Source organism: Diabrotica virgifera, chromosome 8, assembly GCF_917563875.1.
Source record: "Diabrotica virgifera virgifera chromosome 8, PGI_DIABVI_V3a".
Taxonomy (NCBI): Eukaryota; Metazoa; Arthropoda; class Insecta; order Coleoptera; family Chrysomelidae; genus Diabrotica; species Diabrotica virgifera.
Genome location: NC_065450.1, coordinates 57,397,043 through 57,469,131, shown reverse-complemented (window position 1 = coordinate 57,469,131; position 72,089 = coordinate 57,397,043). Strand labels below are relative to the sequence as shown.

Sequence of the window (72,089 nt, the reverse complement as noted above, 5' to 3'; positions counted from 1 at the left end):
TGGTGGATTCGACAAATATTCAAAATATCTCGATAAACACTGGCTTATCAAAAAAGTACTAAGAGGCAAAAAAGTTTTAAAAATATTGTGTTTAACTAATGGTGCCACAATAATAATTTAATTGGAACGTACATAAAAGTTTGGGGGGGTTTAAGGGAACAAAACCCCCATAAAATTTTTATGGGGTACACAAATTTTACTATAATTTTTTTTTAAGATGTTGCTACGATAAAGATTCCTCATGTCCATTTTCAATAAAAAAGCTCTAGGAGTTTTCGATATATTAAAAAAAATCGATTTTCATTTTGTAACTTCAAAGGGCTGTAACTTTTTTTGTGTGCACTATTGTATATAGGTAAGTGAGGTTTAATCAACCTATTTTTGACCCCAGAATCTGTGGTATAATTTATGACCATTCTTTTCGGGACACCCTGTATATTACTCTATATTAACAACATTTGTACATTGTTTTAATGAAATCTGTACGTTGTCACGATAAACCAAGGTAATTGCTTGTCATCTACGAAATCAAGAACGTGAGTTGCTGCCAGAATTAACAGTATTTATTAAATATACGAAACTAAGTTATTGGCTGAATAAACTGAGTGTTATTGATTAATAAATGTACTCTAGTTATTCTCACAATTATTATTCAATAATTGTTACAATAATCAAATACATTCGTCAATGTCTAAAAGTTCATTGAAACAACAAATTAAATTGTTTTGACAACGAAATACTATTCAGTAATCACTGTTAATCAATATTACGAAGTAAATTTTTTTGAGTGAACAAGAGACGCAATAGTAGCAACACAGGTGCTAGTCCAAAATTGTTATGATTAGAGGAGGGACGTGTTCCTAGTCTAAGAGCTAGTGAGCCCTCCGACTAACGGTTTTCCTGTAACTAGAAATTTTTTGTATAGTGATAATTCATAGCACGCCAAGGCTAAAAACCATGACCTGGCAGCCATCAGCCCTGCACGTGTATCTACCAGGTGAATCGAAAAGTGTATAGTTTAGGGGTAAAATAAACTTTCTCCTGTAAGGTTTAAATTTAAGTTTGTGTTTGAGTAAGTCATCTAGATGAAATGTGTACAATGACAGGCGATTCTGAAGAGCATAAGACCTTGCCAGGCGAAGGGAAAGATTAGGGGTTTTTCGTAAAATTATTTTTTTTGCATCGAACAAAGTTTTTTTAGGTTTTTTGAATCATTCCCAACAGAAAAGGTATTTATTGACTTTTCTCTTATGTTAATAGTTTTTGACATATAAGCGATTAAAAGTTGCGTTAAAAATTGCGAAATCGGCCATTTTTAACCTTGAATCGGACATTTAACTGAAAATTTAAATGTTGCCAAAGTAGGTAGATATTCTTTAAACATCGATTGATGAAATCCTGAAGACTTTTTTGCAATACAATATCAAGAACCCCTTTGTTTTTTAATTGCTAATCAAGCGGGCGCGACGCTGTAGTATAAAGGAGGACGTTTGAGTTTGCGTAAATTCGTTATCTCGAGAATGGGCAAATTTGAAGAAAAATTCTCAGACAGGTCGATTTTGTTTTTAAATTAGGACTTTTGGCATATATATAATACTAGTGACGTCATATATCTGGGCGTGATGACGTAATCGATGATTTTTTTAAATGATAGTAGGGGTTGTGTGATAGCTCATTTGAAAGGTTATTTAATTCTCTATTAGTAATATAAACATTAACATAAATATTTATACAGGGTGTACAAAAGTATTTTTTATTATTAAATTAATTTACACAAAAAGAAGAAAATTTTGTTTACACACCCTGTATAAATAATTATGTTAGTGTTTATATTACTGAATAGATAATTAAAAAACCTTTCAGATGAGCTATCATACAACCCTTATTCTCATTTAAAAAATCATCGATTACGTCATCACGCCCAGATGGATAACGTCACTAGTATTATATATATGCCAAAAAGTCATAATTTAAAAATAAAAATCGACCTGTCTAAGGATTTCTCTTCAAATTTGCCCATTCTCGAGATAATTAATTAATGCAAACTCAAACGTCCTCAATTATACTAGATTACTAGAGTGTCGCGCCGCTTGATTAGCAATTAAAAAACAAAGGAGTTTTGAATACTGTATTGTATAGGGGTTTTCGATATTGTATTGCAAAAAACTCTTCGGTATTTGATCAATCCATGTTTATAGAATATTTACCTACCTTGGCATCATTGAAAATTTCAGTAGTAATTGTACAAGAGCTCTAAAATTATTGAATTTTTCCCGAGTGACACTTTGACAGTTTTAATTTCACGACCCGAAGGTGAGTGAAATTATGTCAAAGTGTCACGAGGGCAAAAATTCTATATTAATTTTAGAGATCGAGTGCAATTTGTTGCGATTATTTCATGAATAAAACTGTTCAACCCCAAAATTTTATTATAATTTATTTATGTAAGTACAAATTAGTACAATTAAACACACGAGAAGTAAGAGGACTACAACTAAGAAGTAGAGGGCGAGTGGCGAATTCATTGCTAGTGGCGAATTCATTGGCTCCGAAACCGAATCAGTTGGAGGGGTCGGTTTCTTCATCCATAAAAAACATAAGAAAAACGTAGTTGATATAAAAAGTGTGTCTACAAGAGTTGCCTATGTAACCCTAAAGCTCAACAACAGGTATAAACTGAAAATTATCCAGGTATACGCTCCAACAACACAACATCCAGACGAAGAAGTTGAAGACTTTTATGATGATATATCTGTAGCTCTAAAAGACACACCCACCCACTTTACAATCCTGTGTGGGGATTTTAATGCAAAATTAGGCCTTAAAGAAGACGAAGCAGAGACATCACTAGGAAATTTTGGAACTCTAGGTAGAAATGAGCGGGGAGAAACACTCTTAGGCTTTTTGCTACAGAATAACTTGTTCCAAATGAACAGTTTTTTCGTTAAAAAACTACATAGAAGGTGGACGTGGGAAAGTCCTGATGGTAAAACAAGAAATGAAATAGATTACATTATCAGCGACAAAAAACAGATTATCACAGACGTGAGCGTCCTAAATAAATTTACTACAGGAAGTGACCATCGAATGGTAAGAGCCACAATAAAAATAGACCTCAAAAAAGAACGAAATCGTTTGATAAAAAAGAAAACCTTGCAAGCCTGGACTCCCCCATTAAATATTGATAAATACCAACACCATATAAACGCTGCTTTGGAAAGAAATACAACTTCAGATGAAAGTATAAATAACTTAAATGAAAACATAATTAGAGCCATTGAAGAAAGTCAACGAAAAAACTGCCCAAAAAAGAAGAGAGATGAAAAAATAAGCCCAGAAACTAGAGAACTAATCAAAACGCGAAGTAAAATGAGAGGAAGCGAAAATACTGAAAAAAGTGCGTTAAGAGACATCAACAAGAAAGTGTCAAAGGAAATCAGAAAAGATCTAAGGAAGTATAAAACTCAAAGCATCCAGAAAACCATAGAAGAAAATAAAAGTTTGAAAGTTTTACGAAAGAAATTGACCAACGGAAAATGCGAAATACATAAATTAAAAAATAAAAACAGCGAAATAACATCAAACAGAGAAGATTTACTAAATATCGTAGAAGAATTTTATTTGGAACTATATAGGAGCCAAAGGCTGAATCAAAATAATCTGAGGGAAGCGGTTTCAAAGAAAATAATAAACCAAGGCTCCGAAATACTACCAGAGATAACCACTAGCGAAATCCATCAAGCACTGAGAAAAATGAAAAATGGAAAAGCACCAGGTGAAGATGGAGTCGTAATAGAGGCCATTAAAAACGGAGGCCACATTCTTATAGGTAAAATAAAAAATCTCTTCAACTTATGCCTTCATCAAAAGTCGATACCTGAAAAATGGAAAAACGCAGTAACAATACCTTTGCATAAGAAGGGAGATAAGACAGACTTAGAACATTATAGACCCATTAGCCTGCTAAACCACTTATACAAACTCTTTACAAAAGTAGTGACATCAAGAGTAGAAAAGAAGCTAGATTTTTACCAGCCAAAAGAACAAGCTGGATTTCGATCAAACTTTGGGACAAACGACCATCTGCAGGCAGTCAAGTTACTAATTGAGAAGTCAATAGAATATAATAAACCCCTTGTCCTAGCATTCGTGGATTTTCATAAAGCCTTTGACACGATAGAGCTGGATAGCATTTTAGAAGCTCTAAATGAATGCCGCATTGACTACCGTTACAGTACACTCATCTATAATATTTATAAAGAGGCAACAATGAGTGTTAAGTTACATGATAAAACCAAACAAATAAGCATAGAACGCGGCGTAAGACAAGGCGACACACTCTCGCCAAAACTATTCATAACTGTTCTGGAATATGCCTTTAAGATGCTCAACTGGGACAATAAAGGGATCAAAATAGATGGAGAAAAGTTAAATCATCTTCGTTTTGCAGATGACATAGTCCTTATAACTGATGACCTAGGAGAAGTAAAGAAAATGCTAAATGAGTTAGACGCTATCTGCTGGAAAATAGGCCTGAAAATGAACTTTTCTAAAACTAAATTTATGACTAATCTGATTCCTAGCGGACAGCTAATTATACGCGAACAAGAAGTAGAACTAGTGGAAAAGTACATTTACTTGGGTCATGAAATTAGAATTGGCAGAGATAACCAAACATGCGAAATAAAAAGAAGATTAACTCTTGCTTGGACAGCCTACGGAGCTCTGAGAGACATATTTAGGAGCAGTATACCGATCGGTTTAAAAAGACAAGTGTTTGACCAATGTGTGCTACCGGTAATGACATATGGAGCAGAGACACTGACTCTAACCAAGGCAACAGCGTCGAAAATGCGGGTTGCTCAAAGGCGCATGGAAAGATCCATGCTGGGCGTAACTCTACGGGATAAAATAAGAAATGAAGATCTCAGACAAACAACCGGTATCGCAGATGTTGTAGAACGTATCACCAGGCTCAAATGGAACTGGGCAGGACACGTCGCCAGGCTGAAAGATTCAAGATGGGCACGAAGGCTGATGGAGTGGAGACCAAGAGAAGATAAACGAAGTAGAGGAAGGCCGCCTACACGATGGACAGATGATATCAGGCGGATTAGTAAAAACTGGCAAAAATCAGCACAAAACCGTGAAGTGTGGAAACAATTGGAGGAGACCTATGTCCAGCAGTGGACGTAAATTGGTTGGATGATGATGATGATGATTTTATTGTAAAATCGAAGTAGTTTAGTGCAGAAATTTTCATACTTAATATTGGATCTTTTGGAATAAACTTTTCAGATAAAAATTGTCTTCTGAGTTCTAAGGGAGGTTGGCGTGCAGGGTTAATAAAGAAAAAATTTATATCCAATTGGGATTCGAAGTTTCAACCCTTGGATGAAAACGTAGATTTATTTGAAATCAAAAATCGTACTTATTTATAATTATACAGTGAGCACGTAAAGGTTGGAATAAATTCATTTTCTCGAGAATGGACAATTTTGGAAAAAAATCCTGAAACAGATCAATTTTTATTTTTAAATTACGACTTTTTGACATATATATTATACTAGTGACGTCATCCATCTGGGCGTGATGACGTCATCGATGAGTTTTTTAAATGAAAATAGGGATCGTGTAATAGCTCATTTGAAAGGTAATTCAATTCTCTATTCAGTAATATAAACATTAACATAATTATTTATACAGGGTGTGCAAACAAATTTTTTTCAATTAAATTTATTGACATAAAAAGAAGAATGTGTGTAATTTATTTATTTCAAAATTCATTTTACTGCGATCAGAGAACAGGAAAAATGTTTATTTGGCAGATAAACATTGTTTTTTGGTTAAACTCAATATTAAAGCAGCCACCCACGAGCCTCGTGACAGTTTAAACATTTAATCTAAGCGAAAAGTCATGATTAGTTTTCAAATAAACATTTTTTTCTGTTTTCTGAGAGCAGTAAAATGTATTTTGAATTAAATAAATTACATACCTTCTTCTTTTTATGTCAATAAATTTAATCCAATAAAAATTTTTTGGACACCCTGTATAAATAATTATATTAATGTTTATATTGCTGAATAGAGAATTGAATTACCTTTCAAATGAGCTATCACACGACCCCTATTCTCATTTAAAAAAATCATCGATGCCGTCATAACGCCCAGATGGATGACGTCACTAGTATGAAATATATGCCAAAAAGTGGTAATTTATAAATAAAAATTGATCTGTTTTGGGATTTTTTTCCAAAATCGTCCATTCTCGAGAAAATGAATTTATTCCAACCTTTACGTGCTCACTGTATAACAACGTTTGTTTAGCTAATATTGAATTGATGCGTTCGTTTACGGATGCAGTTTACGAGAATATTAGGTTTATTTGCATACTTACTGAACTCGAAGGTTACATTAATAGAGAAAATTATTTACACTAGACAAATTATCTAAAAAGTGCATTATCTAATGATATAAATATGACATTGAGATCCGGTCCTGATAGCAAGCAAATCTTACAGCTTTATATCGGTCCTGACAAATTTATAAATTCAAGTAGTTAAAAGTTGAAATATAATTTAATTTTTACATTGTTTGCAAGATAAAGTTTAAATGTGACAGTGTGTTAAAAAACCAACGATTCTGTGAGTACAAAATTGCATTATTTATATCTAACCATAAAATCAGAAGTTAAAAGGCAATATTTTATCGATTTCAATCCAAATTATCGATTATCGACAACAACTTTTTGCTGATTCAAGTAATTAGGCTGCCGTCTAATTTTGTTAAGAGGCCAGGTCCGGCTTCAGATCCGCTGTTCCAATGCATGTAAATTTTCAACGGGACGATGGCTGAACCGGAATTAGCTACTACTTCACGAAATACACCGACTACGTCACATATCTCTTACTCTCATGCATTAAACAGTTTTAAACATCCTTCAAAAGACCAAGGTATCATACTTTCAACCATACAAGGAATACAAGTTTTCGAATATGTAAAAGCTGTTGGATCAATAGTACAGCCCAAAAACGTTATTTGGGCATCCAGAATCGCAAACAACCGCATCTGCATCTACCTCTCGTCTAAATATATAGTTGACCAATTTCTTAGCTCCCACAAACATGTAATTATTCACGGCAACCAAATTGAAGTAAGAAGATTAATAACTCCTGCCCAGAGATTAATCATATCAAGTGTATGTCCTACTATACCTAATAGCATAATTGAAGACCATCTAAAAACTATGGGTATAAAATCCGTCTCCAACATGACGTTTCTACGAGTAGGCATGCAAGACCCGGAATACAGCCACGTGCTTAGCTTTAGAAGGCAAATCTTCATAAGTCCTTTAGAAAATGCATCGATTCCTGACTCATTCCTAATTTCATTCGACAATACATCATATAGAATATACATTTCCATAGACGGTTTAAACTGCTCCAGATGCAAGACGGTCGGACATCAAGATTCTGACTGTCCTTCTTTATCATCATTAAGTAGTCCAATTAATCAAACGGAAACTGACCATCCAGTGAACGTACCCAACTCTGCCAATAAAGAATATAGCCAGCCAGAAGAACAACCACGGAAAGAACACGAAGAAGGTACCCAGACATTAAAGGAACCGAAAATGAACATCACAAAAAATCACGAATTAACATCAGCCACAAACGACCAAACCACTTCCTTACAAACATACAAAGAACTACAGATTTCGTCACAACCACAAATATCCCAAGATTCAGTAATTGAAAGCGATAGAAAAATCTCTGAAGCTATTCATGTTACTAAAAGACAAATTTCCACTTCTCCCGAAATCCTTGAAAATGACCTACCTCCTCCCACTACTGAAAAACAAAAAAATAAAAAGCCTAAAACTCAAGATTCTATTCCAGATATTCTCAATGAAATTAAAGAAAAAATTGAAAATAGAATCCCTTCCTTCACACTTTCTTTTCATGAAATATGTGATTTTCTGTCAAATTCCCTTCACTCAAAACATCCTGAACTTATTGCTAAAAATTATTCAAATGAAAGCGATGAAATCAAAGAAATTCTAAACTTTATATATTCTCAAACACAAAATAAAAGTTTAAAAAACAATATTACCAGATTAAAGAAGAAACTACTTCTAAGCAGTCTTTCTTCTACTGACGAAACTGACTACGAATCAAGTTCTCAAGTAAATAGTTAAAATGGCCAATAATACATTCATATTACAGTGGAACCTCAATGGTTATTTTACCCATATAGAATCCATCAAGCTTCTTATAAACGATTATCTTCCTTTAGTCATATGCATAGAAGAAACCCATTTCAAACATCAAAATGTAACATTAAAAAATTATGTTCCTTTTCTAAGAAACCGAGTTACAGATCATTCAAGCGGCGGAACAGCAATTTTCGTAAGGGATGACATAGAGTCAACCGAAATACAACTGCAAACAAACCTGGAAATAGTTGCAGTGTCAGTCACCCACAAAATGAAAATTAATATTTGCAACGTATACTTACCTCATCCTACTGATTTAGATATAACTGAACTAAGCAATGTTTTAAACCAAATTCCACACCCAAAAATAATATTAGGCGATTTTAACTGTCACAACAGTACCTGGGGAAGTAACAAAACCGACAAATGTGGTAATCTCTTAAACAATCTCATCGACAATTTAAATTTAGTGTTACTGAACACCGGCAAATCTACTAGGTTAAATTCATACAATGGTACATTTTCAGCTATAGATCTCTCTTTATGCAGTCCGTCGCTAGCTACTTTATTATACTGGGACACATTGGGGTATTTATATGATAGTGATCATTTCCCTATCACAATAAACATAGATACTAATGATATATTGACTTTTCCAATTCACCAAACATGGAAAATAAAGTCAGCTGACTGGGATTTGTATCGAACACTTATAGAAGGACAAACAAACAACTTTAATTTAACCAATACCGCAAACGAAAATCTGGAACTATTTAATAATATTATTATTTCTGCAGCAACAATCGCAGTGGGAAAAACAAAATCTAGTAAAAGGCAGCCAGTTCCTTGGTGGAATAACGAAATTGCGCAAGCACTTACTTTGTCTAAACACGCTTTCAACGTTTATAAGAAACATAAAACTATCGATAACCTTATAATTTTTAAAAATCTCAGAGCAAAAAGCAGACAATTGATCAAGAAAGGAAAACGAGACATTTGGAAAAAGTATGTGGCTTCAATAAATCCTTCCACTCCCATAGGCGACATATGGAACAAAGTACGCAGAATAAAAGGAACAAAATACTTCCGAGGCATAGATACGCTATCATACAATAACCAAATGCATTCAAACAAGGTAGCTATTCCAGAAATACTAGCAGATATATATGAACTTAATTCTAGTGATTCCAACTATAGCATATCTTTTTTAGAATATAAAAATCTAATGGAATCGTCAAATATACAAATCACCGAGAGCGACAATCCAATAAACAAACCCATAAGTCTTCAAGAATTAGAATTTTGTTTAAGCGCAAAAAATTCGACGCCAGGACCTGATGATATCCACCCTCTTTTCTTACGAAATCTTCCTCTAAATGCAAAACTAATATTAGTTGATATTTTTAATAATATGTTCATTCAGCACGACTTTCCTGATCTATGGTCGCAAGCAACTATAATTCCAATCCTTAAATATAATAAACCAAAAGACGATCCAAATTCCTATCGTCCAATCTCACTTACTTGCTGTACCTGCAAACTTTTAGAAAAAATCCTTAATTATCGTCTTAAATGGTATCTCGAAAACAATAACCTAATAAGTATCAGACAAAGTGGATTTCGTACGGGTAGATCCACAACAGACAATCTAATAACCCTTGAATCAGCTGTACATGAATCTTTTCTGCACAATCAAAAACTTATTGCCGTATTTTTTGACATAAGAAAAGCTTTTGACACAACATGGAGACATCTTATACTAAAAACACTTCAAGAATGGAATGTCCAAGGGCATATGTTGTCGTTTACTAAAAATTTTCTAGAAACACGAACTTTTCGAGTTAGAGCCAATGGATTCACATCTTCCAGACGAGTACTGCAAAATGGCACTCCACAAGGATCTACTCTAAGTCCTACACTCTTTCTGATTGCAATAAATAGTATTATACATCAAATAAAGCTGCCTGTATTTACTAGCCTATATGCAGACGACTTAGTCATTTATCTAAAAACAAATAATGTAACTCTGGGATCACATATATTGCAAACGGCCTTACATACAATTGAAAACTGGTCGCAAAACACGGGTTTTATATTTTCTGGCGAAAAAACACGTTATTTAATTTTTAGCAAAAGGAAAGACTATCCTAATATTCAATTAACACTTAACGGAGTTATGCTGAAGCAGTCAGAAGAAATAAATTTCTTAGGACTTTCTTTTGAACGTGACTTAAAATGGAAAAACCACGTAACGAATCTGCAACGTTCTTGCCAATCCAGAATTAACCTACTAAAAATGCTGTCAAATACCTCTTGGGGGGCTGATACAACAACTTTACTTAATCTATATAGATCATTAATAAGAAGTAAATTAGACTACGGCTGTTTATGCTACGATACTGCTAACAAAACATCTTTAAAAAAACTTGACTACATTCAAAATACGTGCTTGAGATTGGTTTTAGGTGCCACAAGAACTAGTCCAGTAAGTAGTTTACAAGTTCTGGCTAATGAACTCCCTTTAAGCCAACGAAGGCAACTTCTATCACTGAATTACGTTGCCAGAATTTCAGCAAACAAAAGCAACGTAACCTACTCAACAATATTCTACAGAACAAATATATCTTCTGATCATTACGAAAACATTGCAAGAAATATGCTACCATTTCCTGAGCGAACAAAACGTATTGGTTTTAATTTAGAACAGTTCAGTCTCACTATACCCATTCATGTAAATTTTCCTCCCTGGATGATCAAACCTCCAAAAATAGATATGTCTCTAAAAGATCTCCCTAAACATTCCACACATCCTTTCCTTATCCAGCAAGCTTTTAAAAATTTAATTTCCAAATACCCAACAACTCATCGAATCTTCACTGATGCTTCCAAATGTGATGAAGGACATGCTGCAGCTTATATCTGCGGAAACATCAAGTCTACCGTACGAATCCCAACAAATTGTTGTATATATACCGGAGAACTTACAGCAATTCACCAGGCAATGAAAAAATGTGGTTCTATCCATGAAAGCAAATTTGTGATTATCACCGATTCAATGAGCGCATTACTTGGGATAAAACAGCTATATACAACTCACGCTATTCTTCTCAAAATCAAACAAGAATTATCTTATCTACAGAATCAACAGAAAGATATTTTCTTCATCTGGGTACCTTCCCATATGGGAATAATTGGCAACGAGGAAGTGGACTCTCTAGCAAGCAATGCAACTACCGACCAAAGTATTTCTATCACAGATCAAATACCTTGGACTGATCACAAAGTAAATATCAAAGGTCATGTCCACAGAACGTGGCAAACTACTTGGGATCAGACTAACAACAAACTAAAAGAATGCCTAAGTCAAGTAGGAACTAAACTCATGTTACCAAGTAATAGAAAAGACCAAGTCATCATCAACCGACTCCGAATAGGACATACGTTACTAACACACAAGCATATCTTCAACAAGGAGGCCGCTCCGATGTGTACCAATTGCAACACGCAACTGACAGTGAAACATATAATTATCGAGTGTCCAGTGTACCAGAAAGAAAGGACCGCGTGTGCTCTTAGTGACAATATTAAAAGTGTACTGACTTCAAACCTAAACTCCTTATTAAATTATCTCAAAATGACTAAACAATACACCAGATTGTAAAGCATTTTTATATAATAATATGTATCTTACTGTTTGTGTATGTCCCCCCGCTAATAACCCTTAGTGGTTGATGCGGGTTTATTTGTGTAAATAAAAAAAAAAAAAAAAAAAAAAAAAATATGACATTGAAAATTAATCGAAAAGCCAGTTACTAGTTGATATTGAATTGCATGTAGTGATAAACATATGTTACAGAATTTGCAAAAAGGTTAGTGATTTAATAATGGAAGCGTTATATCCGGAAGTACTGACTATATTAAAAAATATAGCGGTAAGCGAAGGTTTTACTGAGCCACAAATAACCTCTAGTGGTCAAATGGATAATGGTGAAGGCTTTTCAGGTAACGTTATATTTATAAGCATAACCGATAAACAACGTACCAAAGGATTGGATATTGTAGTTAAACAGTCCAATTTAAACGAGAATGTAAGAGATGCTATTCCTGTTCATACGTTGTACAAAAATGAGAGTTACTTTTACAACAGAATTTGGCCCGAACTCTGTAAACTACAAAAGACGTTGCCTAATATTCATCGACTTAATAATATTCCTAAATGTTTTGCTACCGATGTACATAAGGATAAGGAGTGCCTTATAATGGAAAACCTCATGACACAGCAGTTTGAAACAATTGAAAAAACTGCCACTTTTAGTAATGAAGAAGTAAAGTATATCTTAACAAAATACGGAAAATTTCACGGATTATCATTTGCTTATAAAGCTCAATATCCAGATAATTTCAACGAATTTTGTAAAATGTTATCTCCTTATTGGAAAGTTCAGGGAGATGGAAAACTCTTTGTTTCTTGCTTGAAAGACGCCGTCAAGAAATGTGAAAAATATTTTGGTTCAAGCAAAGATTCCAAAGTTACAGAGGCTTTGGAGAAATTTTCGAAAAACTGTGTTGACCTTTACAAGAATTCTGTGACCTACAGGGGCAATTATGGAGTAATAACTCATGGAGATTGTTGGAGTAATAATATGATGTTCAAATTTGGCGTAAGTTTTTTTAATAGTTAAAGAATTTAATAGAACTTCAAAAACTTTAATTTGATTTAAAGTAATGTAAACTGATATACTTATCTTTATCTTTAAAAAAATATTATCTATCATAATCATGATAATTATTTGGAAAAAAATACTTTTGAAGTTATACTTTTTAGGCACGAGGGCAAATTTTTATTTTTACTGGGCGCATGTGCACACTGACAGTATGGTATGAAACGTTATACGGGATCTGATTGGGTGTTAAAATCATCTGTCAATAACACAGGTTTACAAAAAAAAATAAATTGTTGACTATTTGACGAAACCATATGACTAGGGTGTTTTTGAGGTCGCTGATCACGAATCCGGGGTCCGCTGATCTCTATCACATCAGGTAAAGGTCATTTCAAGGTCAAATCAAGATAAATAGACAATCGCTCTGAAAAAGTATATTAGGGGGTTTTTGGGGTCGCTGATCACGAATCCGGGGCCCGCTGACGTCTCTCACGTCTAGCTCAAGGTCATTTCAAGGCCAAATCAAGATAAGTCGACACAATCGCTCTGAAAAAGTAAATTATTAGGTTTTTGGGGTCGCTGATCACAAAACTGGGGTCCGTTGAGCTATAACACGTCAGATAAAGGTCATTTAAACGTCAAATCAGTTTTGTGATCAGCGACCCCAGAAAACCTCTAATATACATTTTCAGAGCAATTGTGTCCATTTATCTTGATTTGACCTTTAAGTAACCTTGAGCTGGACGTGAGAGAGGTCAGCGGACCGCGGATTCGTGATCAGCTACCCCAAAAAACCACTAATATACTTTTTCAGAGCAATTGTCGATTTATCTTGATTTGACCTTGAAATGACCTTTACCTGACGTGATAGAGATCAGCGGACCCCGGATTCATGATCAGCGACCTTAAAAACCGCCTAATGTACATTTTCCAAGCGATTGTGTCGATTTATCTTGATTTGGCCTTGAAATGACCTTGAACTAGACGTGAGAGAGGTCAGAGGACCCCGGATTCGTGATCAGCGACTCCAAAAACCCCCTAATATACTTGTTCAGAGCGATTGTCTATTTATCTTGATTTGACCTTTAAATGACCTTAACCTGATGTGATAGAGATCAGCGGACACCGGATTCATGATCAGCGACCCCAAAAACCCCCCAGTCATATGGTTTCGTCAAATAGTCCACAATTTATTTTTTTTGTAAACCTGTGTAATTGTTCAAATGGAGATTCTGGATAAACAAAATGTTGTGTATATTAGTTTTTATTGTTGTGAGGACAGAGACAAAAAGAAAGTTTATAATTATTATTGTAGTAACTTTTTAAATAGTTTTTAAAAGCAACAGGTACGTATCTTATTTTAAATGTTTCAGTATTGTAATAAAAAATTACTAATTAGGTAAATACCTATTTGGAAAATGTACCTACCTAGCTAGTAAGTAATGTTTTGACTTACATAATTTGATTACCAACAAAAATCTCCATCTAAATATTGCTTTTTTAGTCTATATTTTGTCGTATTTTAATTCCACAAGAATCAAACTTATTTGATTAAACTAATAGAATGAGCAAACTGTCAAAAAAATTTGAAAGCGTTTAGTTGCTAGGTACACCTTCCCACGTCGTTCACAATGTCTCGGTAGTTAAATTCTGCGTGAGGTGAGTTCAAAATAATCTAAACGTGATAGACGCAGGTTCAATTCCCAATGGAAAGTTTTTTTTTTATTTTTTGTACATCTTATGATTGTAAGTATATTTACTATATTTTTTTCTTCAGGAAATACGTATTTAGTTAAAATTTTCTCAAAAATTATTCAGAAATAATTTCTTTGGTTTCATTTTTCAATGTGTTTGCGTGTAATTTATTCTTTTATTTTCTTAATTTTTCGTATTGTTTTAATAAAATTTTTTGGAAAGTAGTAAGTATTAAAATAAGTTTAATAATTAGTTTAATAATAGAAGTATAACTTCTTACGTGCGTACACAGTACACACACATTCTTTTTAATAATGGAGGTTTTTAATGCATTTATACTAAGGTATTTTATAAGGTCGATCTCCACCGATATGTTTAATGGATAAAAATTATTGGATATGTAATTTAGTATGTTAACAGCTATTAAAAACAAGAGTTACCTGATCTAACTTTGATCTGGCAATAATTAATTACAAATTAAAAAATTACTTTTTTTTTTATAAATAAAAAAAGATTTTGACCCGGCCAGATATTATTTAAAAGATTTTTTGGATCGTTCTAAACAAAAAAAGGTCTTTTTCTCTCTGTTGATGGTTTCAAAGTTGATGGTTTCAAAGTTATAAACAATATAAAGCAGAGAAAAGAACGAAAGATAACGATTTTCAAGACATTTCAAGGCAATAATAAAATAAAAAATTATAGGTACATTACATTTATATAAAAATTTATGTCGAATATTTTGTAAGCGTTAAGGCGCATCCACATTATGACATGCCTTGCCGATCGGTATTGCCGATCGGCAAAGCCGCATGTAGTACGGACGCAATTGCGGCTTGGGTTCGGGGCCGAAAGCCGAACCGATTCCAAACCCGATTGATGGCGGTCTCGATGAAAGAGAACCGTACCGATCAGTGTAGTGTGTACGTTTTGTAGGCAATCCTCGTCGGCATTCAGTGAGGGATCAGTGCAATTGATCACGAAGACATCTCGTGGCCTGTCGATTCACAATAATTGTGTGCTTTATTGTTATTCGGGAAATGGAGTGGAATGAAGAAAATACACAAAACCTACTTGAAATGTATCATGAGCGCCCCGTTCTGTGGAACAGCCGATTGGCAGATTATAAAGACCGGAACAAACGTCGCGATGCATTGTTGGAAATAAGCGTATCTTTTGGAGTGGAGAAAGAGGAAATCGAAAAAAAGATTAGATATCTCTTAAGTCACTTTGCACGGGAAGTAAAAAAAGAGAAAGATTCAGAAAAAAGTGGTAATGGAACCGTAGAAACTTACAAAAGTAAATGGTTTGCGTATAAGTTAATGGAATTTCTGAAGGATAAGAATAAACCTATTGTAACGCCAGATTCAGAGGTATGTATATCATATTTACACTGTAGTAGATACTTTATTCATTCTTAATAATTTAGTTCATATTTATACATAAATTTGAAAATATTGATATAATCATATTGGTATATCCGAGTATATCGTATTTCATTTATCATATTGAAAAGGCAATGCTCCTTCTTGAGAAATGAAGAATTCGGCCAATTCGTTTCTCACATTTTGTGCCACAGCTCCACTCCTTCTTGTCCTTCTGCCAAAACTGAGCAATTCATTAGAGGAAGCATTTCGTTTCCAAAGCCCAGGATTAATTGCTCCAGTATCAGAACATTCTACATCAATCATTCCAGGTGGAGTGTAAAGATTTCTTTAAGTGTTTTTTCGCAAGAAATTGTGTAGGTGAATTAAGGCCAAAACTACGTTTGTTGCAGTTTCTGGTTCCAACAACATGGGCCTACGAAGCACTCGGAAAACAGCACTTAAAATGCCAAAAGCATTTTCTGACACTCTTCTTGCGCGGCTCAATCGATAGTTGAATATTCTATTTTTTGAACCTTTTTCCTGATGTCCTGCGAATGGCTTCATTATGTTTGTTGATTGTGGGAATGCGTCATCCGCCACAAAAACAAATGGAACATCAGTGCTTCGTCCTAGTAATGAACAAGCAGGTGGAAGGTTTAGGGTATTTTCTTCAAGGCACTCTTTGAAATATGAATCGTTGAATACGCCCCCGTCCGATATTCGTCCCTGACATCCCACGTTTGCATATATAAAATTATAATTTGCGTCTACAACAGCGAACAAGACAATGCTAAAGAAGCTCTTGTAGTTGAAAAAATCGGTTCCTGAATTTATAGGAGCTTGTATTGATATATGTTTGCCGTCCATAGCTCCGACACAATTTGGAAAATTCCATTTGTCGTTGAACTGCTTGGCTATAAAGTACCAACTTTCGTTAGTTTTAGTCATCTGAAAATAAAAGTTACATACCATAAACAGACGAACGAACTATAAATTGCAAAGCAAAAAAGTGGATTAATTTAGAAATTAATATTTTGTTTCAGGGTAAACGAAAACGAAAGGAAGAAGATTCACAAGAAGTAGAAACAGACGATGGAGAAGAGTCGCTACAAGTATTGGAACAGAGCATTGATGGTTCCGAAAATGAGGTTGGAACAACAGCTCAATCTCAATCTAAATCAAACTCAATTAACATTGTGAAGTCCCGTGGTCGAAAAAGTATGGCTACTAATTTACCAATTGTAAACGAGGCAGTGAATCTTATGCGATCTATTACTACTAAAAGGGCTGAAAAGGATGAATTTTCATTGTTTGGTGAACAAGTTGCAATGAAGCTTCGAAAAATTGTGTCGCTATTTGCTAGATTTTCCGTTCAGAATATAATTAATACTGTTCTATTTGAAGCAGAAATGGGCAAATACGATAATCCTCATTTCATAAATCATTCTCATCCATCTACTCCACAAGCATATCCACTGCAATCATTCAATGTTGCCCATAATTCAATACCATCTCCAGGACATTACCCCAATACATTAAGTGGTCGGAGTTCGACATCAACTTCTACTATTAATCAAGATGAGGACATTCACACTCTCTTATTGACGTTGTAATTTCTTATATTTTTAAATATATAACAAACTACGATGAATAGTTATTTTTTCTTACCTTTACGTAATCTTGAAGAGCATCTATGAGCGCTTTGCATACCTCTGCAACACATTTTGAAATAGTTTGCTTAGATATTTTGAAGGTATACATGAGAGAATGGTAGGAATCTCCACTGGCAAAAAAACGTAGCGTAACTGCAAGTCGTTCAGAGGCAGGAATTGCTGCTCTAAATGACGTATCTTTTCTTTTAATAACAGGTCCAATCAAATCTAATAATGTTTGGAAATCTGTTTTGGTCATTCGAAAAAAATTTCTGAATCCTGCGTCACATCTATATTCCAAATTTAATTCATCTGCGTCGTCAGAAATCAAATCTTTCATAAGATCCGTGGCACTGTACCTATTACGACTTCTGAGGCTTGGGCGAACCCAAAACCTCTTGGGACGTTTATATGAAGTAGAGGCAATTACAGTCGAACCCGCTTATTAGAATACCTCTTAAAGGAATATCCCGGTTTAAGGAATAGAAATTTGGGGTCCCGAAACATTTATAGTAGCAACCAATGATCGGTTATTAGAATATCCCGGTTATAGGAATACTTTTACTTGGCACAAAGGCTATTCCAATAAGCGGGTTTGACTGTATTACAACAGCTGCAGCCGCAAGAATCATATCATCCTCTTCTGAACTCATTATTGACACGCAACACTGTACAACTGCTACGTACACACTACAAATATTGTGTGGACACCAGCGACACCAATCGGTTTTGCCGATCGGCAATACCGATCGGCAAGGTATGGCATAATGTGGATGCGCCTGTGTTTAAATTTTTGCATAAAAACGGCGCATCGTATGAGAAAAAAAAGGTGGATAGATTTACGGTCGCAAATTGAACGAGGAATTCAAAAATAATTTTTAATTTGAAATATCTCAGTAGTGTACTAGTCTCTTCTTTAAAAAATTCAAACCATTACCCGTATGCACGCCAATGGTCAATATAAAATTCTTAGTTATGTGCCAAAACAATGCGCAATAACCACCCCTTAAAACCCACCATATTTCATTTACATATCTTATCCGGTTTTAGAGCAATAAATAAATCGTCAGTTTGCAAAAAAATTCAACACTCCGCATTTCGGAAACAAAGCATTTGCGGACATATGTTTATAAAGCAAACTTTCATTATATTTTCATGTAGAATTATTTCTTATTGTAGGGGAGCAATGTATGATAAATGTGCAATCACTCGAGCGTTATTAAAAATTTGAGTTCCGCGCCAAAATTTTTGTAAAAAAATAACATGTTGTAGACCATAAAAAAAGAACTACAGATTAATAGAAAAAAGAAGTTTGAAGATACGTCAAAAAACGGAAAAATAAGTTTCGATTTTTTTTGAGGTTAAGTATATTCTGGTCCAGGGCCATAAAATTTTTTTGGTCTTTTTTGCGATGTACTTGAAGGAGAGTCAAATAACAAAGATATGGTCAAATAAACAGCTACCAGCGGAGTGGAATAGTGGTATTATTGTACCATTACATAAAAAAGGGAATCAGTTAGAATGTGGAAACTACCGTGGAATCACGCTGCTGAATGCAGCATACAAAATAATGTCCAACGTCATTTATGAAAGACTTAGACCACTCGCTGAAAAAATAGTTGGCAGGTACCAAAGTGGCTTCTGTAGACAGAAGTCAACAATAGACCAGGTATTTGTTCTGCGACAGATCCTTGAAAAAACAAGTGAACATAACATCGACACACATCATCTCTTCATAGACTTCGAAAGCGCATATGACAATATAAACCGAGAATTCTTAATAAAAGCAATGAAAGAATTTAATATACCAACACAACTAATAGAACTGATAAAAGAATCTCTAAAAGTAGAAAGTAAAATCCGGATACAAAACGAACTAACGGAAACAATAGATGTGAAAAAGGGACTACGCCAGGGAGACGCTCTATCATGCATCTTGTTCAACATTGTACTCGAGAAAATAATGAGGGACACAACAGTCAATACTCGAGGAACAATAATTAATAAAAGCGTGCAAATACTAGCATTTGCTGATGATGTTGACATAATCGCAAGATCAAGAAGAGAAATGATAGAGGCATTCAATCAAATAGAACGAGCTGCACAAAATAGTGGCCTGAAAATCAACCAGAACAAAACAAAATATATGCATGTAAGTAAAAACACAGAAATAAGGCAGCCACAAAATATAACAATAGGAGAATACAACATTGAGGGGGTAAAAAACTTTACATACTTGGGATCCCTAGTCACATCTGATAATAACGTAGCAGAGGAAGTGAAGAGGCGAATATTCAAAATCCACGAGGAAAATAAACTTCCTGTAGCTGGCTGTATACCATAAATCACAAAAATGCCAAGTTTCTTGTAAAAGGTATATATTAAAATACCCTAAATAAGGGTCAAAATACAAAACGTTTTCGGATTAAGGAATCCATCATCAGTGTTTAAAAGCCCTAAAATTAAGTATAACCTAATTAAATGAGATAAAAGTTAAAATTGACAGAGGTTTTCAAGAACAAGAGGTCATACTTACAAAATTTGCATGCCTGAGCCACCAAAATGTATAGGGTAAAATGAAGAGGCGAATATTTATTGCCAATAGAAGTTATCATGGCTTAATTCGGCAACTAAGATCAGACAACGTCGCAAGGAAAACAAAATGCCAAATATAGAAAACCCTAATAAGACCGGTACTCACATACGGCTCAGAAACCTGGACACTCACTAAAAGAGAGGAAACATTACTAGCCACCTTTGAAAGAAAAATCTTGCGACACATATATAAGGGCACAAAAGAAAATGGAATTTGGCGAAGAAGGTACAACTTTGAACTATACGAAATATACCAGGATCCAGATATCATAACATTCATTAAAATAGGACGGCTGCGTTGGATGGGACATGTAGAAAGAATGGAAGAAGGCGAAATACCAAACAAAATTTTCAAACAGACGCCAGTAGGAAAAAGAACAAGAGGAAGACCGAAGCTGAGATATTTAGAACAAATAGAAAATGATATAAAAACCTTAAAAATAAAAAACTGGAGAAAAAAAGCACGAAACAGATCAGAGTGGAGAAGAATCCTGGAACAGGCCAAGACCCAGAAAGGGCTGTCGAGCCAATGATGATGATGATGATGACTTGAAGGAGAGTAAGTCAGAGTATGATTCGAAAATTGAATCAGAGTCAAAACGGTTAAAAAATAACACAAAATGATTTCTTGATATTTTGGCCATAATGCCCATCCTATAAAAATCTGCAAAAAAATTATGGAGATAATTTGATGCCCAATAAATAATATATTATTTACGGATTTTCTACGGCTTAGTTCTCTTGAAACTAAATTTAAAAACTTCAAAAACAAAAAAAAAATAATTTTGCGCCAAAATTTTTGGAAAAAAAATACTCTGCTGTAGTAGGCAATCAAAACCCCTACAAAATGAAAGAAAAAAAGAAAGAAATTTTTAAGATAATTCCAACCAAAGATACCACCAAAATACAACATCTCCTTTTTATTTTTTTGGGGCTAGGAGTCTAAAAATATTTTTGGTCGAATAATTTTTGAAGTAGAATAACATGGTATTTTTATTTTTTGAATATCTCTGGGAACGTTTTTCAATATCTTAACCGGATAGACTCAGGGTTGGGCAAACTTTTCTTAATAGGAGCCACAAAAGGTTTTTGGCCTATTACCAAGGGCCGCAATGTTTTCGAATTTTTAACTTTGAGAGGGGGGGTAGTTAAGCAATTTTTTTTATTTGTTTGAAACTATTGAATTTGAATTATTGTATTTTTAAATTAAATAAACATATTCAGTACAATTCAAAGAATATCCGAAAAAAATTTTTCAATACCAACTATTGAAAAATAAGCCAACGGTGGCAAATTTTTACCGACACCTAAACAAAATGAATTTTTCAGTAGACATCAGAACTCGTTATTGGATCATATTTATGAAACAAAAAATGCAAAAATATTTTATTAGCTTATGATTTTTGCGTTTTTGATATCACTCAGAAGTGAAAATACCGAAATAGTGAAAGTGAACACATGTGTTATTGATACCTCACGAAATGTCTAAAGAAAATATATGAAAAATTTTAGGTGGATCTGTCAAGTAGCCTTTGAGTTACAATGTCCACCGCCTATAAAAAGCAGTTGAGCAGTTTTGAGAAAAACACGTTTAGTTTTGACAACTTTTATTTTCAATTTCTTCTGTCTGTCAAATCGTAAAGTGATGCACATTGGAATATGTCTTTAAATCGCAGAGTAATTTACAAAATAAAATGGAACAGCTGTTGAACGTTTCTCACTACGCTCAACAAGCTGCTGCAAAGCGAGTCGAAGGTAGGGATATTAAACATGCTGTATTTCTGGTAGTTTTCCTACGGTCAAACTGAAATTTTCAGAGAATATTTTTGAAATTATATACTTTTATACAAAATAATAAAAAAATAGAAATATTCAAAATTTTCAAACCATATCCCTACCCCCCTATACCACATTCGCACTTATTTAAGCACGGTATTTGCCTCAACTATACAGGGTGTTTCATTGAGAAACGGGAATACTTAAATTGTGAATAAAGGTCACTAAGGCGGTTCTAGAATATACTACATTTATTGGGTCAATAATTTTTATAACTGAGTTACAGGGTGTTTTATCGATTTTGCCCATGTCTTTCTGGAAGCATAACTTTAGAACCACCTTGTATATTTTTTGATATTTGACATATATATCTCTCATTTAAAATCCAAACCACCCAACTTCTAATCACAAGAATAATCCAGATCCGAACTAAACAAAATTATTAGGAAATAATTGGACTAATTCTTTCTCTTTTATATGATCAATGAATATTTTGAATTTCATTACAAAAGTTTCATTTTGCGATCAACACTTATAAATTTAGCAAAGTAGCAGTGTTTAATTTCTAAATAATTTCCTCTCCTAATTCACAGCATCTTTTAAGAACCTTTTCTAAAATTAATGATCGAATATGATTGTCGATTGTGGTATAAGACATCAGTATGTTCTGTCTCTAACTCTTGCAAAAATGTTTTGAATTCACAATGATTTAATCCTATTGAACTAATACAGTTAACAATATTAGCTTTAATTGAAATGACATTGCCCACTTGCAAAACACTTTTGCACAATATCTGCTGATGGATTATGCAGTGAAGAATAATAAATCATGTTCTGGAAACTGTTGAACGTAATCTTTAATTTTCTCAATATTACAAATATTTGCTCTTCTTAAATTAGGTGCTCCGTCAGTTGTTACTCTTACTAGGTGGTTACGGTTAATTCAAAATTTTCCACACAGTTCCTAACTACTTCGAAATAGTTATTTTCCTAACAAGTACAGGAAGACATACTTTTCCGCACGCGACTGCAGTTTGCCGAACGACGCGAAGCGGGAGTTCGGCAAGCAATCGAGTGCGGAAAAGAGACTTTCTGCAAGCGTTAAGAACAATATTTTTTCTACGAGTCTTTAAAAAATTACCAAATATTAATCAATTAATATAATTAATATGAAAATACATACACAAATTAATTCTTTGACAAGGTTGTCAAAACCAAAATTTCAGCATAATTGGTTAGCATGACGACGATCTTGGTTTCCATGACGACGATTCAAAACGACTGTTATTGTCTACTGATTTGACTTTCGAATATTATGTCAAAATTATTTTATTTCATCGAATTCTCGCGTTAATTTCATTAAAACATGGACACAATAAGATACATTTGAAATAAATTAGTAAATAATATCTAAATATTCGTTTATTGCATGTATTATAATTACTTTAAGGCCATATTAACATATCTAAATTAACACGCGTGCGGGAAAGTAAAACGCGTGAGGAAAAGTAACACGCGTGCGGAAGAGTAAAACTTTCTAAACTAAAATTCGTGCGCGAAAGTAGACATTTTTGCACGCTCGTAGAAAAATATCATTTTCATTTGTTGAAATTTCATGGATTCCATTGAGGGAGCCGATAAATCTCTGTGCCAAAAACCCATATCATTGCCCGCGTTAGGTTGAAAATTTGCGGAAAAATCACCCGCTGCGAAAGTGATAATATTAATAGCTGCATTATCTATCTATATTTAAATATTAATATAAGCAATAATTGGACAAACTCTTGAAATGAAAATAATTCATTTTTTCTCCTCGGGCCGCAAAAAAATGTCTAAAAGGCCGCATGCGGCCCGCGGGCCGCACTTTGCCCACCACTGGGATAGACCCTTTTTTTCGTATCGCGTACGATAAACGAATAATGCCGCACCCTGTATTTTGGCAATTGTGAATAGTATCGGTTTTTAGCCAACAATGAATTGATGCGTTGGTTTACGCATGCAGTATGCATAAGAGTTAATTGCATACTTACTGAACTTGAAGGTTAGATTAACATAGAAAATTATTTACACTAGACAAATTATCTAAAAAGTGCATCATTTAATCATATAACTATCATGACATTGAAAAGTGTAGTTTTTAGTGAATCGCATGTGGTGATGAACATATTGTTACAGAACTTGGGAAAAAGTTTTAATGCCCGGTTGCACCAACAGATCTTAGACTTAAGTCGAGAATATCATAAGAATTAATATAATATAATTATAATATATTACAATAAGAATACCATAATATAATAATAGATATAATTGATAATAAGGTAAGAATCTAAAATTATGCTGCAACGTAAGTGATACTCAATAGGCCCTATCTACAAGTAGAGCTTAGCTAAGCTGGAGCTTAAAATCTGTTGGTGCAACCAGGCATAAGTTATTTAAGAATGGAGTCATTATATACGGAAGTACTGACTATATTAAAAAACATCGCTGTAAATGAAGGTTTTACTGATCCAGAAATAACCTCTACCAGTCAAATGGATAATGGAGAAGGTTTTCCAGGTAACGTTATATTTATAAGCACAACTAATAAACAACGTACCAAAGGATTGGATATTGTAGTGAAACAGTCCAATTTTAACCAGAATGTAAGAGATGCGATACCTGTTCACACGTTGTACAAAAATGAGAGCTACTTTTATAACAGAATTTGGCCTGAACTGTGCAAACTACAAAAGACGTTGCCTAATATTCATCGACTTAATAATATTCCTAAATGCTTTGCTACGGATGTACATAAGGATAAGGAGTGTCTTATAATGGAAAACCTCATGACTAGAGAGCGGAATATATGCAACACAACATTACCAAAATATGCGCATATATATGCATTACTTTTACTACAAATATGCAGGTATTTTTTCTAAATTTGTCTAAATATGCAAATGCATATTAAAAATATTCAAAAATAAAACAATATATTAAGTCGTAAGATCTTCAGAAAAGTTGCCTTCAAAAATACGTACAACTTTCCTCAAACAATCGAAGACCTCATTTTTTTCTAAAACATTTTTTAATTTATTTCTAATTGTAATCCCTGTATTTCCGGGAATTTTTTGGCAATGAGCAGAAAAAGTGTTAACAAGATTAACCGAATCACTTAATTGTAAATTCCTTTGTTATAATGACTTTATTAGATCTGGTAAAAAACTAAAATTAACTTTTATGAACATAAGTTATTTAGCAATTTGTACGTTACTTAAAGAACAAAGTACGTTACTTAAGCTGAAGAACAAAAGCGGAATTGTCTACAATTTGATGGATTTTTGTATTTTGATGCTTCTCTCTATGTCCGTCTTTATAGAAGTAAATTTAATCGAATTCGAAAGTCGAATTTGTCGAATAAAAACACTCTTTCCAGAAAAATTTCTTTTGTGGGACATGATGCTTTTGTTTGTCAGTTCCTCATTTAAAAAAGGAAATGTGAAAATGAATGTAACTTACGATTTTGGAACAGGCCTTGCAAAATACTTTGTCTCCACTTAGCTTTAACTCGGGAAAACACTTTATCCAAGCGCTTTTTTGAATGGTAGACATATTTAAATTTAATATATACCAATCACTTCAAAAACACTAAATACGATACAACGTTTACTTTAAACAAATGTTGGCCGGAAACTGACAAAATAATTATTAGACCCTTAAAAGCGGGTAGGTACCTACGACTTGCTACGCTAATGAAACAATATTTTTCTGGGAACACCCATAATTGTTAAATTCAGGTAGTAATGGGAAAGTCCAGATGAGCGATAGATAGATAAATAACGAGCTCGTTCATATCGAAGTTATAAAATTCCAACAAAGAGAGGAAAATTTTAAACTTTTGTATTATTTATTTTTAAAATATGCAAAATAAATCGTGTTTAGCTTAAATATGCAATGTTGTGTTTGTTGTCTGAAAATATGCAATATATGCATCTATATGCACTTTGCATATATTCCGCTCTCTACTCATGACACAGCAGTTTGAAACAATTGAAAAAACTGCGAGTTTTAGTAATGAAGAAGTGAAATATATCTTATTAAAATATGGAAAATTTCATGGATTATCTTTTGCTTATAAAGCAAAATATCCAGCTAATTTCAACGAATTTTGTAAAATGTTATCTCCTTATTGGAAAATTCAGGGAGATAGAAAACTATTTGTTTCTTGCTTGAAAGACGCCGTCAAGAAATGTGAAGGGTATTTTGGTTCAAGCAAAGATTCCAAAGTTACAGAGGCTTTGGAGAAATTTACAAAATATTTTGTGGATCTTTACAAGAATTCTGTGACATATACGGGTAATTATGGAGTAATAACTAATGGAGATTGTTGGAGTAATAATATGATGTTTAAATATGGCGTAAGTGTCTTTAACCTTCCGATGACCAACCTTTTTTTGTTACACGGATGACCAACGGGGGGAAAAAATGACCCCAGGTCAAAAATGTCAAAAATGACAATTAACAAAAAAATTAAGTTTTTTTTTATTTTTTTTTTATTTTTTTTTATTTTTATGGCATGGACTTTATGTCATTCAGCCAGTCACAACATGAATATTAGTGTCATGTGTAGTGTGTATGTTGAGTAAGTGTCTTGTTACTTTGCAAAGTCGACGTCATTAGCGTAAAACTACTTGGAATTACACATAATAGACGGTATTTTACTAAACATCAACTTCAGAATATATTTTTTATTCGTAAAATATAGGGAATTTTTTTATTTCAAAATATGAGGATATCTAGAATGATATTAAAGTCAAATAAAAAAATAATGAGTTAAAAATTGAAAATACTTTTGAATTTATTAAAGAAAAACCTACGCTGGAGTCACAATTTCCCGCGCTTGGTCATCCGAAGGTTAAACAGTTAACGAATTTATCTTCTTGTATTTTTAAAAGGTACAACCCTAAATATGTTATTCAAATATGTTCTACCTAATTATATTAGTTTCCTAAAAATTTCTAGTTTTCTTCAAATTTCGGGAGTGCCTTCAATTTTTTTTAAGTAGAAATGATTTAGTTTTGTGTGGTAATATAATTATTGTTATTTAATAAATAACTAATACAAAATATAAACCGTTGCAATATGTCAATGTATCAATTAATGTGATATTAAGAGCATAGGCAAAAAATTTCGGAGCAAAATTTTTAAGTGCATTATTTTTTTTGAATCCTGAAAAAACGAATAAATATTTCTGAAAAATTTCAACGTAGAATAAAAGATTGCATTATTAGCGAGGACTGAAAGTCCCATAAGGATAAAAAAATAAGAGAAATAAAATAAACCAATTGGCTGAATGGATCAAGTAATCCAAAGCCAATAAGGAAGAAAAAAAAAAAAATAAACCAAAAGTTTCCTTTGAATGAGATATTTGAAATTAAAATCACATTAAATTTTCTCATTTTGTCTTTTCATCCATGTAACTTATTAAAATAAACTTTATACAGGGTGTCCCAAAAGTAGTGGAACGGTCGAATATTTCGCGAACTAAAGATCGGATCGCAAAAATGAAAAATACGTTTTCAATAATTTTCAAAAATCTATCCAATGACACCAAACACCAACCCCTACTACACCTCCTGGAGGTGGGGTGGAGGGTAACTTTAAAATTTCAAATGGAAACCCCTAGTTTTTCTTGTAGATTTGGATTCGTTACGTAGAAGTAACCATTTTTTATTCAAGATATTTTTTCGAACTGTGGATAGATGGCGCTATAATTGAGAAAAACGATTTATCCTGATACCATAGGTAAATTATAGAGACGGTCTAATATCTCGAGAAATACACTTCCAAATGAGAAACCGAAAAAAAGGTTTTTAATACTTTTCGAAAACCTATCGAATAACACTAAACATGACCCTCCAACCCACCCCCTGGAGGTGGGGTAGGGGGTAACTTTAAAATCTTAAATAGCAACCCCCACTTTTTATTACAGATTCGGATTTGTCATGTAAAATTAAGCAACATTTATTCGAAACATTTTTTAGAATTGTTGATAGATGGCGCTTTAATTGGAAAAATACGATTTATTAGCGCCATCTATCAGCAATTTTAAAAAATGTTTCGAATAAATGTTGCTTAATTTTTAATGACGAACTCGAATCTGCAATAAAAAGTGGGGGTTGCTATTTAAGATTTGAAATTTACCCCCACCCTGTCTCCAGGGGGTGGGTTGGAGGGTCATTTTTGATGTTTATCGATAGGTTTTCGAAAAATATTAAAAACCTGTTTTTCGGTTTCTCATTTGGAAGTATATTTCTCGAGATATTAGACCGTTTCTATAATTTACCTATGGTATCAGGATAAATTGTTTTTCCCAATTATAGCGCCATCTATCCACAGTTCGAAAAAATGCCTTGAATAAAAGTTGCTTACTTTTACGTAAAGAATCCAAATCTGTAAGAAAAACTAGGGGTTTCCATTTGAGATTTTAAAGTTACCCCCCACCCCACCTCCAGGGGGTGTAATGGGGGTTGGTGTTTGGTGTCATTGGATAGATTTTTGAAAATAAATGAAAACATGTTTTTCAGTTTTTCGATCCGTTGTTTAGTTCGCGAAATATTCGACCGTTCCACTACTTTTGGGACACCCTATATAATTTTTCAGGGACTTCTAAGCCCTCGGTAATAATGTACCTAATTTTTCATTCTGCGGTAAAATTTTTTAAAAATACTTATTAGTTTTCTTAGGATTTGAAAGAAATTAATGCACTTTAAAAGCATTGGCCACAAATTTTGCACCTAGGCTCTTTAGGAATAAGTCTAAAATAAATGTTCAAAATGTCCACCTCTAACGTGTATTAAAGTTTGTAACCGATATTCATATTTTTGCTATTTATATGATTATTATTCTTTTCCGCAAATCGCCAGGAAATTTTGACATTCCTGTCAAACTTTCTTGAAGAAAAAGTCAGGACTTCCTTACTGTAAGGAAATGTCATTTCCTTACTGTAAGGAAATGATATTTCCGTACAGTTGTTAGTGTTCTACATAAATATATAAAACGTCTGTATGCATTTTCGTACTTTTCTCTTGATTTCTTTGACTATAATTCTAATGAAGCAGTATTCACTGCCTCAACCAGCTCTGGAGGAGTCCCAGGAATGGAAATTTCATCATCACTTATCATTTTACTTTCGAGAACACCAGCAATTAAATTTATAAGCGTCAAGTTTGACAATTCAACCTCAATACGTTTCCATAGTAACCCAAGTAATTTTATTAGGAATTTCAAAGCACCATTTATTTGGGAATAAAATTATCGCGTTTTTTTTTTAAATCAATCAATATCTGTCGAATTTTAAACGATTTGCGGAAAAATAGTATGTTTACCTCGTAGGAAAAGCCACATTCCTGGACTCTGTGTTGCTAAGTCTCGGCTTGCGCCTCGACTTAGCAATCTTCACAGTCGTCCAGGAATGTTAAGCTTTTCCTACCCGGTAAACAATGTACTATTGTTGAACATTAATTGGAAGATTTGGTAATAATAATGGCAAATACATAAAATTCAGAAAAACCAGTATACAGCACCAAAAATGTCGTCAAAAAATGGCGGACGTCAAAAAAGTGTGGGCCAATCACATAGTCCCCAAAAATAAAACCTTAAACAATTGAAGAATCTCAGATGCAGAATCCACCAATTTAATAAATTAAAATGGTAGATAGTATTTTAAAACTGAGATTTTTCGTGTTTGAAAGTTCTTACTGGTACATCCTTAATCTGCGACTTTTTCAATTAATAAGACAGCAGACGACGAATATAGAAAACGAAAGGGAAACGATCACATTTCGCTTTCATTCGTCTAGGAAAAACGGACAGCAGAGGAACTTTCAGTACTCAAATCCGAGTAAAGGAAATAAAAATAATAAATGATGGTTTTGCTTGTTTTCGATTCAGAGGGTTGCACACCAGCTAGACAGGCCCTGTTTCTACCCTTTCAGGCGTCATCAGTAGCTTTCCAAAGTGTGCCCACCTTTGAACCGAAAAATAGCTCCACCATCATTTTAAAGGGAATCTGAAAAATAATTCAAATTTCCCATCAGACGCGATACAGCGACATCTACTAAAAAATTGAAGAATCTCAGATGCAGAATCTCAAATTCCCTTTAAAATGATGGTGGAGCTATTTTTCGGTTCAGAGGTGGGCACACTTTGGAAAGCTACTGATGACGCCTGAAAGGGTAGAAACAGGGCCTGTCTAGCTGGTGTGCAACCCTCTGAATCGAAAACAAGCAAAACCATCATTTATTATTTTTATTTCCTTTACTCGGATTTGAGTACTGAAAGTTCCTCTGCTGTCCGTTTTTCCTAGACGAATGAAAGCGAAATGTGATCGTTTCCCTTTCGTTTTCTATATTCGTCGTCTGCTGTCTTATTAATTGAAAAAGTCGCAGATTAAGGATGTACCAGTAAGAACTTTCAAACACGAAAAATCTCAGTTTTAAAATACTATCTACCATTTTAATTTATTAAATTGGTGGATTCTGCATCTGAGATTCTTCAATTTTTTGGTGGGCACACTTTGGAAAGCTACTGATGACGCCTGAAAGGGTAGAAACAGGGCCTGTCTAGCTGGTGTGCAACCCTCTGAATCGAAAACAAGCAAAACCATCATTTATTATTATTAAAACCTTAAACGTTTATAGACCGCCTAATTGACGATGACTGTTAATAAAGTAGGGACTACTTGTGTTGGTGCATAGTAATGAAAATTATGCCGATTGAATGTTTGTTTTTTGTGAAATGTAGCCTCAACTCCAAAAAAATAATAATAATCTTGATAATCATCGACCGTCAATTCTTCATAAAACTGTATGTGGTAGGGGTGCTTTTTATGTTTACTGAGAATTTTTGTCGCCGAAAATTTTACGAGTACTTATCTTCAGTATTAGCTACAGCACACCATATTCCTTTTCCTCACTCAGAACAGTTTTGACAACTACAATATCTCTAATTACTGGCTATTTACCTCTAAATTATTTTATTACGTTCTTTTACGCTCCAATACAGTTTTTCTATTATTCTTCCCATGTATAGACCTCTTTTTCCATCTTTTAGTATCCACTACTAGGGATGGCGGTTGTTGACAAAACACCGGTTTTCGGTTAAACCGGTTTTTGAAGTTATACTTCTTTACCGGCGATAGAGGGTGATTTTTTTATATGTTAAAACCTATTAGCCCGGCGCATGCGCATTAAAACTTTGTTCTGATTGGATGTTCAAATGACATGTCAAAAATTATCCGATATGGCAGCTGTGGTTTGGAGGTAAAGGTAAAGGTAAACAAATGTATAATATATTAGTTTTATTGTTGTGAGGACAGAAACAAAAAAGTTTATAATATTGTAGTGACTTTTAAATAGTTTTTAAAAGCAACAGGTACGTAATAATTGTTAATGTATCATGGGTATAAACCTACCTATTTGATCTGCCAAAATACATAGTATGTAATACTTTTATTTATATAATTTGATTACCATCAAAATTTCTATCAATATTCACCTAATATATTGTTTTTTTACTCTATGTTTTTTCAATTCTAAATCATTTCAATTCAAAATTAAAATAATTTGATCAATTTTCAAAATATCAAAATATCACAAGTTTAATCCGTTTAGTTAGTCGATCTTCGTAAATAATGACACATAGTGTCCGTAGCTAAGCGGAGAAGGCGAATGAATTCCAATACCAACCGCTCTTATCAGCGCTGGTTCGAGTCCCAATAGAAACTTTCTTTTTTGTTTTTTTTAATACATTTTATGATTGTAAGTATATTTATTATATAATTGTATTTTCAGAAAATACGTATTTAGTTAAAAAATTTTCTACAATTAATGTTCAGACATCATTTGTGGCTTGTTTAATGTGTTTGTGTGTGTTTTATTCTTTTATTATTTTAATTTTTGGCACTGTTCTAATAAAAATGTTTGAGAAGTAGTAAGTATAAATTAGTTTAATATTTAAACAAAATATAAATAAAAAGTATATTAATTTCGTTTAAATCATATAATAGAAGTATAACTTCTTACGTGCGTACAAAGTACACACACATTCTTTTTTTAATTTACGGTTTAAACTGGCGGTTATAACCGGCCAAAAACCGGTTATTCCAAAAACCGGTTTTAGGTTTTTTGAATCAATATACAATACCCAATAAGTTAAAACGTCACATATACATTGCACTTTAGTTTGTGATACTCCATAATGTCTATTTTCAATATAAAATCTTACAGTTTTCGATATATTGGAAAAAATCAATTTTCATTTGGTAACTTCAAAGAGCTGTAATTTTTTTAAGTGCACATTTGTACCAAGGTAAATTAGGTTAAATCGATCTATTTTTGGTCCCAGAATAAGTATGTATGTGACTTAATTTATGACCTACCTTTCGGTTACACCCGTTATAATAATAAACTAACCTAATGAAAGTTAGGTAGTGAAATTGGGTACTTATTTATAAGACTATAAACGTAATAATTTAATAATGAAGTAAATAAGGCTATAACGTCTAGGTATACATGTATATGAATTATAAAAACAAAAATGTAACATCAAAAATAGTAAAACTAGTAAAAACAAATAATAATGAATCATTATTAAAATTCTGAACTGGATGTATTATTGTCCTAAAGGTTTTGCAAATTTGTTGTATTTTCAAAAAAAAAAAATCACATTATATACAAGATACACAAATCTGTTTTATTTTTAAAATTTTTTTTAATGATTCCACTGACTCCTTGCGTAGGTATAGCATTTATTAGAAATCATATAACTATCACTGCACATTCTGCACAGTACACAGCTGATTGATATTGATACTAATATCTTTTAATATCAATCTTTAATAGGATTCCCAATTTAGCAAACATGACCTGCTTATTCTCAAGTTCATCAAAATAGCTAGTTCAGCTTATCACATTTCTTAAACATATTTCAGTGAGCGTGAGAGTCATTAACGAATATAAACATTAAACTTATCAAGAATTATTGATGAATCTAAACACACAGTATTTTTTCTCGGAATTCATTATTTTTTATTATCCGGTAACTATTAAGGTATCTAAGGTAACTTATCCGGTTTTCCATCGGTTGTTACATTAAAAAGAAAAACCGGTTATAACCGTGACAAAAAACAACCGGTAAAACCGGTTACTGCTAAGTAAAAAAACGGTTTTTCCCATCCCTATCCACTACTACTTGATTCTTTGTAGTCCTCTTCGATATTTTGTTTGAATTTCGCTTTTTCCTCGATGTCAAACACAAAGAACTCATGTTTTTGGCTTTGCAGCCCTATATAATATACGTACTGTCTGACTTCCTTTATTATTTCCACTTCTTCAAATATTTCATAAAATTATAATATTCCTTTTTTTTTCTAAAGTGCCTTCTCCACAATGATACAATTGCAAATTCTTGTCTATCTTCAGCTGTTCATATTAGCTTTTCAAAATTTAGCCCTGTCCATTGTCTGATGTTTCTTAGCCACGATAGTCTTTTTCTTACTAGTCCTCTCCTTCCCTCGATCTTTCCTTCCACTATTACTTGAGAATATTGGTACTTATTGTTGATCAGTATGTGGCCTAGGTATGATGTTTCCCTAACTTTCACTTTGTTGAAATGTTCTCGTTCTTTGCTTATTCTATGCAGCACTTCTTTGTTTGAGATATGCGATGTCCATGAAATTTTGAGGATCCTTCGGTAGATCCACATTTCAAAGGCCTCTAAATTATTTACAGTTACTGTTTTAAGGGTCCAAGTTTCATCTGCATAGAGAAGAGTCGACCAGACTTAGCATTTTGATAAAGAAAGTCGAATTTAGAGTTTTATTCAAAAATCACATAACAGTTTTTTGATTTATTCGAAAGATTTTCTGGCCTATTCTATTCTAGTTTACAACACCCAGGTACTTATATATGTTTGACCTCTTCTAAATTGTGCAAGGTTGAGGAACATTCTGTTTTTTTTTCGGATTGACATCGCCTTGGTTTTCTTAATGTTTACAGTTGACACTCAATTTTCAATACGTAAGGTTTATTCCTTGCAAATCATATCCACGTGGGTTAGATTCCTGTGTTTCCCTGGGTTATATCCAGGAATATTTGCAACATCTACCATCATTATCAATAATATGTAGTATCATTTAAGATGCACGAAAAAATCACCCTAAAAATTATTCAAGTTTACGCCCCAACTTCAACACATCCCGATGAAGAGATAGATGAGTTCTACAAGAAAATAATAGAAACCAACACGTGCTATCACAGCACCTATACACTAATAATAGGAGATTTCAACGCTAAGATCGGACAACGACTAGAAGAAACTGAAAGCTATATTGGTGAATTCGGCTATGGTGTTAGAAATGATAGAGGAGAAACCCTTGTGAACTTCCTACATAGCAACAAATATTTTGCAATGAACACATTTTATAAGAAAAAACCGCAAAGGAAGTGGACGTGGTTATCACCAAACGGAAAAACACGGAACGAAATTGATTACATCATGTGTAACAAGAAAGATATCGTAGAAGATGTAACAGTAATTAATTCGGTCTCTCTGGGAAGCGATCATAGAATGGTTAGAGCTAAACTTAGAATTGGGTATAGCAAACGTAGAACTAACTTTAAGAACACGACACAAATAGATACAGAAAAGCTAAAAGCCGATAAAGAAAAATATGCTAGTAAATTAAAAACCGCCCAAGCACTGAATCTAGAACAACTCAGCATAAATAAAATTAACTCAGTTATAACAAAAGAACTATTGAATACCAGCTCTGAAATAGCGACCCGTCATAAAAATAAAAAATCCAAAATAAGTGCAGAATCGCAGAATATGCTGAAACAACGAAGAGAGCTCTTGTCACGAAACAAAAGAAATACCACAGAATACAAGGAACTTAACCGAGCCATACGAAAACAGATAAAAGACGACATTAGAAAACAGCAAGAAGACCATATAGAAGAAGTGATAGAGAAAAATCGAAGTCTGAAATATACTAAACCGAAATTAGGCAAGAAAAATATTATAGCTATAAAAAATCAACAAGGCCAACTAGAAACAAGCAAAGCTCAGATATCGAAGATAATTGAAATCTTCTATACTGAATTATACCATTCAAAAAACGATCCCCCCGACTGTTCAAAGCAAAATCTGAAAAGGCAAATAACAAACGTAAACTCTGAATTAATGCCCGAAATAAGCGAAGCAGAAATAGAAAATGCACTTAAAGAAATTAAAAGAAATAAAGCACCGGGTAACGATCGAATTCTGGCAGAAATGCTGAAAGACGGCGGTGAAGAAGTTATCAGATACCTAAAAATACTTTTCAATAAATGCCTATTTAAAGGAAACATACCAAAGGAATGGAATACTGCTAACACAATCTTAATACACAAAAAAGGTGATAATACAGATCTGAAAAATTATCGTCCAATATCACTACTATCACAACTTTATAAAACATTCACAAAAATAATTACAAATAGATTGACAACAAAGTTCGATGTATATCAACCAGCAGAACAAGCCGGTTTTAGAAAAGGCTTCAGTACATGCGACCATCTTCACACACTAAAGATCCTAATGGAAAAAGCTAACGAGTACAACTTACCAATCTGCTTAGCATTTATAGATTACGAAAAAGCTTTTGACAGCATATAATTATGGGCTATTGAGGAAGCACTGGTCAATAGCAGAATCGATTCTAGATATAGGATATTAATACATAATATATACAAACAGGCTGAAATGGTAGTCACGATGGATAACGACATGAAAACTAGGCCAATCAAAATCAACCGAGGAGTAAGACAGGGAGACACCATATCTCCAAAACTATTTACTGCCGCACTTGAAGACATCTTTAAATCATTAAATTGGGAAACAAAGGGACTCTCGATAAATGGAAAGTATTTAAACCACCTAAGATATGCAGATGACGTGGTACTAATAGCCGACAGCTGGAAAGAACTGAAGGTGATGATCGATGAGCTTCATAGAGAATCCTTAAAAAAAGGACTAAAAATGAACTTGAGCAAAACTAAGCTAATGTCTAACAAAGATGATCAACCAACGATAACCATCCAAGGAACAAAAGTGGAACATGTAAAAGAATATATATATCTAGGTCAGAATATCAAGGTAAACAAAGAAAATCAAACTACCGAAATAAGCAGACGAGTAAGAATGGGATGGGCTGCATTCGGAAAACTCTCATATATACTAAAAGCAAAAAGATACCAGAATACCTTCGAACCAAAGTGTTCGATTCTTGTATCCTTCCCGTTCTCACTTACGGAGCTCAAACCTGGACATTCACAAAAATGAACATGGACAAGATTAGAAAAACTCAAAGAGCCATGGAACGACAGATGCTTGGTATCTCACTAATAGATCGGCAAACACACGAAGCAACCCGAAACAAAACAAAAGTAAGGGATGCCGTGGAACAAGCGGCTAAATTAAAATGGAAATGGGCTGGACACAACGAACGTCTCGAAAATGGTAGATGGAGCAAGGAAGTTGGAAACTGGCGACCGTACGAAGCGAAGAGACCAAGAGGAAGACCTCAAATGCGCTGGAGCGATGACATCAGAAGAGTCGCAGGACCAATGTGGAAACGCCTCACACACAACAGAGATGAATGGCGAGAAATGGGAGAGGCCTTTATTCGACATTTCGAATAGAAAAAAGGCTAAAAAAAAATCATTTAACATCTTACAACTTTCAAAGGGTTTTCACCCATAACTTTTTGGTGGTTCACGCATGCATGCTATTGGCTTAACACTTAACACTGATGATGGATTACTTATTAATCCGAAAACGTTTTGTTTTGTGATGTAACCCTTATTGGGGTATTTTAAATATACCTTTTACAAAGGATCTTGTATTTTTTTTAATATCGTTTTGTTAGTAAATATAAAATTGTCGTTATTGTATAGAATTTACCAGAAACTTGGAGAAAAAATGAAATGCAGTCTAATTATAATTATCATTGGAGGTTTCTAATATTAAGGGTATTATTAATTATTGTAATAAACTATGAGTTAATCATTAACTCATTGTTAATGATAACTCATCACTATGAGTTATCCTAGAGACTGGAAAATATGCACTAAAAAATGTCTAAAATATGCATGCAATATGCATTTTAAAACAAGCTGAATATGCACAATTAACATGCAAATATGCATTTATATATGCACTTATTTTTATATGAATAATTTTATGGTTTACGTTAAATACATAAATAAATAAAAAATAATAAAAATAAATAAATAGGTTTGAATTTAAACCAAATTGTATTATTATTTCTTAATATAATTTTTTAACTTCAGGTTTTGTGACAAATAAAACGGCAAAATATTTTATTTTGACCACAAGATAAATAAGAGTACAATAAAATAAATGTACATATTTTTATTGTTACAATATTGATTCATATTTTCTAAACTAATATTATAAAAAGAGTACAATAAAACAAATTTACATATTTTTATTGTTACAATAAATAATCATATATTGATTCATATTTTCTAAACTAATATTATGTCTTCTATCTGTTAATATTTGTTTATAGGCAGAAAAAGATCTCTCAACGTCACAAGATGTAATTGGGGCATATTTAAACTTTGCTATTAGAGACGGATCCATATTAATATTTTCATCGAAGTTTCCAAAATTGATTATATTATTTATTGAACGCAATAAAGTGAAACCCTCATTTTTGTTTAAAACGTCATCAAGTTTATCTTTAATTTTTACTCCAATTTCCCCATTCAGATTTGTTATTTTCTGTTTAACCGAATCAACAATAGACATACTATTGTGAAGACATAAATTTTGAGCCTCTAATTTTGTAATTGAACTTTCAATGATATCGAAATTCGATTTTATATACAACAATTGATTTTTAATAGACTTTTCTTTAAAAATATTTTGACAGTTATCAATAGCGGTACAAGTCGGATCAAAACTTGAAATAACGCTTTTGATGTCGTCGTAGTGTTCAGATAAAAATATAGCACTTTTAAGCCAAGTTCCCCATCTGGTTAATACTGGTTCTGGTGGTAAAGGAATATCGGGAAGCATCTCCCTATATACCTGTACACGTAGTGGTGCTTTCAGAAATACTTTTTTTACATTATTTATTAAGGTGTTTACATTGGGAAATTCAATTCTAACTTTCTCTGCAACTCTGTTTAGGCCGTGCGCCAAACATGTACAGTGAATTAAATTAGGGAAAAAGATTTTAAGATTGGATGCAGCTTTCATCATATATGAGGCGGCATCACTAAGCATTAATAATATTTTTTCAAATGGTACTTGATCAGGTAAAAAAAAATTTGTTAGGGATTCGTTAACAAATCTAGCTATTGTAGCATAGTTTGTTTTTTCCAAACATTTTACACTAATTAAGTATGAGTTTTTAAAATCGCCAGAGTCGTTAAGAACTCCAACAATTAGATTCGCAATTTGTCGACCCTTTGTATCCGTTGTTTCGTCGACGGAAATCCAAAGATAATCGGCTTTTAACTGATTTTTAATACTCGTCATCACATCTTTGTAACATGCACTGACATATTTTTTCCGAAGAGTTGAAGAACTTGGTATTTGAGCTGGTTTATCTTTAATCTTGCAATAAGTTTTTAAAAAGTTTTGACACGATTTATGTTCTAACTTGTGCAGAGGGATATTGCAGTTCAAAAAAAAATGGCATAAATCCTTTGCAAAGGTTTCTTGCCCAACTGACGTATTCTGAATCTGCAAACTGTTCTGTAGAATCTGCTGGCGAGGTTTATTATCATTTTTTGATAGCTTAGTTTGGTGAAGTGAAGTTTTTATGTGTTGAACTACTTGGAATTTCTTTTGACATGGAATCTGGAATATAATGATAATGATGTTTTAGATGTTTTCGTAAATAGATACCTACATTAAAATGATCAAACTTTTTAAACCTCCCCCAATTTTTTTTTATTTCTCAAAGTGAAATTGAAATCGTCAAACAATAAAGTACAGTCAGTGTACCGTAGTATACAGGGTGGGCCACTCTCAACACCTCGCTCTGTATAAGCCAAACCGTTGCGAACTTTAAAAAACAGTTTTTGAAGAAATGGGACGGTTTGTCATTTTAGAATAGACAGACACATAGATGTGCAAAGAAGTTTGATAAGTTTAAAAATCTATTGAAGTGGAGAACTTACCTTTTTATCACAAATGGTGCAAAACATACTTTCACTGTCGATAACTTTTAGATGATTGTTACTTCCAATCCAACTTCTGAGAAGACTTGATTTTTCCCTTGCTACTTTAGGCATTTTCACAATAATAATAAAATGATTTTTTTACACAGTATAGTCAATAACTTGCAATCACAAAAGTTGAATAATCGGCGATTGATTTAAGACTAACCATTCATAAAATAAAATAATCTATCCTACCCTTAAAACAGTGTTGCCAACTCGACCAATATAGTATTTGCCAAACCTCACAAGAATGATGGAATGATCAGTTCAACAGTAGGTATTCCATTATCAACTAATAAAAAATCCCTATAGCAAGCATAACCCAGTACAGATAAATTATTTGTTTTAAAAAATGCTGAAACATGATCCTGTAGTTAATAGTAATCTCATGGTCCACAGACATAAGTACTAATATAAACATTATTGAAGGCGAAGGGATTTGCTGATGTAGGTGTGTATGTGTGAATGGTTAAACATTTTTTGTTAGGAATCAGATTTGACTCACTGATATCAGTTTCAAGTTCCTGTGAGAGAGTTCCTAAGTTGTTTTAGTAATTGTAAGGCCAACATAAAAATTTGTTCTGAATTAGAAGATTTTCGATTTTTACTAAATAATTTTTATATTATTTAATATGCTAGAAAATATGCTATATGCTAAACAAGAAATAAATAAGCTAAACAACACAAAAATATGCCAAATCTAGCATAAAATAAGCTAAATTGGCAACGCTGCCTTAAAATTTCGTTTTGGTTGGTTTTCCCAGAATAATTCATAGTTGGCCGACACCAGCAGAAAGTACAGGTAATATTTGTAATGTTATTCAAAATATAATCGGTATTTACTTAGGTAATTTGTAAATTCTGAGAAGTCTATAAATCTTAAATATCCGGATAATGATACCTGCAGCTATAAATAACGCCCATTATGTTTATGGGTACAACAACAAAGGAGCTTAACAGCAAAATATTTACTTTCACATTTTATTTTAATGGATGTTGATGTTACTAATATATACCTTATTTTTAAATGGGGTAGAGTAAATTCCCATCAAAATATGCATTTATATGCTCTTAAATCTCCAAATATGCAAGGCATATGCATTTATGAAAAACATGAGAAATATGCAGCATATATATGCATATGCATTTTGCATATAATCCAGTCTTTAGCACTATCAACAATAAAACTAAAATATCTCGAAAACTAATAACTTTAAGTATAGGGAATATTCAAAAGATATGAAAGTATAACGATAGAACTTTTCGATGGTAATATAAAATACAGGGTGTTCCATTTAAAAATATGAAGAATATCTTTTATTTACATTTTGACTTACCCTGTATACAATTGGTGTAGTGATAAAAAAGTTGTACATTGTTACAAAACTACTTTAATATTGACAGTCAACAGCAGTAAAAAAATAAGTTTATATTACATTGTTAGGATCATACAGGGCGATCAAAAAATCAGTATGATTTTTAATAAAAGTACTCATAACTTTGAAACACTCAGTATAACCTACACAAGTGTTTCATCTTCTTAATCAGTAAAATGTAGAGAAACCAAATTTTGAATAAAATATAGGGTGTTCCATTTAAAAAAAAACATAACTTTGGTTTGGCACAGTGTTATGGAGGACCCTGTATATTTATCACTAATTTTAAAATGTGTATATTAAAGTTGTCTATAACTTTTATTAACAACTTTTGTTCATATATCGTATAATAACAGATATATTGGACTTTGTCACAGAAGTTGATCACCCTGTATAGAATGTTATAAAAAATATTTATTTTTATTTTTGTTTTTTAGAAAAATGGAAAAATCGAAGACATGAAATTCATTGATTTTCAAGCATCCTCAAAAGCTTCAGTTGTACAGGACTTGTCTTATTTTTTATACTCAGGATGCGATAAACAAGTCCTCGATAATTTAGATGAGTATCTGATGGTGTATCATAAGAGCCTGGTTGAAACTTGTTCAATGTTGAATTGCAAGGAGTACATATCCTTTGAGGAACTTAAAAGTGAATGGAAAGAATACAGTTTTTTTGGTTTTATGATGTCGCTGATAGTTTTTGTGGTTAAATATGCGATTCCTGAAGATATGAAAAAAGCTGATATGAATAAATTGTGCGAGGAGTTTAATTCTGGTAAAGAACTTGAATATGAAGTACGAATTGATGAAAAAATGATGGAAATTAAGTATAAAACAATATTTAATCACATGGTGGAATATAATTTTCTGTAAATATTAGGTTTGTTCCAACTCGATACAAAATAGTTCTTATATAAATAGAACGGTTACGAGTATGCGCAGTAACGAAAAATGTGTTACTGCACATAATTACCCGTTATTGCGCATGCGCGTAACGATTCAAGAACGGTTTTGTATCGTGTTGGAACAAAGCTATTAATAATTGCCAAATTTTTATGTTTTTGTAAATAACAAAACATCAACTTGTACTATAATATTACTAATTATGTAAAAAAGTAACAATTTTTCATTTTTTATGTTCAGTTTGTGTAACTTCTCCTGTCTGCTGTGTAGACCAATTATGTCAGTTGTCCCATTACAAAGACGACTGCAAGGCCTCTTCCCAGAGATATAATATTAAAAAAAAAATAAACATTTTCAATTCCGTATGCAATACGAAACTACAGCCGCATTATATTTTAGTTCAATCAGATAGTGCGGCAAGCACCACTACCGATTTCGAAACTTGTTACGCGCTCGTCAGAAGGTGCATATGCTGCTCTCTCTGACTGAACCAGAATAATCCCCGGCATCCAGTCTCGAATTGCAACGAACGAAATGGTAGTGATGCCCTAGCGACACCTGCTAGAAAAAAGTCTAAGTTTTAATCTAATAGCAAATAAAACAATATTTAAATATTATTTTACATTCCAACAGATTGAAACTATGTTTAAAACGCCGCAGTACTTCTCAACACCATGTCTGTACAATGTAATGCACACTATTAATAAAGAAACTCGTATCCACGATGAAAATAATAATAGACAAAATATCCCCAGCAGCCTATTACTGGATGATAGGTATTAAATGCTTGGCCTGCCCTAATTAAATTTTTTTTCGTCGGTTTTTTACTAGTGCTATTTCTGACAATTCGACATAGCGTGGCACTTATTGCTAATTAAGTGGTCTAATTAAGGATCTTACATGACTGACACTCACTTAAAAACCACATTCTTTAAGGAAATTTGCAATAAATTTTATATTTAATTTCTTTAATGGTCTGATGATATCGTAGTGCCATGTTATCACATATAAATATAATTATAAAAAATACAAGAGTTTTCTGTTTCCTGTGACTTTTCGCATTAATTTTTTCGGTAATTTAGGGCAAGATTATTAAAATGTCCCAGAGAACGGCAGTTCTCGCCAGTGGCGCATACCCCCTTACATGCTACACTAGACGCAAAGTTTTAGATTCTGTCAACCTGGCTAAAATGGGCATCTTAAAGTTTATGAAAAGACCATCCAATCGATATGTCAATCATCCAATCGATATGTCAACCATCCAATCGATATGTCAACCTTCCATTTTTTTCTAAGGGTGTGGGTATGTATCGTAGGTTCAAATAGTGGCAGGAAAACTGCAAATACACAAAATCAATAGCGCTTGAGTTACGCTTTCAAATGGTGCCAAATTGGTCAGGATCGGACATACACACGTCTCAGTATAGTCGAAAAACTGTATACGAGATATACATAATACGTATACCGGGTGGTGAATTGGAAAACGGGCCATAGGAATCTAAAAGTAAAATTTTAACCTGTTGAATTCCTGCTTTCCTATTTATTTTACATCAAAAGTCATAAGAAACTATTTGTAGAGGATTGAAATCTGTATTGAAAACAACTGTTAAAATTGTTCTACGAACAATAATTCTTTAAAGTTTTGTAAAAATATAATACAATTTTCAGACTAATACGCCAAAGTTAGGCCACACACAGTGCAATACTGTGTATAAGGTTGCATTTGGTGACAATGAAGTTATTATATTAACAATTTGATTTGTCAATTTTTTATTTCTTTTATCATTTATAGTTTAAAACACAATAAAGTTGATAAGATACCCTCAGTTAAGGAGAATGTATTAACAATAAAGATATTTTTTTCAGTCAATAGTGTGCACACTATCAGTTAAATTGTAACGTGTTGCCTAACATGTCCACACATACCTACTGCGGTAAATACATATTTTTCAAAATTTTGTAATGTGCTTAAATCGTAGAACAATTGTAACTTTTGTTTTTAATACATATTTCAATCCTCTATAAATAAGTTCTCATGACTTTTGATGTAAAATAATTAGGGAAGCAGGAATTCAACAGTTTAGAATTTTACATTGAGTTTCCTATGGCCCGTTTTACGACTTTCAGCATAATTGGTTAGCATGACGACGATCTTGGTTTCCATGACGATGATTCAAAACGACTGTTATTGTCTACCGATTTGACTTTCGAATATTATGTCAAAATAATTTTATTTCATCGAATTCTCGCGTTAATTTCATTAAAACATGAACACAATAAGATATATTTGAAATAAATTAGTAAATAATATCTAAATATTAGTTTATTGCATGTATTATAATTACTTTAAGACCATATTAACATATCTAAATTAACACGCGTGCGGAAATGTAAAACGCGTGCGGAAAAGTAAACACGTGCGGAAAAGTAACACGCGTGCGGAAAAGTAAAACTTTCTAAAATAAAACGCGTGCGCGAAAGTAGACATTTTTGCACGCTCGTAGAAAAACAATTTTTCAAGCTCACTAAATCCTATAATAGGTACCTTCAGTTTTCATATTTGACGTTGGATGCATCAGACACTACTTTTAAATACCTTTTTCCGCAAATCGCCAGGAAATTTTGACATTCCTGTCAAAATTTCTTGAAGAAAAAGTCAGGACTTCCTTACTGTAAGGAAATGTCATTTCCTTACTGTAAGGAAATGATATTTCCGTACAGTTGTTAGTGTTCTACATAAATGATAATTCAACCTCAATACGTTTCCATAGTAACCCAAGAAATTTTATTAGGAATTTCAAAGCACCATTTATTTGGGAATAAAATTATCGCGTTTTTTTTAAATCAATCAATATCTGTCGAATTTTAAACGATTTGCGGAAAAATAGTATGTTTACCTCGTAGGAAAAGCCACATTCCTGGACTCTGTGTTGCTAAGTCTCGGCTTGCGCCTCGACTTAGCAATCTTCACAGTCGTCCAGGAATGTTAAGCTTTTCCTACCCGGTAAACAATGTACTATTAAATTAATGTTCAGTTATCAAAATAGTTAATCCTGGTTAAGTATCGAGCTCCACAAGTGTAATCCATGTAACCATTATCGCCGACATGGTTTAGTTATAGTGATTAAGACGCTAAATTTGAACAGGAAATCCAAGTTCATTTACCAGCCATCCGAATACTGTTTTCAATATATTCCGAATAAAAAAAAATCTAGTGTACATTCGATCGACACAAAGAATTATATTAAAAAAAGTACATATTGCAACGGCTGGGATATGAACTCGGATCAAGTTTAGTGTCGTAACCACTAGATAATTTGGGCGATAATGCGACAAAGACGACCATTTATATCGCTTAGCGTGTTATCCAGAAACATCACATTGAAGTTCGTTAATTTAATTCATAAAACAATTTGAAAAACTCATCTAAAAAAATAAAAATCTCTAAACGCCGTCAAAATGAGTGGTGCACACAATAATTTAGCTACAAAAGAGCTGATATGAATATTACGTGGCACAAAAAGTTATTTTCTCTTTGATAAAGAATTAAGTTCTTGCTTTATTTTGAAAGATTTTTTCATATTTGCTAAATTTGAAGTAAAACGTGCCACAAAATAGCTTTAAAATGCATCAAAACTGTATCAAAATTCACTCATTTGTGCCGCGTTTTACTTTCATTTTAGCAAATATTATGGAAAAATCGTTCAAAATAAAGTTATTATAATCAGCAGGAAATACCATCATTTCTTACTCAGGGAACCACTTATCTTATACCAAAGAATTAAAATAACACCCTAGAGCGAGTTAAGTATTGTCTGTTAACTTTGTACAAATTGGTCACATCCTGCATAGCTCGGTGTATGTACTAACACTGTGCTCTAACAATATCATAAAGCCTCAACTAAGAGGATGAACTAAGGGTTCCATGGGCTATAAAGAATAACTTTTCATCGACTCAGTCATTTCTAACCACGCATATTATCAAACAACAATATTTTCTTTACTGCTTTCACCGACTACAAAAATATCCTGTTTATGCAACGCATGTTCTTATTAAACTTAATAGGCCTGGATCCCGCGTACCAAAAAAAAGTTTCTTAATAGCCAGCTGAAAATTTGTTAATAGCTTAACGGTGTCTAGTCGCGCAAACTTTGATGCATGGAAACACTGGAAAAGGGGAAGTTTTAATTGTGGAATGTGGAACTTGTCATCCTGACAAGTTTATGATTGTGAAAACTAGCAGGTTATTTTTAAATTTATTTAATAGCAAACTTAACATAATATATGAAAAAATATTTGTCCGACAAATATGATGGGCATTTTAATAAGTCCGACACGTAGAATATTATGTTACATGACAGGAATTATATTGGTAATAAATACCAGTCTGATTTTTGCATGAGATTTTAATGAAAGGGTAACAAATCAATTGGAAGTTTTGTCCGGCAAAATGCATGAGACATTTTCGTAGTCTGACGTTCGAAACCTGTAACCTGTTCCACAATTAAAACTTCCCCTGTTCCAGTGTTCCTGTGTGTCAGTAATACTTCTGGTGGCAGAGCTATACTGCCGTGCTAAGCCCAAAGGCGGGAACTGATTTTTTATCGAAAATGAGATTTTTGTATTTTTAGGTAAAATAGGGTATTTAGTATATATTTATAAAGCTTTTGGAGTTGTAGAAGCATTATATTTTAAATAAAATTGCAATTTTGTTAACGGTATCTACACTTTTCAGTTAAAATACTAAGCCATTTGGCGGCAAATGTTAAATACTATGGCGTTTTGACGGTATCTGCTACAGTTGCCGTCCATATACCTTAGCATATTGCACTTACCGCTAATCTACTTTCAAGAATGCTACGCCTACATTTAGAAACCGCCAAATCGCCTTAGTATTACAAAGTAAATTCGGCCTAACTTTACAATAAATTATTGTGTTAGTTAAAAGAGTTGTGTGTGTGTGTGTTCACAAAGAGGGGATGGCATTAGATAGTTAGTAAAAGAAATAATTAGCGAGGATGGTAAGAAATTCTCGAGTTTATTATATCTATTTAAATGTATTTTCATTTTTGTTTATAATATTTCAAGAATTAACCAAATTATGTTGTCCTAAACAATATGAATCTGCCCCAAGTGGATGATTTTTTATATCTTGAACTAGGCAGTAAGAGATTTTCATATTTAAAAAATATGTCTTTTTTTTAATTAGGTTTTAAAAACTTAATAATATATCCACACGCTCTCCACAAACATTTTTAGAAAAAGATACTTAAAATAGGTATTATGTTTTTTAGAAAATCAAGTAGAGTCGAGTAAGAGTTGTGAACCACGAGGTGATAACACTGAAGACAATATTGTAGAAAGAGAAAAAATTATTGTAAAGCAATTACAAGAGGTGAAAAAAACTATGTTCAGCCTATACAGGCGCAAGGTTTGTTTCATACTTTGTTTCAAGGTTTGTTTCAGTTTTCTGTATATTTAAACCCTTTGTTGGTCGTACATGGGATTAGAATTAGCAGTCCCATTGATTGCATTTTTTTTTGTTTAAATACAAGCTAATATCATTGCTTAACTAGATAATGTCTAGTAGTCTAGTTATACAATGCTATTATAGATACGGGATTGTAGATTTGGGATATCTTTATTTAATCTTTTGAGAATTCTTTACGTAAGTTTTATACAAAAATGCTGGTTTTATTCCTTTATAAATTTTCTAAGAATGCGTCAGGTACCTGGATAATAATCCAAAAATTTTTTTGCATATTTTAAAAATCTTATATATCCCATAATTAGGTATTTTTAGGTCTAAAAGACAATGGTCATGATATTTTAATCATAACATATAACTAGTTTGTACAATACAACTAATAAAATGTTAAAATTTGCCCTAATTACTGTAAATTATGGTATTTTCCCAAATATAATATTGTGAAATACCCAATAATATAACAATACATAATAATATTAGGGCAGGTGTCGGCGATCATAAAAATCTTGAAGCTCTATAATAACTCAGGCCTGTCGTAAAATAGCAAACCTTTGTCGCTAAGAAACAAAATAAAAATAGCTGAGAAAGTCAAAAGTATGGTTTACAATCACATTCACAGTTGAAGAATTCTTTAAAACTTTAAAACGCTTCAGCAGATGTTTAAACATCTATAACAATCTGAACGAATTCTGTTTAGTATAAGTACAGTTCTGCCCAAATTATTAGACGCACTATAAAAGATTTTATAAAAAATATTAGTTATGAGGTAATACCATTGTATTGTAATACTAAATAGGTTTTGTATATGTACCAGACACAAATTATATTGTTTGGTGGTCTATTAAATTGTCTATATTGAATCACAAATAGAACATTAATATTAATGAACCAATATGTATTTATTGACTCTTGAAAGAAACAGATACAACTACAACTAAATATTGTCAATTTGTTGTTGTCATATTTTAGCTCAACAAAGTAATAACATTTAATAGTACTTTAATTCTTTCAATTTAATAAACTGTAATACACAGAAAAGCTTTTTATTTCATATCAATCACAACTGTAAACCACATACCGCTAATAGGCTTAGTTTTATAGTAAGTTTTGATAAAACGTTTTAGCGGTATCTACCTCTTTTTATATAAAACTTTGTTTTAAAATATAATTAATGGGTCCCTTAATAAACTGGGGCATATATCCATGCATAAAAACTATTAGCTAGTCCATAAATCCCTTACGGGACAAAATTTTAGCACTCAATTTTGAAATCGATTTTGCCACCATTTTGTGAAATGTTAGTTACCGCCTTTGGGCCTAGCGCGGCAGTATAGCGCCCTAAGTCCGGGATTCATTTGATGTATAATAAAATACCTTCTTTTCACTATAATTATATTTGAACTTCACAGTGTTCATTTAACCATAACAACGGTCTATATGTAAATAATAACAATTTCACGTTTAGTGCATTATTGCTTCATCGAATGACTAACAATGGATATCAATGAATCGTCGCGTCTTCTCGTCGGTTTTTATATACAATACTAAATCACAACATGCATGGTTTACTAGCGGTTAATGCCGATCATATGTACCCTAATATAAACTATATTATATTTTGTTTCGTAGAATTTCTGTTCAATGCTAAGGGTTAACGTACCACGTTACACTTGTACATCAAAGTTTGTCCGACTAGACACCGTTAAACTATTAACAAACTTTCAGCTTTTTATTAATAAACTATTTATTAGCACACGAGTTCCAGGCCTATAAGGGCTACAAAAAAACTACAAACTTAAGAAATACAAATAGTTTTTGTACAAGTAGGAATAATTTGTATTTGTTTTCTGGTAGACCAGGGCGCATCTGTAAAAATATTAGTACATTTGGACGTTGAGAGGTGACTCAAATTTTTTTGCAGAACTTGCTTGAAAATAACTCAAATAATAATATTTGAGTTATCCTCCCTCTCAAAACGGTCCGGAACATTGTTTAAATAATCAAAATGTCAAAAAATGAACGAAAAATTTAATTTTTTTCTTCGTTTTTTGACTATAACTTTAAGAGTATTCATTTCCGAGAAAAGTTGTATTGACATAAAAGTTGTGTAATTAAATTTTCTACAATATAGAGTTGGTTAAAAATTTAAAAAATAGTCACCCTTGTTGCAAAATAGCAATAATTGGGAAAAAACTATACAAAAACAAGTATTCGCATTTTACGTTTTTCAACCATTTATGCTAAACTCAGGACCTTCAAATTTCACCCAGAAAAACTATATGATTCAGTTAAATAAAACTGTAAATTTCATTAAGATCGGTTCAACAGATTTTGCTAAATAAATTTTGCAATCCAGCTTTCGCAAAAAAAATTCATTTTTTCAAACTGTTACAGGACTGAAAATAAAGTAGATAGCAAGTTGAAATTTTTTTTCTTATAGAAGTGTACTGTACCTTTCATTTGCAATTTGCAAAACTAAAATCGATTAACCACCACGGCGTCAGGAATTTTTTTAAATAAACATTAATTATTGGTGTTGCGCGCAGGACACCGGATAGTTTGCTCTGATTGGGCATTTCAATGACCTTTGATAATTATTGATACATTTGAGTTTTTATTACATTTCGATATAAATAAATAAATTTGTTTATTGCAAAATAAAAACACATACTCTATCCTTTGAAATAACACTTTTTTTAGCAAAAACTTTCTTTGTTCATATATTTTAGCTTGAGAATAAAAGTTTATTATTTTTAAACATATACAATTGTTTAAACAATATTTCACAAACAATAATAAAATTAGTTTGATTTTTGTGGAATTAAAATATTAAAATACAACAAAATATAGAGTAAGAAAATAATATATTAGATGAAGATTGGAAGAAATTTTGGTGGAAATCAACTTCATGTGAATCGAACACCGCTGTCCTGCGCGTAGCACCAATAATTAATGTCTATTTAAGAAAATTCCTGACGCCGTGGTAGTTAATCGATTTTAATTTTGCTGACTGCAAGTGAAAGATACAGTACACTTCTATATGCCAAAAAAATTTCAACTTGCTGTCTGCTTTATTTTCAGTCCTGTAACATTTTGAAAAAATGAATTGTTTTTGCAAAAGCTGGATTGCAAAATTTATTTTGCAAAATCTATTAAACCGATCTTAATGAAATTTGCAGTATTGTTTTACTGCATCATACTCTTTTTTTGGGTGAAATATGAAGGTCATAAGTGTAGCATAAATGGTTGAAAAACGTATAATGCGAATACTTGTTTTTGTATGATTTTTTTCGCAATTATTGCTATTTTGCAACAAGGGTGACTATTTTTTCAACTTTTAACTAATTCTATATTGTAGGAAATTTAATTACGCAACTTTTATGCCAGTACATCTTTTCTGGGAAATTAATACTTTTAAAGTTATAATCAAAAAACGAAGAAAAAAATCGAATTTTTCCTTCATATTTTGACATTTTAATTATTTAAACAATTTTCCGGACCTTTTTGAGAGCGAGGATAACTCAAATATTATTATTTGAGTTATTTTCAAGCAATTTCTGCAAAAAAATTTGAGTCACCTCTCAACGTCCATCTCAAAACAGATGGGCCCTGGACTATGGGATTATTTTGTGAAAGTATTTTAACATTATAAGGCGCGAGATGATGAAGTGAGTATTAATGACACAAGCTTATCTTTTAATACGAGTGCGAGAATTGCTTGTGCTTCTTCTTCTGCTTCTCCTCGTATGTTTGTTCAAAGAAACTATACAATACTTCATCATTTTCTATTATCAAATTACACTAACTATGCGTTCGGTTGTTCACTTTTCATCCGAACGCTCCCATCACCAAAAAGGATTCGTATTCGAAGGGATAAAGCACGTATTAATAGTAAAATCATGTCTGGGGTCCAGATACTAATCTACCGGAAACTGTTCCAATGCTTGCCATAATTTTCAAAGGATAATTTAGTGCCTATTCGGATGTAGGTTAAAGCTGTCCTATAATGAATAATTTATTGTGCTTTTAAATATGAACGAAAATAGATAAAATAGTAAATATTTTATTGTGTAATTTTCTTAAAGAAGATATTACTTTAGATGTATGTATTAAACTTACAATACTTCTTGTTTCCGCTATTTAGGGGAGTGCAATTAGAACGAAAACATGCATTGTTTCGGAAAAATTCAAACAAGCTTATATTTTTGTAAACTTATACATAAGCTCTTATACAGAAAACTGTTTTATTATCATTTTAACGGAAAAAAGTTATTCCTAATAAAATGCTCTGGATAGTCAAAAATCTAAAACTCAACCATCAGATATCAAATTTTATCAATTTTATACGAGTTATGTCTAAAATATGAATTTCGTTAAAGAGTAAAATACCTACCTTTATATTCCAGAATATCAAAAAATGCTATTATGAAAAGTTGTTTGAAATTAGAAACTCTGTCTAAATATACAATTACATCATTCTAATCGAAAAAAAAAAATTTCAATTTTTTCTCAAATTACGGAAGCTCATCATCATTTTGTTACAATTATGATAACTATTTTATTATCACTTTTACGAAAAAATTTATACTTCATAAAATGCTCTTCCTGGTCTAAAATCTAAGATACAGTCATCAGATATCGCACTTTTTAAATTTTATAAAAGGTTTTAAAGTTAAGAGTTAAGTGCCTTTATTATTTACAATATTTTAATTACAAGGATGTAATTTAACACTAAAACAAATTTTTTAATTCCAAACAACTCTTCTTAATAACAATTTTCGATATTGTGAAATGTAAAGGTACTTTACTCTTGAGTGAAAATCATATTTTTTGACATACCTCGTATAACATTAATTAAACTTGATATTTTATAATTGCATCTTAGATTATATATGATGCAGAGTATTTTATAAAGAATAACTTTTTTTCGTAAAACTGATAATAAAAAACTTATCAATAGGTTCCAAGTTACGCAGACATATTGTATAAATGCTAAAAAAATTTTTTGCCGAACATTTATTATTGCTTAAGCTTATTATTAATTGTATTTTAGGTAAGTTTTACAGAAAAAAGTTATGATCACTTTTTTATAAACATTTTTTTAGCTGGTAATTTTGGGTTTTTGTATTACATTTTTGTTATCTTCCTTATTTTTCTTAAAACTAAAAAGTTTATTTAATTTCTAAAGTAAAATAATTTAGTGCATTTTAAAGATTACATCCTAAGCTTTAAAAAGCACTTATAAAACTGTAATAGATCTGTTCAAACTTGAGTAATACCGTCGTAAAATGGTGGTAATTCTATAAAACTACGAAGATTTCAAAAATTACAAGTTTTGAGACATCATATCATTTGAATTAAATTCTTGAAATTTTTTTTGAATAAAACGTCATTTAGTAAAATACTTGAAAGGTAAGTTGTGCAAAATTGGGAGTTTTATAAGAAAAATTGTATTAGTTACACATTTTTAAATAATTTTTAAACAAAATTCATGTAAGGCTCACTTTCCGCCCACACCGTACTTAGGCCCCTACATTTTATTTCTTTCTATTATAACCATAAGATAGCTTAATTATTCTTCTTTCATCGTCAATTTGTAAAATTTTATTTGATCAATTAGTTAAAGAATTACATTAAAATAACTCAATTGTGCACTTCGCCGTACGTTAGTTTACAGTGCGCCAATGTTTGTGAGAAGGGTGACTTTAGCGTTATAAATAAACAAGAATGTGTGTGTACTTTGTACGCACGTAAGAAGTTATACTTCTACTACATATTATGTGATTTTTAAGACTATACCAAAAATTTAAAAAAATAAAAGAATAAAACGCACACAAACACATTGAAAAATGCCACAAAGAAAAAATGATTTCTGGACGATAATAATTGTTGGCAAAAATTTTAAATACGCATTTGCTGAAAAAAAAAATTATATAACAAATATACTTACAATCATAATATGCATAAAAAAATAAAAAAATAAAACTTGCATCGGGAATTGAACCCTTGAATTTCGTGCCGCTTTGACTCGTAATCGAAGCGTAGACTCACTCGTCCAATCGCACATTATTTATCATGTGGAAAAATACGGTAACTGAACGTTTTACTGTTTGACAATTGTTTTGAAAATTATGTAGTTTAAATTTTGTGGAAGAAAATATAAAAATATAACAAAACAGTAAGAAAACAATATATTAGATGAAGATTGGTAGAACTTTTGTTGGTAATCAAATTAAGTATGTAAATCAAAGCATTACATACCTACTAGATAAATAAATCTACGCCAAAAAATCATAATTTAAAAATAAAAATCGAACCTAATTTGGGATTTCTCTCTAAAATCCGCATTCTTGAGAAAACAAATGTATGTATTTCAACCTAATCCAAATGTATAATTACAATATGATTATAATAAAAACTAGGTACTTACCAAATTAGAATGAGTTTTCCTTATCCAAAATAGTCCAAAAGTCCAAAAATATAGGTATATGAAACCTATTTAAAAAGGCAGTATAACTATTAACTAACTTTTGTTTGTTGTTTCTTTTCACACAAATTTTAAAACGCAACAACCATAAATAATCTAACTACAGTTGTGCCACAGCCGCCATATTGAATAATTTTTGACATGTCATTTGAACATCCAATCAGAACAAAGTTATAATGCGCATGCGCCCGGTCGCTAGGTTTTCCCATATAAAATTTACCCTCTATCGCCGGTAAAGAAGTATAACTTCAAAAATTATAGAAGATACAGATTTAGTTTTAGAAAAATTTTTATATAAGTTTTTTTTTGTAAAATTTTCTGAATTTTTCAATGATCAAGTCAGTTTTTTTCTAAAATTTATATTTTCGGAATTATTTAAAAAAACATATAATTTCGTAGTTCATTTGTTAAATAAAAAACGAAGCACCCACTTCTCGAGTAGAACTTTTTGATATGTTGTTTATTAAACATTTCTTAATAAAATTACAAAAAGTTCTATCTTGTTTGATTTTTTCCGAAGTGAAAATCTCTATTCACTCCCCTAATTAGATTTGTTATTTTTTGAGTTTTTGACTTAGTTCTTGTTATAGGCCAGACTTTGGACTGCCTTTTTAAATATAGTTCATCTTTTTTCAAACTGGCGCGGCGTCTCGAATGAGCTTCTTTAAATGGTACGAAAGCTCCTTTCTTGACTAAGAGTCAGAGTGACATTAAGTGCCTCATCACGTGGCGGATAGAGGAATGTCTTCCAGATATGGACGATACCGGTGAAATGAAATACCCGGAGTCGACCAAAACTAGAACATATACAGCGACTCATCCACAGTAGACAGCTGCAAATAGCGTCTGTCACAGAATGGGCAGCTGAAAATAAATCCACCAACACGCAATTCAAACGCTGTGTTTCAAGTGCTAAAAATCCCATAATTAGTCCATTCTTTCACGGTTTTTGCTCTAAATTTTAAAGAACCGCTTGGTTTGACATGAAATTTGGCATACGTATAGCTTACATGTCAAAGAAAAAAAGTGATATTGTGCCGATGTGTGCTTTTGCCCTGGGGTGACTTTCACCCCCTCTTGGGGGTGAAAAAATATATGTCCAAAATAAGTCCGGAAATGGGTAAACTAACTAATTTTAAGTAACTTTCGTTCTATAGAGCTTTTTCGCCAAGTCAACACTTTTCGAGTTATTTGCGAGTCAATATGTTCATTTTTCAACAAAATAACCACATTTTTAGACGGTTTTTCGCAAATAACTCAAAAAGTAGGTATTTTGTCGAAAAAAACGTTCTTAGCAAAAATATAGCACATAAAAAAGTAAAAAAAAAAATCGTGTACACGTTAGGTCTCTGGATCTCGTAGAACCAGAGTTATAGCCAATGAAAAATAGATTCATATTCACCAAATCTCAAATAGAATAATTCGACGTGAAATATCCAAAAAATTAAGCACTTTTTGGGGAAAACCTATTTTAACTTTTTTAAAGTGTTTAAAAAAAGCTTTATTTTTGTTTTTACAAAAAGTTTCTAGCATTAAATTTAAGCAAGTTACGCTCAAAATAAAGTTGGTCCCTTTTGTTTTTGCAAAAAAAAATCGGGATGACCACCCCCTAATTAGCAACTTAAATGAAATTAATCGTTACCGCTCCACAAATTATTTTACTTATGTTGTGTTTATATGATATGTAAGTTTGATCGAGTCAAAGTGCTTATTTTTGAAACAATTTGGTTTCAAAGTATAATTTTTAAAAATTTAAATTTTGAAAAATATGCTTTTTTTCAAAATAACTTAAAAATTGTTAGAGATACCAAAAATATCGAAAAACAAAAATAGTCAGATTTGCTTTTCTGAATATCATGTATTTTTTTGTTTTTCTGTTAGACAAAAATTGATTAGGATTTGGTGTTTCTAAATTTGCATACATTCGTGATCAGTGACTCGTTCAACCCCTTTTAACTACAGCCCTTTCAATAATAAGGATTTTGAACCGATGAAACTTACAGATCATATAAACAATATATACACGAGTCAAGAAACTTGTGAAGTCGTAACGATTAAGTTCATTTAAGATACTAATTAGGGGGTGACTTTCTCGATTTTTTTACCAAAACCAAAAGGGACTAACTTTATTTTGAGCGTAACTTGTTTAATTTTGGTGTTAGAATTTTTTTTTATAAAACAAAAATGAAGCTTTTTTTAAACACTTTAAATAAGTTGTAATGAATTTTCCCCGAAATGTGCTTAATTTTTGGTTATTTCACGTTAAAATATTCCATTTGGAATTTGACGAATATGAACCTATTTTTCATTAGCTATAACTCTGCTTCTACTAGGTGTAGAGACGTGATATATACACCATTTTTTTAAATTATTTACAGGCTATATTTTTGCTAAAAATGGTTTTTCGACAAAATACTTACTATTTGAGTTATTTACGAAAAACCTTCTAAAAGTGTGGTTATTTTGTTGAAAAAATGAACATATTCACTGTCAAATAACTCGAAAATATTGACTTGGTGAAAAAACTCTATAGAACAAAAGTTACTTAAAATTAGCCAGTTTATCCATTTCCTGACTTTCTTTGGACGAATATTTTTTCACCACCAATAGGGGGTGAAAACCACCCCCAGGGCAAAAGCACATATCGGCACAATATCACTTTTTTTCTTTGACTTGTTACCTATGTGTATGCCAAATTTCATGTCAATCCAAGCGGTTCTTTAAAATTTAGAGGTTTTGCAATATTTTACCGTTAAAGAACGGACTAAATGGCGAATTTTTAAAGCATATTGATGTGTAGGTACACCAAGTGGATATATCAGTATTTGACAAACCCCACATCTTGGTAGAGGCCAACCTCATAGCCCGATCAAAGAACAATCTGACCCCAAAAAAAATAAAGGAAGAATGAAAATTTGGGAATAGGTAGTTGAAATTGTCCATTATTATATAAGAAAAAGTTTACAATTCTACAACCCCTCCATTTAACAAAAATTGGGGGGTGAAAACCATCTCGGGGGTGAAAAAATATACATTCAAAATAAGACCGGAATTAGATAAAATGACTAATTCTAAGCAACTTTTGTTCTATAGAGTTTTTTCACTTAGTCAATAATTTTTGAGTTATTTGCGAGTGAATATGTTCATGTTTAACAAAATAAAACATGTTTTTGGACTGTTTTTCGGATATAACTTAAAAAGTAAGTATTTTAGCAAAAAAAATATTCTTAGCAAAAATATAGCCCATAAGAAATTGAAAAAAATGGTGTATACATGAGGTCTATATATCAGTAGAAGCAGAGTTGCAGCTAATGCAAAGTAGGTTCTTCTTCGTCAAATTCCAAATCGGATATTTCAATGTGAAATAACCGAAAAACAGAGCACTTTTAGGGGAAAATTCATTTTAACTTTTTTAAATTGTTTAAAAAAGGTTTATTTTTGTTTTTTAAAAAAACTTGTAATATTAAAAGTAAGTGAATTACGCTCAAAATATTGTTGGTCCTTTTATTTTTTTATAAAAAAAATCGCGAAAATCACCCCCCAATTATTATGACATGTACATTTTAATATTACCACTTCACAAGTTCCTTTGTCTATGTATTATTTATATGATCTGTAAGTTTCATAGGTTCAAAGTGCTTCGTTTGGAAAAAGCTGTAGTTAAAATGACTTGAACGGGTAACTAATCACGAGTTTAGGCAAATTTTGAACAGCCATAGCATAATCAATTTTTGTCTAACAAGAAAACAAAAAATCAAAAATTTTCAGAAAAGCAAAACGTACATTTTATTACTCTTTGAGATTTTTGGTATTCCTAATTGTTTTTAAGTTAATTCCATAAACAATTACGATATTTTTCACAATTAAAAAAAATGTTTTATATTAAACCCAATTTTTTTCAAAACAGCATTTTGAACCAATGAAACTTAGATACTATAAACAATACATAAGTAATGTAACTTGTAAAGCGGTAACGATTAATTTTATTTGAGAAGCTAATTAAGGAGTGATTTTCGCCATTTTTTTACCAAATAATAAAAGGGAACAAAAATATTTTGAGCGTAACTCACTTACTTTTAATGTTAGAAGTTTTTTTAAAAAACAAAAATAAACCTTTTTTTAAACAATTTAAAAAAGTTGTATTAAATTTTCCCCGAAAAGCGCTCTGTTTTTTGGTTATTTCACGTTGAAATATTCGATTTGCAATTTGACGAAGAAGAACCTACATTTCATTAGCTGCAACTCTGCTTCGACTGGATCTGCAAACCTCACGCATACACCATTTTTTTTCAATTTTTTATTAGCTATATTTTTACTAACAATATTGTTTTCGCTAAAATACTTACTTTTTGAGTTATTTCCGAAAAACCGTCCAAAAACATTTTTTTTTTTTGTTAAAAATGAACACATTCACTCGCAAATAACTCGAAAAGTATAGACTTGGTAAAAAAACTCTATAGAACTAAAGTTACTTAGAATTAGTAATTTTATCCAATTCCGGATTTATTTTGAACGTATGTTTTTTACCCCCGAGAAAAAATTTTTCACCCCGTATTTTCCAATTTTTGTAAAATGGAGGGGATGTAGAATTGTAAACTTTTTCTTATATAATAATAGACAATTTCAACTACCTATTCCCAAATTGTCATCCTTCCTTTATTTTTTTGGAGGTTTTCGTAAAATTTTGCGTTCCCTGATCGCAATCGGGCTATCAAGGATTCTGTGGGAGGTACAAATTTGATAATAAAAGTGGAGAGAACATCAGAAGGATCGAAAAAACTATATTTTGCATGTAGCAGCATATAACGCCAGAAATGTCTTACCAGAAACATTTATATAAATAAAAAGCGAAATACAAACATTAACTGGAACATAATAGGAGTACCTATTATGTCATGTAAGAGAAGTCAGAAGAAAAGGAGGAAGTTTGAACACACTCAAATCAGTTCAAATTTTTTATCCCTTTCTACAAAATTGGAAGCGAAGGTACCTCAGTAGGCGATATTGGGTTCTTTGTTCACAAAATTCATATTAGTGGGCAGCAAAGTATGCTAAATGTGCAGTCACTCGAGCGTTTTGGGGACCTATTGGGTTGTTAAGAGTAGGTACTAAAACCAAAAAAAGTTAAGTTTAGTTTTTCATTTTAGTGGGGACTGGTCCATTTTTAATTTAATTTTCCATTTCCAACAATCGTTTTTTTTTAGATTATAGCGCCATCTATCCATAATTCGAAAACATATCTCCAATAAAAATTACTTATTTTTACGTTAGGAATCCAAATCTACAATAAAAAAATGAGGGCTCCTATTTAAGATTTTAATGTGACCCCCCACCTCACCTCCGTGGGGGGTGCCACTCGATAGATCTTTTTGCCACCTCACCTCGGTGTTTGGTGCCATTCGATAGCTTTTTCAAAAATATTGAATACGTGTATTTTTCAGTTTTTCGATCTGATGTTCATTTCGCGAAATATCGCGGGATTCGTATTTAAAATATTAAATTTACCCCCACTCCTCTCCGTAGGAAGTCGTGTATTCGATAGATTTTTGAAAAATATTGGGAACGTATTTTTTAGTTTTTCGATCTGTCATTCATTTCGCGAAATATTCGCTTTTTTTTGTGAAACTTTCAGACTCACTCATTTCCTTATGTATAGTCCATCCGCTATAACTTTTCCCATGCGGTACGATTCATTTTCAATCAAATTAAGTCAAAACATAAATTGAAATAAACGTCGATGTGTATATACATTTTGTATACTGTATACTATATACTGCACACATCGGCGTACGTTTCACTTTGTTTTGACTTAATTTGATTGAAAATGAATCGTACCTCATGGGAAAAGTTATAGCGGACGGACTATAATTATGTAATCATATGTCAATAATCATGTGTATTATATTTCTGACAACGAGAAATTATATACATAGAAACCTTTAGTAACAAGTTTTACTAAGGGTGGACATTTTGTGCTCACCCATATTTAACTCAAGATATTACTTTCATTTTTAAAAATATCGGTAGAACCAAATTAACATTCGATAAACCATCGTCTTTTTAACAATAAATAATTTTTGGAAAAATTTTGGAACACGTAATAAATATGTTACAAGAGAATACTCATTAGGTGAATACTTTCTATCCACCCTTGGGTGTTTAAGGGTTAATCTCAGTGCAACCAACTTGAACAGCCCAGATATTTATTTAGTTATTTATTTATTTACTGAAATTTGCATCCACCAGGTATAAACCCATAAAGGTGTACATAAGAAAACTACATTGAATGAACGCTTGATGACAAAAATATAAAATGAAATAAATAATAACCAAAAATTTTCTGTTGTTAATACACATACACAATAATAAAAAACAAAGATCTTAATAAAGAAAAATAACATGACATCAATTCGGTAAGCTATTGCATATTTCGCGTTTAAAGATGTTAAAACTAAGAAAAAAAATGTGCACAGATCTTAAGTTATTTACACTTCTGCACATACTTTTTATCGGACAATAGAAATTATGTTGCGAATTAGGCACCGAAATATAAAAAGTTACACCTGAACGAGACACAGCTCGTGGTACATTAAAGTCTATAAGACTAAGCAAAACATCGCTATTAATTAGACAATTAACAATTTTGAAGATGAATATTAGGCCGTTTATTTCACGCTGCTTACGCAGTGAATGGAATCCACACTCAGAAAGGAGTAAATTATAGCTGTAGCCTCTAACCGGATAGCTGTAATATTTTTTGAGGTAACAATACCTTAACACATTCGCGGACACGCTGTCATTTTATACACGTATTCTTATGGAATAAATGACTTCATTTGCAGTCATGACCGCGAATGTGTTAAGAATCTTTTTTGAACAGATTCAAGATTAGAGACAAGTTCTGCATGACTAGGATTCCATACCACGATGCAGTAATTAAGTTTACTACTAACTAGTCCAAAATATATACTACGCAAAGCTTCAACAGACGTTACATCTCTGCAGCTTCTATTAATATATCCTAAAGATTTGGTTGCTTTAGAGACCACGGTATTAATATGAGTTGAGAATGTTAATCTACTGTCAAATATAACACCAAGATCTTTAAACTCTGTGGTAGAGGACAGTAAAATGTTGTTGACCTTATAACCAAAATGTATGTTATTGATCTTTCGTGTATAGGACATTACTTTACATTTCTTCATATTTAAGGATAGTTGATTATTGAAACACCATTCATTAATGGCAGAGATATCCTGTTGAAGTTTAACGCAGTCGAAAATATGGTTAATTCTGCGAAATATTTTCATATCGTCCGCATACAACAGTGTTTCAGAGTCTACGATGGAGCAGATATCGTTAACGAAAAGGAGAAATAATAAGGGACCCAGATTTGATCCCTGAGGTACTCCAGACATGGCAACAAAACGAAAAGATCGAAAGCCTTGATATGCTGCTATAGGTATGTTGATTTGTTTCTAGATCCTCTAGTTAGACTCTGCAGAGATGCAACAGGTGAAAATTTAATTAACATACATGATAATGCATCTCCACTAGCGAAGTGCTAACAGAAGATATCACTATTCTGAAGTGGCCTGCTTGCTCACTCGACCTTAACCCTATAGAGCATTAATTTGTGAGATATACTTAAAAAGAGAATTAGAGTTCGCCAGGATAATCTACAAAACACCGTATAGCTAGTACAAACTGCTCAACAACCTACCACAACAAAATAAATAAAACAATATTAATTTTTTATTGATTTTAAAACAAATAGTTTTAATTTATTATTTCAGGAATTTATTTTTGCAGATAATATTATTGTTACTAAATAACAGATGATTCTATGTTTGGTTGTGTGTATATTGTAACCGAAGAATTTCCTCTGTCTTGCAAGGAAAGTTAATTACAGGGAATGTTTTTGAATAAATTCTCGTATTGCAATGGGACTAATCAATATTTCAACGGTTTAATTATTTAAGCAGTTAAGCGCTCTACTACAGACTGCTTCTGTTTGAAATAATAGAACAATAGGGAAATTATAAAATGAATGCAGTTTGAGTGACCACATCTGATGACCTGTCCTCCGATCACTCCCCGATAATAATCACAATACATTCAAAGATCTTAAAAAAAGAAATGCCCCCTACATTATATAATAAAAAAACCAATTGGGATGAATACAGAAACAATTTAGATAACCTAATATCACTAAATATACCACTTAAAACAGAAAATGATATAGACGTCGCGACAGAAGACCTAACGACAAAAATTCAACAGGCTGCATGGAATGCAACCCCAATAATATACCGAGAAGGAGAAGCAAACGAACTACCCCAATCAATTAAAGAGAAAATAAATATTAAGAGAAAACTGAGAAAACAATCTCATGGATATAAAACAGAACACTAGAAAATAGAAGAAAATATAACAGAGCTACCACAGAATTAAAACAGATATTATCGAACAGTAAAAATGAAAACATTAAGAATTATTTAGAATCTCTAACCCCAACGGAAGCCTCAGACTACGCACTATGGAGGGATACAAAAAAGCTTAAACTACCTCAACAGTTTAATCCTCCAATTAGAAACGGAAATTAATGGGCAAGAAATGACAAATAAAAATCAGAAGTCTCTACTGAACCCTTAAAAAAAGTATTCCATCCATACGATCCAGAGCAGCATTCAGAAGATAAAGAAATGGACGAAACACTTAATGCACCCTTCTAAATGGACCTGCCTATAAAAAAATTCTAGTAAGTGAAACCAGAAAGATAATAATGAATGAACTTGACATTAAAAAGCACCAGGATATGATCTTATCACAGGAAAAGTGCTTCAGGAATCAACACCCAAATGCTTTAAATTACTAACATATATCTTCAATGCCGTCCTCAAACTAGGGTACTACCCAAAGATCTGGAAAGTAGCACAAATAATAATGATCCCTAAACCAGGCAAAAAATTAGAAGAAGTTACCTCTTATCGACTTATTAGCTTGCTACCAACTATCTCAAAAATTTTCGAGAAAATATACGTCAAAAAGCTGAAGTCGATAACAGAAATGATGCACTTAATTCCAGAATACCAACTTGGATTCCGAAACAAACATGGCACTATCGAACAAGTACATAGAATAGTTAACAAGATTAATGATGACTTCCAACAAAAACGTTATTGTTCTGCTGCATTTATTGATATGTCACAAGCATTCGATAAAGTTTGGCATATTGGACTCTTCTACAAAATTAAGAAGCTACTTCCATATCCCCACTTCCTGTTACTAAAATCTTACCTAACCAAGAGACACTTCCTTGTCAGACAAAATCAAGAACGCCATAAAATCAGGGGTACCACAGGGCAGTGTACTCGGACCTATCCTGTATTTGTTGTACACAAGTGATTTTCCTACTACACCGATGGTTACAATAGCCACATTTGCGGACGATACAGCTGCTCTCTCTTCACACGAAGACCCAAAGATGGCATCAAGACAACTTCCAATCTGCCTTAACAAGATACAAAAATAGCTGTCGAAATGGCGCATGAAAGCTAACGAACTAAAATCTACACATGTAACATTTACACTCCGTAAAGAAACTTGCCCACCAGTACAACTTAACAACAACAATTTACCTCAAGCCGAAGATGTAAAATACTTGGGAATCCACCTAGACAGAAGACTAACATGGCGAAAACATATTTTCACTAAACGCAAACAGTTAGGACTAAAGCTAAGCCGTCTATATTGAATTATCGGCAGAAACTCGAAGTTGTCTCTAGAAAACAAACTACTGGTCTACAAAGCCATTATAAAGCCCATTTGGACCTACGGTATCCAGCTCTGGGGAGCAGCTTCTAATAGCAACCTAAATATAATACAAAGGTTCCAAAACAAGACGATAAGGCTGATTCTTGATGCTCCATACTACGTACCCAACTACGTGATCCAACGAGACTTCCAACAGTGCAAGAGGTAATAAGTGAATATAGTGCAACATATCGCGAAAGAGTGTCTGAACATCCTAACGAGTTAGCCAAGCGGTTGTTTGAAGACTTACATGAACATGAAGAAAGAGGATTAAAAAAATTCAAACCAAGAGACTTAATTAATAGGTTTAAGTAATTAGTAATATACATATCTTTGTAAATAATAACATATTGTAAATATTAGAGGTAATGCCACAAAGTTAGCAATATCTACATTATAAAACAGGGTGCTTAATGGAGCATCCTGTACATGTCATAATCATTTATCAACAAAGACGCTAATTGTCATTACTGATAGATTGCAGAATAAAGGAGAAAAAAAAGCAATTAGTCATTTTATCCATTTCCGGACTTACTTTGGTCGTATATATTTTCACCCCCAAAAGGGGGTGAAAACCACCCCCAGGGTAAAAGCACACATCGGCACAATATCACTTTTTTTCTTTGACTTGTTAGCTATGTGTATGCCAAATTTCGTGTCAATCCAAACGGTTCTTTAAAATTTAGAGGATTTGCAATATTTTACCGTTAAATAACGTACTATTTTAATTTATTATTCATTTATAATTTATTATTTTTGCAGATAATATTATTGTTATTGAATAACAGATGATTCTATGTTTGGTTGTGTGTATATTGTAACCGAAGAATTTCCTCTGTCTTGCAAGGAAAGTTAATTACAGGGAATGTTTTTGAATAAATTCTCGTATTGCAATGGGACTAATCAATATTTCAACGGTTTAATTATTTAAGCAGTTAAGCGCTCTACTACAGACTGCTTCTGTTTGAAATAATAGAACAAACAATAGGGAAATTATAAAATGAATGCAATTTGAACTTCAGACACTCTCTACGTTGGCTACTGCGAATTTAAGCTCTCACTTTACACTTTGTTACTCGATATGGATAAAGTTTAAAGTGTTCAATTAAAGCTCCTAATCACGAAATACGTCAACCACGGTTATTCAAAATAAATTAATGTTCAACTTAGTACATAAACGCCACAGACGTGAATAGCATTTATTTTTATTACCTTTTTGGTCTTTGATCTTTTACTTGTAGTGTAACTCAGTTTACTGTTTACAACAGTGCGAACTGGGAAGTAATAACTATATTACTGGAGAAATTATAAGTCTCCCGATACCTACAAAACATGGTAAAGGAATACTCCTAAAGTAGAAGTGTTAATATAGCGAGTGGAGATGTGATGCAGACATCGGCACGGTTGTCACAAGTGCAGTCCAAGGATCGTTGCTGAAACATCCTCTACAATAACATACTAGAAGGAGATCTAGGAGAAGACACAGAGAATATAGCTTACGCGGTTGACCTGGTCGTTCTAGTAGAGCACTATGAAAACTGGCTTATCGTGAACACGGAGAATGCTGCACTGGTAAGGGTGAAAACGTGGCTGAACAATCAAGAGTTGGCGTTCGCTACCCACAAAACGGAAGCCTTGATATGAAAAGGATATAGAGATAGAGATCTAGAGATCACATCTCTTTCACCCTCGAGGGAGACACAATAATGCTGGCCAAAAAGATTAGATACTTAGGAGTGATGCTAGACTGTAAGAAAATATTTGTGGAATATGTCAATTATGCTGCAAACAAAGCCGAAGAGAGAGCAACAGAAAAAGAAGGATTCTAATGGAATTGGTACACTCCACAATTTTATATGTGGCCCCGGTTTGTCATCAAGTAATGAACAAGCAAAACTACAAAAAATTTTTAGAGAAGGCTCAAATAAAAGCCTTATTAAGGGTCATATGCACCTACAGAAAGACCTAGATGGTAGTTCTACAAGGTATAGCTGAGGAATCACCAAGATACTTACAGGTAAAAGTGAAAGCAAAAGTAAATGGCAAAAATAATTAAGAGAAGGTTGAAGAAAGAAGAGAAACCATCACAAAGTGGCAGGAACAGTGGTTAAGCAGGCGAAGGGCTGGATGGGCAATAACTCTGTTCCCTGTCGTGGGTGAAATGCAAATATAAAAGCACAAGTTACTTCGTCACGCAATTCCTTACGGGACATGGGTCATTTAGAGCATACCTTAAGAGGAAAGGCAAGGAAATAGATGGTAGCTGTGTGGATTGTGGAGTAAGCGACACAGCAGAACACTCCGTGTTCGAATGCAGAAAGTTTAACGACAAAATAGCGAAGCTATATGCAAGAATAGGCATCCTAGGAGCACACAACTTTACTACCATAATGACAAGGGGGGAAGGTGAGTTTAAAGAAGTGCTAGAGGCTGTGGCAAAAATCGTTAAAAGAAAAGAGATTTTAGAAAGAGAGAGACATCAGGGGTGTAGTCCAGTCGGGTTAGACGAATAACAGGCCTAACCTTGCATTAGGAGCTGCCCCAAATTTTATTTTTCTAACCTTTGGGGAGGGTCAATATTAGTCCAAATTTAAAATCTCGACTGAATTCCACCGTTGCGTTAGCCGCCATCTTGATTTTAAACGAGAACCGTTTTTGCTCAATATCTCCGCCATTTTTAATATCTTGACAAAAAGTGTAGAAACTAAAATTGTTGGAAATGCGATTTTCTATAATCGCATTTTATATATTTTCTATAATCGCAGTTATGAGGGGAAAATAGTGACAGTTGGAGCATAATTATTGTATTATTATCTCGTTTATTGTTAGTTTTACAACAAATATGTACCTATACAAAAATGAAGAGAATTAAATTATACACAATTTTGATAATTTTAATTTTTTTGCTAAAATTAGTATTTAAGGTAGTACGTATGCGTTAATGGCGTGAACGTAAGACCGGATTGATTTTATAGCAAATGTTTTTGTCCAATATCTACGCCATTTTCAACTAAAATTGTTCAAAATATAATTTCCTACAATTTATTTTTAACAATTTTTTTCGTGCGCTTGATATTTTCCGAGTTACATGGGAAAATAATCAAAAGTGGTGGGGGGAGCATAATTATTGAATTAAATTTTGTTTGCGAGCTGCCCCAAATTTTATAATTCTATCCTTTAGGAGAGATCAAATAGTAGTGTAAATTTAAAATCTCGACTGAATTCCGCGGTTGCATTAGCCGCCATATTGATTTTAAATGAGAACTATTGTTGCTTAATATCTCCGCCATTTTCAACTTTTCGGCATAAATAGTGGGAAAGAAAATTGTTGGAAATGCAATTTCCTACAATCTCTTTGGCACAATTTTTTTATGCGATCAATATTCTCAGAGTTAAGGGGGACAATAATGGAAGCGGAGGAAGCATAATTATTGAATTGTCTCATTTATTATTAACTTTACGACATAATTGTACATAAACAAAAGTAAAGAGAATTATATTTTATACAATTTTTGAAACTTCCAATGAAACATCAACCAAACTAAGTACATATATAAAAGACATAAAAAGACATTATATGCATTAAGTTCACTTAATTTTATTAACTAGCGGGTTTTATTGGTTGAATTTGTTTGTCGATATTTTAAGTTTTATGTCAGCTAAAATATCGTGATGTTTCAACATTTTTTTTTTAAATTTTGGACTCTGTTGGGGGGAATTTTCCCATTTCCCCCCTTTTAGACCCGCCACTGGTTCTCTCACTTGTACACTTTTTGTCGAAAAGTTGAAAATGGCGGAGATATTGAACAAAAAAAAAATTGCTACAAAATCAATCAGGTCTTACGCTCGCACATTTACCGCATACGTACTACCTTAAATATTGATTTTATCAAAAAAATGAACGGCATCAAAATTGTACCAAATTTTATTCTCTTCATTTTTGTATAGGTATATATTTGTAGTAAAACTAATAATAAACGAGATAATTTAATAATTCAATAATTATGCTACAACTGTCACTATTTTCCCCTCATAACTCGGAAAATATCGACCGCACGAAAAAAATTATAATAAATTAAATTATAGAAAATCGTATTTTCAACAATTTCAGTTTCTACACTTTTTGTCAAAAAATTGAAAATGGCGGAGATATTGAGCAAAAACGGTTCTCGTTTAAAATCAAGATGGCGGCTAACGCAACGGTGGAATTCAGTCGAGATTTTAAATTTGGACTAATATTGACCCTCCCTAAAGATTAGAAAAATAAAATTTGGGGCAGCTCCAAATGCAAGGTCAAATGCTATCCCGACTGGGCTAGTAGACATAAGCAACAAAGAGAAAAAAAGAGTATATAAAGGGTGGCTGCGCGCGGTCTGGAAAGACGTGACACGCACGTAAGCTGAGAGTGGTTTTAGTTGGTAGACATTGTACCACGGATGCAATGGACGGAAAGACCAGAGGAAGAATTGCGATGGGAAGTACTCCCTTTACTCTTAATCCAACACACGCCAGGTGTGATTCACCTGGAATGGTCTTTAGAAGATTTCTCCTCTCACACTCTCACAAAAGTCAAACTCTCTCAAAACTCTATCATACTCATACTCTCATAAAAAAAGTGAAACTCAGTTTGGTTTGCTTTATTTCTACAATATTTGTGATACAGTTTTGAAGCTTTTTTAAACCGTGAAGGAGAGTTTTCCTCATTTTCTGTTGGCTTCAGTTTTTTGTTTTTCTTATTAGATATATTTTAATTGATATAATTAATTAATTAATATATTTTACCACCATAAAATGTGTGACGTAATGAGGGAATAATGTGGAAGTCCAGCACCAATTAAACGAAGTTTTATTATTTTATCAGATGATTATTTCTGACAAAAACTATCTCTTTTTAAGAGTAAGTACATATTATTTTAATACATAACCATGTATGTTTTTAGATTGAAAAGCGTACCCCACTGGCGTTTGTCGGCATGTGCAACAGGATTTTTTTCCATTGTTTTCAATAAGAATTTAATGCCTATTTTATAAGCACTAAACTATAACAGTCGATACATAATGTTTCTATAAATAATCCTTTAATCTCATTTTATCCATATTTTGTTTTATTTATAATCGTATGCGTTCGTTTTCAAATATTTCAATTTATTAGAAGACGTCATTGTTTTCACATGCGATTTTTTATTAAAGATTTATTGCAATTTTTATTGAAATATCTCCATCGGAGTTGGAAATAATTTTGATTGAATACTTTACAGTTCCAATAAAAACCGTTGAACTGCATATTTCCATTCTCCTTATAAACTTTTAAGTCATCCTTATCTAAAGTTTTTCCGAGTAATTTTTACATTATGACAAACGGCTGTATATTACATCTATTTCTTTGTATAATGAAAGGTTTTGTAGTTAATTAAAAATAAAATTTTTCGCTCTGCCTCAACAATTAAAATTTGCTAATATAGTGAGCAAGATATATCATGGATGAATTCATTCATGATATTAAATAAATACTGGATTTAATGGCACAACAGTCAGAATCTAAAAACACGAAAATCAAAACTATAAAAAAACTCCGTCACATATTAAAATAAAAATTAAAAATGACAAAGAAGCATGGTAAGTAAACAACGATATAAAAAGCAATGAAATAAAGGGGAATGTTAATTTTCAAACCAAACGACATAATATCTACTCTGCTTTATGAATATAATTAGAACGAAATCTCTGCTAATCAAATCTGGTACTTCCTAATAGTCTCCATTTGCTTCAAATTATGTTTATTGTCTCTTATGAAGTTTGTCCATTGTCTTATATTCTTATTGAATATTAAAGAAATTTTGAAAAATTTAAAAAGTGCAAGTATACAAATTCAACAAAACTGAATTATAACATAAAATATAACCTCTCGAAACAATAATGTTGATTTTTCTACAGGTTCTCTAGGTTCCATTTTATGCATTCAAGAATTATTTACCGATCATCTTCATTATCATCATCATCATGGTGCTACAGCCCTTAGAGGGTCTCGACCTTCTCAAGCGTTCTACGCCATTCTGTTCTGTCCCTTGCCTGCACTTTCCAGTTGCCGACCCATCATCCCCTTGTCCAAAATATCCATCACTCTTGCCACTAACTTTCTGCCTAAAACCCTAAAATTAGATACCTTTATATGGATCCCGTCTCAGATTTGGCAATTAGTATACCAAAAACGGCTTTAACCGATACCACTTCAACAACCCACTTTAAAATTTGCAAAGAATTAAAAACATAAACGTGCAGATTCACCAAGAGATTATGGCAAACCTACTGGAGCTCCTTAAATACATCCTTATGTGCAATCTAGCTTTCGTAATATAAGCCACTTTTCACTGGCCTCACAGGAATCTCTAGACAATACCTTCGAAGAATACGAAGCGTCCGTGTAGTCCACACCAAAGTTTCAGCTTCCTGATTGCATCAGATGACCGGCTTATCTATCTAACATGCCAGTGCTGACTAAGTACCGGTGTCCCGGTCAAACTTGAACAACACCAATAACCCGGCCATTGTTTAAGGACCCTCTTAAGTGCTCGAAACACAAGGCCAGAACAAGTGTCATTGCAAGCTCCTCTACCATAATATCGTGCCCAAATTCGGGTCTGCGGTACCAAGTGCAAAGCGATCATCACGGGGCTGTAAGATGGGGCACCGACAACGTCTATTCCAGGCTCAAGGAAGGTCTCGGTGTTAACATAAAAGGCATTGTTTGCAGCGCACACATCCTTCACAATACAATCCAACATGCAATTGTTGGTCTTCCTGCAGAAATAGAGGCTATCATTGTAAAAATATACAAATATTTTTGTAAATATACCGTATGCGTTACAAACTTAAAAGAGTTTATTGAGACAGCTGACATCGAGTACAAAAAATTAGTGAAACATGGAAATAAAAGATTTCTGCCCTTATTACCAGCTGTGAAAAGGATCCTGCAGCTTTATGAAGACCTGAAATCTTATTTTGTTGCTAAAGTAAAATGCCCTCTCGCATTGCGATAGTTCCTCACAACAGAAATTGGAGCACTTTACTTTTGGTTTGTGCTCGGACACTCGGGTAATTTCTGCCTCAAGCAGCTAAACAACTCCTAAATAAAATGCAAGATTCCATAAATGTCGAAAATTTTATTGAGTGAGCTTCACGCCTTTTATTAGCGCAGCTTTTCTTACTTAGAATTGTACGAAGAGAGCTTCTAACCCGAGATAGACATTTGAAATAACAAAAATTGCCGGAAAGCCAAATTTTGGTGGAGAGCTAGGGTATACCATGACAAAAAAAGTTTTAAAAGTCCCCATCGAACCCATGTGTGCAACAAAAGTTATTTGGGGTCAAAAGTCAAAATTTGAGATTTTTTGGATTTTTTTCGAAAACGGTAAGTTTTATCAAAAAATAAACTTAAACCAAAGTTGTAGATCTTAAAATTCTCTACAAAAATAGTCCTTACTGTTTTTTCCTAAGAGTTGCCGTTCCTGAGATATCGCGATTCTAAGAGTCACATTATACATGATATGCACACGTTTCCACACCACCTGTGGGGTAGAGTACTCGGCGCGTTTTTTTTTACCGTGGTTTCCCCACTCCACTAACTGTTTTGACAAATCTTTAGCACTAAAAGAAACAGATAATATGAACAAGAGGGCATATACTAGTTCGCTCCGGCGGCCAGATTTTAATACCCTACAGGAAAGAGGCATAGGTAAATTCGCTCCGGCCATATATTTCTTAGAAAAGATAGTTTAAAGATGCCTTTACTGGGTACACAATGAATAATAATGAATAGCCAGGTTCAGCGTATATAGACAATGTTTCCTTCATAAAGCAGGTTTTTATTAACAAAAATTTTAATAAATATTTCTCAAACTTTTTATTTACCTAAATATAAAACTACTTCTTACAAAATTATATTAACATTATAACCATATTATCACTAAAGTATTATGATGTTAGAGCTCACATTCCTTTTGTCAATATTTGATTAGGTTTTTACGTATAAGAAATTGCAATTGATAAGTACGTATATATTTTTTAAAAGATTAGTAATTAGTAGTCACCTGAAATTTTATGATAAGATAGAGGGGTGGTGCAAATCTTATCATTATTAGTTTAGTTACGGCTTGAATGTCTTTAGTTCATGATGGAGAAATATGAAATAAGTGAAATGGGCAGTATATGTTATTTATTGGCAATTACAAGTACAACTTCCATAAAATGCTTGCTAATAATATCAAACGTTGGCAGTGTGTAGAAAGAAGTTGAAAAGCATTTTTGTTAAAACTTTAAATATTTGTAACTTATCTATAGTTGAATATAGTGAAAACCACACTCATGAAAGTTTATCAAAAACAGCGTTAAACCGGCAAAAATTAAGTAATGGTGTTAAGCGGAAGGCAATGGACGATTTGTGTAAAAAACCATTGAAATTGATACACAGCGAAATTAAACAAGCTGTATTTTTGCTAAGCATATTATTTTTTCAACAAAATACTTATTTTTTCAGTTATTTGAGAAAAACCGCACGAAAACGTGTTTTATTTGTCGAAAAATAAACATTTTTACTCGCTTATAACTCGAAAAGTATTAACTTAGTTAAAAAAACTCTCTAGAGCAAAAGTTGCTTCGAATTAGTCAATTTATCAATTTTTGGATTTGTTTCAAAACTATGTTTTCTCACCCGTGAGAAGGGGTGGCTTTCACCCCCCAAGTAAAAGCAACCAACGGCACAAGTCCAACTTTGAAG

General features: G+C 32.5%; 2 protein-coding genes across 2 annotated transcripts; both read left to right on the top strand.

Moving 5' to 3' along the window:
• The first annotated feature begins 12,012 nt into the window (after positions 1-12,012).
• LOC126889913 (uncharacterized) lies at positions 12,013-41,757 on the top strand. The gene is made up of 2 exons (XM_050658637.1): positions 12,013-12,876; positions 41,057-41,757. Exons 1-2 carry the CDS (start codon positions 12,100-12,102, stop codon positions 41,492-41,494), a joined length of 1,215 nt encoding a protein of 404 aa, XP_050514594.1. The 5' UTR covers positions 12,013-12,099; the 3' UTR covers positions 41,495-41,757.
• On the top strand, positions 16,398-17,594 carry LOC126889916 (uncharacterized). Its single transcript, XM_050658642.1, has one exon. It carries the CDS (start codon positions 17,159-17,161, stop codon positions 17,549-17,551), a length of 393 nt encoding a protein of 130 aa, XP_050514599.1. The 5' UTR covers positions 16,398-17,158; the 3' UTR covers positions 17,552-17,594.
• Positions 41,758-72,089: the final 30,332 nt, after the last annotated feature.

Excerpts from the sequence above, each read along its gene's own strand:
- LOC126889916 (XM_050658642.1), top strand. The coding sequence starts at position 17,159 with ATGGCTACTAATTTACCAATTGTAAACGAGGCAGTGAATCTTATGCGA.
- LOC126889913 (XM_050658637.1), top strand. The coding sequence starts at position 12,100 with ATGGAAGCGTTATATCCGGAAGTACTGACTATATTAAAAAATATAGCG. Across the intron at positions 12,877-41,056 it reads ATATGATGTTCAAATTTGGC|AAAAATGGAAAAATCGAAGA; the intron begins GTAAGTTTTTTT and ends TTTGTTTTTTAG.